Here is a 72,089-nt window from a genome sequence, read left to right on the forward strand (position 1 = left end):
TACTGTACAAGTACAGTGGTTGTATGTACGCTTGATTGTGGACACTCGTTGAGTGTAGAAAGCGTTACAGGTACCACGATAGCAGGTTCAGCAGATTTGTAGGTTTTTGCAAATTGCAGCTATTTGTCTTAGTGCTTCAAGATGTCTGACGGTTTCAATCAGATTGTTACTGAGAAGCTTGAGAAAAATAACTACCCTGCATGGAAGTTCAGAATAACAAATTTCCTAAAAGGAAAAGGTTATTGGGACTATGTAGAAGGAGACAATGAAAAGGAACCAGAGATTCCTGAGGCAAATGCTACAACAGAACAAAGGAAAGCTTTGAGGGACTGGCAACAAGGCCAGAGCAAAGTGATGTATTGGATTTCTATGAGCATCAGAGATGGCATGATGGGCTATCTACAGGATGCTGAAACCCCCGCCATTGCATGGAAAAACTTAGGCAGAGTGTTCGAGGTGAACACCAAGGCCAGGAAGCTTCAACTAAAGTCGGATCTAAATGAGGTTAAGAGGAAAAACCTCTCAATCAATGATTATGCCTTGAAGATCAAGAGTATCATTGAGGCTCTTGGATCTATTAAAGTCTCAGTGGAAGACGATGACATTGTCCGTGCATGCTTGGATGGTATAGGAGATGAGTATGTACATTTCAGGTCTTCCATGAATACAAGAGACGACATCCCCGTGTTCCAAGATTTGATTTCTATGCTTATTCTTGAGGAGAAGAACCTTGACACATCTTCTTCTCATGGCAGAAATAATTCTGAACAGGCCTTCTATTCTAACTCCAACAGAGGTAGAGGTAGAGGTTGTGGTTGAGGCCCAAGGGGTTGCAGGGGCCAATTTCAAGAAGGTCAATCAAATCAAAACAATACAGGTGGCAGGGGAAACCAGTCTCAAGGCAGGGGGAGTCAAAGAGGTCGTGGTGCAGGATCAAGCATGCAACAACATACTACAGATAGCAGAGAATGTTGGACTTGTGGTGAAAGAGGTCACATGTCACGTGACTGTCCAAAGGGAAAAGCAAGTGGAAAGAGAGAACACGGCAACTATGCATCTACTAGCAGAGATGCAGATGACAGCAAAAACGAGTGCATGTTTGTTATGCAGCATGTAATGAATACAATGGCTGCAGAGAATTCCACCCAAGATGATGTTTGGTATGTGGATTCAGGTGCCTCTAATCACATGACGTCTCGTGGAGAGTGGTTTAGAGATATGCGCAAACAGGAGATGACACAGCTCACCCCATTGTTCATGTAGGGGACATACCTCTAAATACGAAGAGTGGGAAATTAAAGTACTTAGCAGATGTACTTCATGTCCCAAACATTACAAAGAATCTTGTTTCTGTTGGACAAATGGTTGAGCAGGGTTCGCAGGTTCGCTTCAATCCGAATGGCTGTTATGTAGAAGATTTCCAGAATGGCTGTAAGCTGATCACAGAGGGCAAATGTGTGGGTAGAATGTTTACGCTAAATGTAGACATGCCTGAAGTAAAAGCTGCATTATTTGCATAGGGCACAGGTGTTGTGGATGATGTTGACATTTGGCACAAACACATTGGCCATGTCAATGAGCAGAGATTGCGCAGCATGCAATCAAAACAGATTGTAAAAGGTTTGCCCAAATTCAAGGTGGATGGTATGCATAAAGTGTGTGCAGCATGCCAGTTTGGAAAACAGTCAAAGGGCTCATTTCCACATGAGTGCAATGTATGTAAAAAGCCACTTGAGGTGGTACACACAGATGTTTCGGGTCCAACCGATATTGCAAATATGCAAATCAAGATATTGAAGTCAGATGGAGGGGGAGAGTACTTCTCCAACGATTTTTCAGATTTTCTGCGAATGCATGGTATACGCAGGCAGTTTACATGCAGATATACTCCACAGCAGAATGGGGTCGCAGAAAGGAAAAACAGACACATTGCAGAGGTTGCACGTGCATTGATGAATTAGAAGAACATGCCTCATCATTTCTGGGCTGAAGCTGTAAATACAACTGTGTACATTATGAACAAGACACCTACAGCTGTGATGCATGATGTAACACCTGAGGAAAAGTTACAGGTACAAAGCCTGATTTGGCACACTTGAAAGTGTTTGGATGCATAGCTTACGTGCATTTACTAGATGAGTTGCGTAGGAAATTGGATCCTATAGCAGAGAAATGTATTCTTGTGGGATATTCCCTTGAACAAAAGGGGTATAGGTGCTACAATCCTACTACACGAGAATTACGAGTGAGCAGAGATGTAGTCTTTGATGAGATGAGCAGCTGGTACAGTAATGCACATGGCACTATTGGGGCTGATGTAGAAGATGATGTGGTTCTACAAAATGTGAGGCCACAGTCATAGGTTTTGAGTGGACCACAAGAGTCCTCTTCTCGTGGCTTTGTTGAGAATCCATGGAATGGTAGACTACGTACGCAGGTTACTCCACCAGCAGGTTCAGGGAATGTATCACGAAAAGGAAAGGAAAAGGTTGATGAACCTCCCTTTATGGCTGATGCATCATCAGGTTTTTCACATGTAGACATGGATTCAGATGGTTCTGAACAAAGTATTGATGAGGAATTTGGAATTTCGACTATCAGGACACCTGGTGTAAGGAAAGTACAAGAAGATGCTAGAGGGCAAAGGAGTGACCCAGGACCGCGCAGATCTAACAGAGTCAGAAATCCAGTTCAAAAATTGACTTATGATGGCTATCTAGCGTATCACCAATCCTACATGGCTAAGGTGATAGAGGATGTGGAGCCCACATGTTTTGAGGATGCAGTTGGAAATGTGCATTGGGATGACGCAAGGAATGAAGAGATGGCTGCATTGGAAGCAAATGACACATGGGAGTTGGTGCCATTGCCTGGTGGCAAGAAAGCTATTGGCTGTAAATGGGTGTATAAAACTAAGCATAAGGCTGATGGTAACATTGAGCGTCACAAGGCAAGGCTGGTCGCAAAGGGTTATGCACAGACGTATGGCATAGACTTTGAGAAGACCTTTGCTCCAGTGGCAAAGATGACGACTATGAGAGCTGTCATAGCAGTGGCTGCATCTAGAGGATGGATTATGCATCAAATGGATGTAAAGAATGCCTTCTTGAATGGTGAGTTGCAAGAGGAAGTGTATATGGATCAGCCACCTGGTTATGTCGATCCAGGTTACCCAGATTATGTATGCAGGCTTCTCAAAGCTTTGTATAGTTTGAAGCAGGGCTCTAGAGCATGGTATGACAGGATTGCCAAGTATCTTGTCAGTATTGGGTTTAGGAGAGCTCATGCTGATCATTCACTCTATGTATGTGAGAGTGATGTGGGCATTGTGGTCATTACCATATATGTAGATGACCTTATTATTGTGGGTGACAATGCTATGGAGATTGATCATGTAAAGGGTCTTCTCAAACAAGAGTTTGAAATGAAACATTTGGGCGAGTTGCGCTACTTTCTTAGCATTGAGGTGATCAGGACTCTAGAGGGTGTATGGCTGTCACAGAGACAATATACTTTGGACATGTTGTCAAAGTATGGTATGGCTGATTGTAAGCCAATTTCTATTCCCTTGGATGTGAATGCAAAGCTGAGTGCAGAGAAGGGTGATGTTGTTGAGGATGTCAAAATGTACAGGAAGATTGTGGGTAGTCTAATCTACTTGACTATCACGAGGCCAGACTTGAGCTACACAGGAGGCTTGGAGAGTCAGTTCATACAGCTTCCGAGGAAGCCACATTTGGATGGAGTACGACGCACACTTCGGTATGTGCAAGGGACTCTTGAATACACATTGTTCTATGCAACAGATGTGCGTTTAGCATTATATGGGTATACAGATGCAGATTGGGCAGGTAGCATTGTTGATAGGAGATCTATGAGAGTCTTCATGTTCTCTTTTGGTAGTGCTGCTGTTACTTGGAGCAGCAAAAAGCAGCCTACGGTTGCTTTATCGAGCACAAAGGCCGAGTACAGAGGTGGAGCAGTTGCGGCGTGCGAGGTATCTTGGCTACGCACATTACGTGAGGACTTGGGAGTGCAAGTGGACCAGCAGATTGTCATCCATTGTGACAACCTCAGCAACATGTAGTTGGCTAGGAACCCAGTGTTCCATGCCAGGACCAAGCACATAGAGGTCCATTACCACTACGTTCGAGAGAGAGTGTTAGCGGGCGACATCGACTTGGTCTACGTCAGCACAGAGGAGTAGATAGCGCATATCTTTACCAAGGCCCTCGGAGTTGAGAAGCTTCGACATTTCCGGACGATGCTTGGACTCTGCGACATGCAGAGCTTGAGGGGGAGTGTTGAGATGTCGAGCTCTACATCTTGAGCTGGAATCCACTACGGGTCTTGACCGCTTACGACATTTACTCACTGGCGCGTTAGGTGACCGACACGAAGGATCTCTGCCAGTGATTCTACAGCTAGACTACACTTATAATGCCAGCCTAGTACGCTTCTAGCAAGTTCACACTTAGTGACCGCATGTACATATGTGCTACTTTTCAGTTTTAGCACTTAGTCATTTTGTACTCTCTTTTTTGTACGAAGAAGAAGAAGCTTTCCATCTCTGTGTGCTTTGTGCTTGTCTTGTGTAGCTCTCTTGCATCCTCTTTCTTTACAATTTTGCATCAAACCGACCCAGCTGCTGTGCTCAAAGCCGTATAAGTTATCACACATACACCATGCATGAACACTTTCTAGTCTTGTCGGCCATGTTTGTTCGTGCACATGGTTGACCTTGGCAAGCGATATGCAAGGACATAACCATTGAAAGCACTTTTCTTAGCCCCAAAAAACTTGTAAAACATAGGCAACAATTGCTTGCCATGCCAAGAGTACGAAGAGATCTGCAAGATTTCATGCATGCAGAATGTAAAACAGAAATGTGAACTTGCTTACCAATTCTTATTGCCCGCTTCGAGTGGTGGAATGGAGTCATCATAATCCCGACTCTGCTGAATTCGAAAAAACAAAATCTGCAAACTTCTTGGTCTTCGTAAGCACGTCGGTGTTGAATCCAACCAAGAGTAGCTTGAAAATAATGAGCAAATCGGCAGTCGATGATTCACTTGAAAGCACGGAGCAAAGTCGAGTTGCCAATAATCTGGTTTGCGTCGTATGCAATACACCAGTTAGATTTGGCACTGGTCGACAAAGGTTTCAGCCGTCAAGAAGCTGAAATATGTGAATCAAACTGCAGACGCGTGCGATGCGGTTTGCATCGTATGCAATCGCCAAATCGGTAGAAAATTGGCCAATTCATGGCTTGTCGTAACTGAAAAAACTGCGTGCCGCAAGGTCGAACTGCTGGATTGACTGTAAATCCAGAAATTTACTGTGATGATGCCCACCCTATCGAAGAGGAGAGCCGTAGAGCAACGGGTTCCGTGAACCGTATAAGTCCCTTGGTGGGAAGACTCGTGGGAAGGGCCGCTGAGAGTGGCCAAGGATCAATTCAATGGCCCAAGGCCCTTTTAAATGTGAATCCTCAAGTGTTTCAAGCGCAGGCAACGAGCAGGCTTCAATGACGATGATGATGATGACTTGGCGGCTTGCACAGGCCGGCTATGGCCACGACCTCGTATATCTTCCCCCTCCTCCAAGGGGAACTCCCTTCAAGCTTAACTCCTCCCGATTTCATCCACCACACAGTGGTTTCCAAAACGGGAAGAACTGCCCGATTTGGCAAGGAGCCCGGCTAAAATTGGAAAAAGGCTTAAAAAGCAACGGTTCTCACCAAAGGGGCATGCTTTTAGGGGCCAAAGATGACCACGCCTAGAGAGAGAGTTGAAGAGAGTCCCAAGCTCTGGTACCAGTGTAAGAAACTAGGAAACTAGGCTCTACTAGATCCTCCTCCCAACCTCCCTTTATAGGTGGGCTCCTAGCACCTTGACCTAGACGGATCCCCTGTCCACACTGCCTAGCCCACCAGCCCTTGGCCGTAGTCCTTGCCTAGCCTAGCTCTTGGGGTACAGGACCCATGTCGTGACAGGTTCTTTGGCTCCAAAGAGACAGGATGGTTCCTACGCCGAAGATGCCGGCTAGAGCGGCTCCAATTGGGGAGGATGTGCAGGTGGTTCCAGAGTGGACAAAGGATGTGATGACAAGTTCACGAGCAGCTATAGATGCTCCATTGAAGTGCGGTAAAGAGCAAGGAGTGCGGTTTACAGACGAGATCGAAGCGGTGAAGCTAGAGGAGATTCCCGAGCTTGAAACCAAAGTGGAGAATGTGTCGAGTGATGGTAGTTCTATGGATGCAGACACGAGTTGGGAGACTGAATCATCCCAATCCAGGTATGATGAGTTTGACCTCTTACATGTGAGTGGAGAGGTAGTGAATATGTGCAAGGAGCAGCATGAAGTGAAAGCCGAAGTGCTTAGTGGAGACCAAGTGGAACAATCTAGGCCTCCAGGTGGTGAGGACCAGATAAAGCTGGTGTGCAGTACCATGCTAATGGCCATGTTGATGAAGATAGCAGTAGAGTATGCTATAGTGGTGCAGCAAGTGCAAAATTTTTCCAAGAGGGATAGAACAGTTGTATGGAAGAGGACAAGGAGGAGGTGATAGAGGACGAGTTTCTCTCTTCCTTGACAGAGCTTGAGTTTGTAGTAATAGAAGAGTAGGTAATTGCAGCGGACAAGCAAGCGGTGCTTATTGACCTTGAAGGGCCAATTGAGGAGGAGGAGCTCGATGATGCTGGAATTGAGTTCATGGTAGGTGAAAAGGGTGCAGCAGAGTCAAAGAAGGAGGTGCTCTCTATGCAGTGGGTGGCCTCTATGACAGGTGATGCGGATTCCAAGGCGATGTCCAAGCTTTCTAAGGAGGTCTGTGAGTGGTGGTTGAAAGGAATGATGATAAAAGAGGCTGTGCAGTATGCTGTTGAGCAGGTACAAGATCTGCTAGACAAGGATCTAGATTTACAAGGATGGGAGGGCGGGTCAGATGTGCTAGGTCTGTTTGGAGTGAGTGATGGTACAAGCAGGTCTTTGGATGGTGAGCACGAGAGTTCTCTATTTGGTGTTCTTGGAGGAGCTTTGTTGCGAGTGGGCAGTTTGCCAAGGAATGCTTGGAGTGGTAGAGGTATGGTACTAGCTTCCCGTTGAGGTGAAGAGAGGCCCGAAGGGGGTCGGGGGATTAGGTGCAAAAGAGGAGGGTCCCACGCCTTTGGTGTTTGACGCAAAGCAGACCCCGAACCCCGATGGCCTCTAAAACGCCGGGGGCCGAATGGCTCGCCTCGAGCCTGCCACGATAAAGCGAACAGCGGGAACCACCTAGCTTTGAGCGGCTAGGACGCATAGCCCACGATGATATGAACACCACAAACCTACACACACACACACACACACACACACACACACACACACACACACACACACACACACACACACACACACACACACAACACACACACACACACAGAGAGAGAGAGAGAGAGAGAGAGAGAGAGAGAGAGAGAGAGAGAGAGAGAGAGAGAGAGAGAGAGAGAGAGAGAGAACACTCGCAATTGATAAAAAACAACCTCGGGGGTGTGAGGGTGAATTATTTCTGCAATATTTACAAGGTGGCATCCCGTGGTGGTAGAGAGGTAGGGGGAAGAGATGGTGCAACCTACTTGGTGCGTTCTCTAGGGCGACTCAATGACTGCAAATGTTCATTGCCAAGAGCGTGCATACGTGTGTGCAACGACCATTGGAGTCGAGAGATGGGTGTGAGTCCCTTCACATGGTGCAATTTCCAAGGCAAACCCAACACACAAGACCCTAAACCCTCTCCCCGTGATGGTGATGGTGTCAATCCCTCCCACTACACTCTACCCAATGCTTGGTTCCACATAAGTTGCACCCCCCCGATAGTGACCTCTTAGTGCCAATTATAGGTGTTGGCTGCTTGGATTATGGTAATCCCAGTGTGGTTAGGGTAATCTTAATCGGGGAGACAAAGGAAGTGGTGGGCCCGGAGTGGTTGACCCTTGCTTTGTTTTGGGGATGGTTATTAAAAGATGGGAATCTCTAGGTGGGCCTTTGTTATCCTCACCTAGAGAGAGGATATTTACAAAAGGGAAATTTTACAATGGCTTGGGTGAAAACTGAAGATAATGGTAAAATAACCTAAAATTACTCAGATGGCATCGAGGTTGCGTGTTGTCGGCGAATGGCGAGCTGCCTGTGCGTTGGTGTCGAGCGTACTTCTTTTCGGAGTCGGCCGGGGCATGCCTTCGGCGCATTTTCTGTTTTTGCCGTTGGCGGCGCGTGCTTTGGATCCTTCTTCTTCCGTTTGTCGATGTCGTAGGCGTTTATGCATGTGTGTATGTATGTATGTGTGGGAGCATGTGTGTGTGTATATCTTTTTTTTTTTGTGGGTGAGTGCGTATATGTATATGTATGTGCGCATGCGTGCGTGGGAACACGGGAAAGGGGGGGGGGGGTTATATAATGTATATATATATTTCTCTTTTTTCTCCTGTTGCGGATGGCGGACTGTTTGCGCATGGCGGAAGGAGAGGGGGGAGGAGTGTGGTGGGGTGTGTGTGTGTGTTTCAACTGCTGCCGAAAGGCGAGTGTGTGTGGGTGTGTGGTATGCTGTGGAATGCGCATGGGAGAGAGAGGAGAGGTGGGGGGAAGGTGTGGTGGGGTGGGTGTGTGTGTGTGTGGGTGAGTGTGTGTGTGTGTGGCCGCTGTCGCAAGGCGAGAGAGAGAGAGATTTACGCTGGCGGCATCCGGATGAGAAAGAGAGAGAGAGAGAGTTGGCATGCGGCCGCAAGGCGTGAGAGGGAGAGGGGTGAGGGGATAAGGGATAGAGAGTGTGTGTGAGGGAGAGTGAGGGAGAGAGGGGGAATGGCAGGGCATGGGTTTGTGTGGGTGAGAGGGAGAGGGGGAGGGTGGTGTGTCTTGCATGAGCTTAAGGACGAAGGACAACTAAGTCAAGGGGGGGGGGGGGGGGGGGGGGGGGGGGGGGGGGGGGGGGAATATATCCGCGGGCCGGGGGGAGAGAATGAGGCCGAAAGAGGGTGGGGAAGAGGGAGGGGGGGGGGGGGGCAGGGTTAGGATAGGGAAGTGGGTAAAGGGTAATGGGAGAGGGGTGAGTGTAAGAGTGAGGGGGGGGGGGGGGGGGTGTGTGGTCTCATGCGGCTCAAACCGAGGGAGCACGAGAGAAGGGTTGGGGGGGTTCCTTCCTAATTTCTGCGTGGCTGGGGAGGGTAAATCGGGGGGGGGGGGGGGGGGGGGGGGGGGGGGGGGAGGGGAGGGTATGTAAAGAAAATGGGGGGGAGAGAGTGCGAGAGTTTTATTTGATGCCCGTGGGGCGGGAAGGGAAAGATGAGTTACGGTGGGGGGGTACTGAGAGTGGGGGAGGGGTGAAATGAGTTTTTTTTTTTTTCTTTGATTTTCCGAAAGCCGGCTATCATTAGCCCTCTCTCTTTTGGCTAGAGGCATTCATGCTTCTAGCGCTTCTTCAGTTTCTTTAGCTCTAGGGTTAGAGGGTTCTCCCTCTTCTGGAATGGCTAGCACGAATTCTCGGTCAAACCTAAGAAAATACCTCTTCAGTCTCCATCCACTGACTCTAGTCTTGTGAATTCTCCCATCTGCCTCCATCAGCTTATAGCTGCCGTTGTCATAGCATTTCTTGATGATGAATGGTCCTTCTCATCTGGGCTGAAATTTCTTATCCTTCCTGGTATCAAATCTGTTGTCGTATCGCAGCACGCAACATGCCTTTTTCCATTTCGTCCTTTCTCTAAGCCTTGATTGAAGTGGAGGTCGGCGTCTTTCTGCCTGTGCCGCATAGTGATTGATTGCTTCTTCCCTATCCAGTTGTAGTCTCTCTAGATCCAAGATGTGGCTTCTAAGGTTTACGATTGGACGGTGGGTTTGGTTGGCCAAGACTCGTAAGCTGGCTATTTGTACCTCAATGGGTAGAATTGCCTCCTTCCCATAAACTAGATGGAAAGGGGTGAAACCTAGTGATGTTCGGAACATTGTTCTATAGGCCCAAAGAGCTGCCATGAGATCTTTATCCCAATCTCCCGTATGGTTGTTCACTTGTTTGGTGATGATCTTGCAAATCATTCCATTTACTTTCTCTACCAGACCATTGCATTGTGGATAGTATGGTGTGGAATGACGACGTGTGATGCCTAACTTCTTCATCAGTTCTCCTACCACATCACCTCTGAATCCTGGTCCTCTATCTGATATTATCTCAAGAGGAGTGCCAAAATGGCAAACGATATGCTCAAAGATGAACTTTGCCACCTCTTGGGCTGTAATGCGGGTGGTGGCCGTTGCTTCTGCCCATCGCGTCATGTAGTCTACCCCCACAATGATGTATAGTTTACCTGATTGGGCCCTTGGTAAGGGACCAATTGCATCTATTCCCCATTTCTCAAACGGACCATATGAAATGATAGGGGTTTGTGACTCGTAGGTTAGCGTGCGATCACTGGCCACTTGACAGGTCTTACATGTTTTACACCAATGGTGTACATATCTGTTCAAACTAGGCCAAAAGTATCCTGCTTGTAGAATCTTCCTACTGGTGATATCTAGAGCAAAATGACCACCACAGACGCCGTCATGGCAGCTTGAGATTACCTCGGTGATTTCACTGGAGGTTGGCACCCGCCTGAGAATTTGATCTTTGCCCTTACAATACAAGTGGTCGTCTATAAGGCGGTACCTAGTAGCCTTCCTTACCAGCCATTGTTTTTGGCCTTTCGTGTGTCCTGTTGGACATTCCCCTGTATTCTAGAAGCTGATGATATCAGGCATAGTGTCACTGCCTTGAAAGAGGGGTAGCTTTAATTTGATTGCTCCTATGGAAGCATCTTGTATTCTTTCTTTAGCTAGTGCATCTGCCTCTTGATTTTCTGCTCTGGGAATGTGGAAGAGTCTTACCTCTTCAAACTTCTTCAGAAGGTCCTTAACTTGGCGAAGTTGACCAAGTAAAACCTGATTCTTGCACTCCCAGGTTCCATTTATCTGCCTTATCAAAAGTAAAGCGTCGCCGAACACATTCAAGCGCTGAATTTTGTGTGAAATACATTGTTCCAGCCCAAGGATTAGGGCTGCATATTCTGCCTCATTGTTAGAGTGGGAGTGTGATAACTTCCCCATGGAGAATACTCTTTCCTGCTGTTCATTGAAAATGACCATGCCTGCTGCAGACTGATCCATTTTTCTCTTGTATGCTCCGTCAAAGAAAAGAGAGTGAGCTCTCTCTAGCTTAGGGCTCTCTTTATCTGGTGTTCCTTCCTTTGCTTCCGTGTTGACCTTCAGTTTCCTCTCGTAGTGGCGATGAGTGAGAATTCCTGGTAGACTAGCCTTGGTGGATTTTTCTACTTGCATGGTGTAATCAAACTCTTGTATTCTAATTAACCACTTTGAGATCCTAGATGAGACATCCATGTGTCGCATTACATAAGGAAAAACCTCTTCCATTGTCAGGATTACAAATGGTCTAGGCAAGAGATAGGAGCGGAATTTCAAGGTAGCAAACATCAGTGCCAGAACCATGTGTTCTACTTCGGTTTGCTCTGATGGGGTCATGACCCGACTAGAGAAGTTAATAGGGCGCATGAAAGAAGTTTTGGGATCTTTTTGCATTAGTACTGCTCCCAGAGTATCATTTCCCACACTAGGGTTCACATAGAATGGCTTGTCCCATTTAGGGGGTGAAATAGTGGGAAGCTTAGATAGGACTTGCTTTACCTTAGTGAACTGCTGTTCATTCTCTTCACTCCATGAGAAAACATCCCTTTGGGTGAGTTGTTGTAGGGGAAGGACCACTTGAGATAGCAGGTGAATGAACCTGCTTAAATATCTTACCTTCTGAAGGAAAGAAACCAACTGCTTGGCGGTGGTGGTAGATGATAAAGATACTAGAGCTTGAATTTTGCTAGGGTCAGCCTCGATTCCTTTTGCTGAAATTACATGACCAAGGAGAGTGACCTTGCTCTCACCAATGCGACACTTGTCCATGTTGAGTTGGCCACCCAGGGTTTGTAGCCTGGTTAAGCCATCATAGACTTTGCTTAGATGAAGGGCTCGTGAGCTATAGATGCAAAAATCATCTATGAAAACCCGTATTGATGTTCCAAAGTAGGGTTGGAAAACAAAGGTCACATAGCGTTGAAATGTGGCTGGGGCGTTGGTGAAGCCAAATGGCATCACTCTGTAGGCGAAACATCCCCAAGGTGTGATGAAGGTTGTCTTCTTCTGATCCTCCTCCTCAATGCTAATCTGGAAGTATCCTGAGTAGCCGTTGCATACTGTGTAGAGTTCGTGACCTGCCACTTCATTGAGTATTTCATCCTGGAATGGGAGGGGGAAATGGTCCCTCTTCGTGGCTGCATTGAGAGGTTTATAATCCACACAGACTCTCCATTTACCATTTTTTTTTGGTGTGACTACTATTGGGGAGACCCATTCCGAGTCTTCGACAGGGTAGATGAAACCTGCTTGTAGCAAACTCCTTACTTCTTTAAGCAATGCCTCTTGTTGAATCACTCCAAGTATTCTGAGCTTCTGTACTACGGGTTTACTGCCTTCCTTGAGTTTTATGTGGTGCTGCACTACTGTAATTCCTGTGATGTTATCATAGCCATCAATGAACAAAGTAGTGAAGTTGCCTAACATAGAGACATACTCCTTCCTCTCTTCATTGGTTAACTCATTTGGGAGCATTTTTTGTAGCTTACTTGCATCCTCCAATGACTGCTTACCTGATGGTCCCTCTTCGTTTGCTGAGGTTGCTTCAGATTGTGTTAATCTGTTTGGGTCTTTAAGAATGACTCCCATTACTTCGATGCTACTGTCACTCCCGTCGGTGGTGGTTGTGTCTTCTCCTGAGGTAGACGAGGAGTCGCTGGTGGACTCGTCTTCTGAAGCCTCCAAGATCATATTGCGCTGCTTCCCAGTCATCATGTCGTAGAATATGGACTTCCCTTTAGTATCCTTCATCTGGATCATCCCGGTGCTCCAGTCTTGTTTTGCTTCCATGGCCATAAGCCAAGGCCTTCCAAGAATGATGGGGTAGCCCTCTCCTTTGTGTGGCATGACAAAGATGTCTACCTCCACTTCCGTATTGAATGCTTTTACTTTAACCACATTTACAATGCCTATGCATTTTACTCTTACATTGTTTGCCATCTTGGCTCGGCAGGGTGCCGGCCTACTTACCTCTAGAGCTAGATAGTGCATCATCTTTTCACTCATGACACATATTTGCATGCCACCATCTATGTAGGCATTTGAAATCCGTTGCCCTTTGATGTGAGCGTCCATGGTTGGCAAGATGTCATCGCGATCCCTCCCAGAGATAGCCCTAGCTATCCATGGTTTTGACTTCCTAGTACTTACCATCTTCGTCCATTGCCTCCTCATTCTGGGTGCAAGGTGGATTAATTGGGGCCACGTTATCTTTGGGCCCTGCATTAACACATCCTGAACTAAGTCATAGGGTTGTGCCTCCTCACCTAGTGAGAAGTCCACTATGTCTATCTTCCGCCGCGGTTTAGCTGCTTGTTTGCTAGACTCGGCTTTCCCTTTCATCTTCTCTTCCTTTTGAGATGCCTCCTCGTGCCTCGCACGTTTCACTCCCATAGCATCCACTTCTTCTACCTTCGCTTTTCCTTTGTGCTTCTCTCGAGCTGACTCTTCTACCTTCGCCTTCCCTTTAGCCTCTAAGCTAATGACACTCACCGCTTGGTTCACCGCAGGTGGTGGGGGTAGTGGCGGAATGAGAGGTTGGGGTGGTGGTTGCTGTTGTATAGGTGGTCACATGATTTGAATTGCTGGGATTGGTCCTGGCTGTCTTGGTGGTGGTATTACTCTTGGCGAAGAGATCTGATTCTGTCTCCCCCCTGTATTAAAGTTCTGCCTTCTTGGGTGTGGGCAATAGTACATTCCATGGCCATCTTCTCCGCAATTGTAACAGTGGTATTCTGGGTTCTGCCTTCATTGTCCTCTTCCTTGTTCTGGATTTCTGCCTGATGCATGCCCTTGCTGCACCAGATGCACAGATAAACTCTCTAGTTGGGTGGTGATGCGACTCAGCAGGTCTTGCTGCTCCTCTGCTGTCTCCTGTGGTCGGACTCTATGGTTGGCTGTTGCAACCACTAGGGTTGGTCGGGCCGAGCTTGTTTCCTCTGACTCGTTTACTCTTGCTTGCATGTGCAGCTTCTTGTCTTTAAGGCGGGCTACTTCGACTGCCAACTCATATGTTGCAGGAAACCTTCCCTTCATCTTCTCTCTAAGCGGCGACCATAGACCAGCAATGAAACGGTCCTTCTTCAGGAGATTAGGCGCTCCTTCGCCTTCCTCCAGTGTGGCAACCCATCTCTCCCATAGGTCCACAAACTTTGATTCATAGGTGGCGTACTCCAGCAGGCCTGTCTGCTTTAATTCTGTCAATAGCTGCCATAGCTTCTCCGAGGTTGTGCCTCCACCAAACCTCTTTACAAAAGCAGCCCTTAATACATCCCATGCATTCTTGGTAGCTTGGGGCAATGCATTGTACCAGGACTTGGCCTCTACTTTCATCAGTAGAGGAAAAATTCTAAGTCGTGAAGCGTCGTCATCTTTGTTGGAGATGACACAAGCAATGTCAAAATCATCCAAAAAGTCGGTGGTGAGATCTTCTCCCTTCTTTCCATTGAACGTGGGGAAAGAAACACTTGCCATGGTGGTGACTCGGGAAATTACAAACCTTTTTTTTTTTTTACATCAACAGCAACTGCTCATAGGGGTTTCTTTCAGGGGCGAATGGATAGGCTAAAACCGGAAAAAAATAGAGACATTAAAGGAATGATGGTAATCTAGTATGGGGAGAATGATGGGGTTCGGGGAATTGAGGATTTCTCCTAGTACTGCCGCACCAAATAGGTAGACGATCTTCTGTTGGTAGAAGACTTTCCTATCCACATAGATGTTTACATGCATATGCTGCAGGAATCTGAACGGGAATGCCGTCGGCCCATTTTCCATTATGCACAAAGGGTGAAATACCTACTTACACTCTTACCGTGCCAGTGTTGATGAGTCAGCACATCCACAAGAGGTCGTCACCTTTCATGGGTTCTACCCTTTCTTCGTTGCTCAGCACGTACGGGGTGATGGCGACACGTCTGACCACTCCCAGTCTCTTGGCTAACAGCAATTGTAGGTAATTTCCGTAATCGGCGTGTTGCATGAATTCTACTCCATTCAGCTGCAGCTCATCTCCAGTCCACTGGGTCTCTCTCGTGGTAGAGAGATTCTTCAGGATAAGTTGTACAGGGAGGGGAGGAAGGTCCTCCACTCGATTCTCAAAACAGCGAGAGCAGTAGCCGAACCACTCCTCTCTAGGACATGGGAATCTTCTCACCACTTCTTCTTCTGGATTGTCGAAGTGGATTGGTAGCACTCGCATGCGTCGTGCAAATCGGTAGGCGACCTTCCGCCGCTTTCCTTTGGGTGACTTCTTCTTTGACAAAGTGGGTACAACCCGGCTCTCTGAGCTTAAAGCACTTGCTTGGCCAGATGCTTCTCCCTTCGGGGTCATGTGTTTCCAGGCTAGCCTATTTTCTCCTTGCCCTTGGCTCGAGCAGCCCCTTTAGGCCACTTCGGGGTTTTATCTTTGACTACTGTCTCTTTAGGGAAAAGAGGCCTTACCGTCTGCTCTCCTTCCTTGACGTGAATGATCTCCTTGCGATGAATGTCAATGTAGAAGACTTTAGCCCTTCCTCTGCCTTTGTTGCTGGCACTCATTGACCGTGTGCCTTGGTTGACAACAGTGATGGCACCTCACCAATCTCCTGCCTGATGCTTTCGATTTATAGTTAGAACGAGCGATACGAGATGGAGAATTTACCTCTTGAATGTTGATGAAACTGCAGCCTGGCAGCAGCACCTCAATGAAGGTGGCTAGGGCCTCCTTCGTCTCTTCTTCTTCCGTCCTCCAGTTAGAAAATTCCTTTAGCCACTCTTCCACAATTGATAGTGGGCGTCACTTTTAGCATTGTAAGCTGAAGGGTCTTAGAAAATCCCTCCTCAGTGGGGGCACCAAATGACGGACACAAAGCAGACCCCGAACCCCGACGGCCTCTAAAACGCCGGGGGCCGAATGGCGCGCCTCGAGCCTGCTACAGTAAAGCGAATAGGGGGCACCACTTAGCTTTGAGCGGCTAGGACGCAAAGCCCACATGATATGAACACCGCAAGCCTACACACACACACACACACACACACACACACACACACACACACACACCACACACACACACCACACACACAGAGAGAGAGAGAGAGAGAGAGAGAGAGAGGAGAGAGAGAGGATGAGAGAGAGAGAGAGAGAGGAGAGAGAGAGGAGTGAGAGGGAGAGATGAGGAGAGAGAGAGACGAGAGAGAGAGAGAGTGAGAACACTTGTAATTGATAAAAAAAACCTCGGGGATGTGAGGGTGAATTATTTCTGCAATATTTACAAGGTGGCATGCCGTGGTGGTAGAGAGGTAGGGGAAGAGATTGTGCAACCTACTTGGTGCGTTCTCTAAGGCGACTCAATGACTGCAAATGTTCATTGCCAAGAGCGTGCATACGTGTGTGCATCGACCATTGAGTCGAGAGATGGGTGTGAGTCCCTTCACATGGTGCAATTTCCAAGGAAAAACCCAACACACAAGACCCTAAACCCTCTCCCCCCGATGGTGATGGTGTCAATCCCTCCCACTACACTCTACCCAATGCTTGGTTCCACATAAGTTGCCCCCCCCCCCCCCCCCCGCGATAGTGACCTCTCATTGCCAATTTATAGGTGTTGGCTGCTTGGATTATGGTAATCCCAGTGTGGTTAGGGTAATCTTAATCGAGGAGACAAAGGAAGTGGTGGGCCCAGAGTGGTTGACCCTTGCTTTGTTTTGGGGATGGTTATTAAAAGATGGGAATCTCTAGGTGGGCCTTTGTTATCCTCACCTAGAGAGAGGATATTTACAAAAGGGAAATTTTACAATGGCTTGGGTGAAAACTGAAGATAATGGTAAAATAACCTAAAATTACTGAGATGGCCTCGAGGTTGCGTGTTGCCGGCGAATGGCGAGCTGCCGGTGCGTTGGTGTCGAGCGTACTTCTTTTCAGAGTCGGCCGGGGCATGCCTTCAGCGCATTTTCTGTTTTTGTCATTGGCGGCGCGTGCTTTGGATCCTTCTTCTTCCGTTTGTCGATGTCGTAGGCGTTTATGCATGTGTGTATGTATGTATGTGTGGGAGCATGTGTGTATGTATATCTTTTTTTTGTGTGGGTGAGTGCGTATATGTATATGTATGTGCGCATGCGTGCGTGGGAACACGAGAAAGGGGGGGGTTATATAATGTATATATATAATTTATATATATTTTTATCTTTTTTTTTCTTGTGGAGGATGGCGGATTGTTTGCGCATGGCGGGAGGAGAGGGGGGAGGAGTGTGGTGGGGTGTGTGTGTGTGTGTGTGTTTCAACTGCTGCCGAAAAGGCGAGTGTGTGTGGGGTGTGTGGTATGCTGCGTACTGCGCATGGGGAGAGAGAGGAGAGGTGGGGGGAAGGTTGGGGGGGGTGTGGGGGGTGTGTGTGTGTGTGTGTGGGTGAGTGTGTGTGTGTGTGGCTGCTGTTGCAAGGCGAGAGAGAGAGAGAGATTTACGCTGGCGGGCATCCGAATGATGAGAGAGAGAGAGAGAGAGAGAGAGAGGAGAGAGAGAGAGAAGAGAGAGGAGAGAGAGGAGAGAGAGGAGAGAGAGAGAGGAGAGGAGAGCGAGAGAGAGAGAGAGAGAGAGATGAGAGAGAGAGAGAGAGAGTTGGCGTGCTGCCGCAAGGCGTTGAGAGGGTGAGAGGGGGAGGGTGAGGGGTGAGGGGATAAGGGATAGAGAGTGTGTGTGTGTGAGGGAGAGTGAAAGGAGAGGGGGGAATGGCGGGGCATGGGTTTTGTGTGGTGAGAGGGAGAGGGGGAGGGTGGTGTGTCTTGCATGGGCTTAAGGACGAAGGACAACTAAGTCAATGGGGGGGGGGGGGGGGGGGGGGGAAATATATCCACGGGCCGGGGGGGAGAGAATGAGGCCGAAAGAGGGTGGGGGAAGGTGAGGGGGGGGGGGGGGGGGGGGGGGGGGGGGGGAGGGGGTAGGAGGATAGGGTAGAGGGGTAAAGGGTAAACGGGAGAGGGAGGGGGAGTGTAAGAGTGAGGGGGCGGGGCGGGGGGGGGGGGGGGGGGGGGTGTGGTCTCATGCTGCTCACACCGAGGGAGGCACGAGAGAGGTGTTGGGGGTGTTCCTTCCTAATTTCTTCCTGGTCGGGGAGGGTAAATCGGGGGGGGGGGAAGAAGGGGGGAGGATGGTATGTAAAGAAAATGGGGGGAGGAGAGTGATGCGGAGAGTTTTATCTGATGCCCGTGGGGCGGGAAGGGAAAGATGAGTTACGGTGGGGGGGGTACTAAGAGTGGGGGGGGGGTGAGTGAAATTTTCGGTGAAATGAGTTTTTTCTTTTTTTTCTTTGATTTTCTGAAAGCCGGCTATCACTAGCAGTAAGAGAAGAGAAAGGAGGGGAGTGAGCCAGGAGGCCGCCAAGTGGGCAAAGAAAGAGGGAAAAAATAAGAGAGAGAGGAGGCTGGTATAAGGGTAGGTCAAAGGGAATCGGACAAAGGTGGCCGAGGGCAAAATTGAGCCCAAAGAGGCAGGCAAGGTTAGCCCGTAAATGGGATAAGAAATGAAAATAGATTAAAAAATAAAAAGATCCAAGGGGGCGATAGCGACGTTGCTAATGCCACCCCCCCCCCCCCCCCCCCCCCCCCCACCCCCCCCCCCCCCCCCCCCCCCCCCCCCCCCCCCCCCCCCCCCCCCCCCCCCCCTCCAAGTGAAAAAGAGTGAATAAGAGGAGAAAAATAGAACAAGGCGATGCCCCCCTTCCCAAAAGATACCGAAAAATGGGTGCATATGGACCAATTGCAGAACAGTTTCCCGAAATTGAAGACTCCCCCTATAAAGTCAAAGTTATCAAAATTTTAGCTTTTTCCTTGGCCTTTGAAGTGTCGTTGGAAGCCTGCAAAGTGGAGCTTTTGGATAGAGGAGTGTGCTTGTCAAAGCCCTTTGTATCTCTCTTGTGTAAACGGCCATGGAGATGGCAGTGTGAGTCTGTCTAAGTGTTTGGTGAAGTGCAATTGAGCCGAATTGCCTCCCTTGCTATTTTTCCCCTTCCCCCCTTCTCTTTCTCCTGCTTTCATGTTTCCCTCGGTACCGGCCGTGTGGAAGTGTCCCCCCCCCCCCCCCCCCCCCCGGACCAGCGGTGCATTGTGTGAGAGAGTGAGATTGAGTTTCTTTGAGTGTGTGTAAGGGTGGAGACAGACTGTGGCATCAGGTGTGCATCGTGTGGCGGGTTTGTGGAGTGTGTGAGCAATAGAAATTGAGCAGATGGTGGTCTGCTCATGTAAAGTATTTCTTTGAAGGTGTTTTCCGAGAGGATAGGGGTGCTATGAATACCCTGAGCTATAGAGAGGCCCTTTGTTTCTGTCGGGCGTGTTTCCCCATTCCCCCTCTCCAACACGTGAACCTGGGTGTTTTGGTAGGGGTCTCTTGCAGGGTGTGGCGGAGGTCAGGTGTCTCCACTTGATTCTGGGTCCCAAAGCGAGGAGTGTCGAGACTGGAGTGACTCCCGAAGGAGTAGCTAGTGGTGTGTAGCCGCTAGGAACGGCCGTGAGCTGCGCAAACCCTGGTGTAGATGGCAACGCCGTGGCTGGTGTGGAGGCGGGCAAAGAAGGGGAGGGTAAAGAGCCTCATTGAACACGAGACGGTGTCAAGGCATTGCGGCGGCATCCCCACAACAATCGCCGCCACCACCACTAGAGCGGCGGTGCCTAGAAGAAGTGTGAAGATGGTCTCGTCGACATTGAAGCTTCAGAGCGCGCTAAACGCTCCGAAACAGATGGAGATGCTAAAGGAGTAGGAACGCGTGATGGTGCTCCAGAGTGATGATGCTCCACGTACCACTGTCTCTACTGGGGTGACAAAGAAGAAAGAAACTCATCATCATCCATACTTGCATCAAACACACAAATATTTAATCTTAATATTGAATGAATGGACAAGAAAACATGGACAAGTAGAGAGAGAGAGAGAGAGAGAGAGAGAGAGAGAGAGAGAGAGAGAGAGAGGAGAGAGAGAGAGAGGAGAGAGAGAGAGAGAGAGAGAGAGAGAGAGAGGGGACTCATAAAGGGGGATGGATTCCTGTGTAGAGAGATTTTGTTGAATTTCTGTGAATTTCTAAAAGCACTGTGCTCCGGGTGCAATGGAGACTGAAGCTGCATCGCGAAGGTCTGCTCATAGAAGTTGCTTGCCCCACCACTAAATCAAATTGATCGGGTGAAAGAGACGCTGAGAAGCAGTAGTAGTGCTTCTTACTGTCTCTTTCATCCGATCAGCTAGATCTAGTGGTGGGACAAGCATCATCTGTATTGAGCAGACCTTCACAATTGCAGCTTCAACCTCCATCCCACTTGGAGCGTAGTGCTCGTCGTCCCTGCTTGTGAGAACATACCTAGAGCATATGTACCTGGAGTGGATGCAAAGACCATTAAATACAATGATACAATGATGCATATAGACAGAAATGGACAAAAAGCCACATGAATACAATATATATTATAAAACGGAGCTAAATTGTTCAAATACAATATTTATGGCTTTAAGAGGTCTCTCTCTCATCCTTGCAAAGCTCAGTATAACTTCCTATATCTACATAGATCTCTCCGTTTAAACAAATGTCCTCCATCTCATTTTGTAGATCCTCTACATGCACCCCATAGAGAGTAGCAGCTTGATGCTCGTCTGGCACCACCTCAACGGCTTCTAACTGAGCATCTTCTCCGATCTCCTCCATTGATGCCGCTGTGATTGGCACATGGTAGCCTTCATACGTCCATGTACTATGAGGGGCTACCTCTATGATGTACCACCAGTTTGATGCAGACTTTGTAGGATGAAGTATCACCTGCCAGAGCCACATAACTTACATGAGAGCTTCTAAGCACATAACTTCTAAAATTGGATGTTAACTATTTACATACTTACTTGTTCACAATGCTCCGGTAGTAATAAAGTGTTTCTTAGGTCAGTCCATTTCTTAGTTGAATCCACCTCAAAGAAAACTAAACTCTCCTCTACGCACAGTAGCGTTGCGATCCTCCATGATTATCTTGAACCATTGCACGTCGAACAAGCCGACAAAAAATCCTCTATAATCAATCCTCAAAATCTCTTGTAGCATGCCAAAGTAAGTGAGTTCCGCCACCACAGGAACTATATCAGAGGACCGTCGTCAACTAAACTATTCAAATTTTTCCATGATTCCACAATCTTGAGTAAAAAGCTTTTTGTCGATCCGTTCCACCCTAAAATGTCAACGTTTACACCATGCTGTGTATGACTTATACTACAACCAAAAAAGATTATGAGTAGCCATTCAAACATCTAGAAAGTCACTAGTCGTACATTGCAAACTTACCTTGGTCGCGCAACCCCGAGAGTACTCCCACTCCTCCTCAGTCACTTCTTCACCGCACTGTTGTGCTCTTTTCAATTGGTTGTGCAACCATCTTAAGCTCATGAATGTTGGTAGGCTCTCCAGACCCGTCAAATAGTGCATCGGTGTCGTCTTTCCCGTCTCCACTCGATTCGTGCCCTTTGTCGCTCTTGCTTTGCATCCTCATATTCTGAAATCCACTTTTGCATCACTGGATTGTGAAGCATGCAAAATCGATTGATTTTAGCCTCTAGACCTTCCATCATCTTCTTCTCAACACTGAGATTGCACATGACAATCCCAGATATGCGCTCATAATCTATGGTTCTCCATAGTGTGTCTCGAGCTTTATCAAAACGATCTAGCCACTCTCCAATGTACACTAGGGACTCTGATACTAGCCAACTTTCTGCCATGCTACCCTCCGGACGTGCCTTCTGACGCACATATCCCTTGAGCGTTTTCATGAAACGTTCTAAAAACAACATCCATCTGAAATGTACTGCGCCAGCTATTTCCACCTCATCAACTATGTGAACAAGAAGATGCACATGAATGGTTAGCATGGTAGTAGGAAAGTGTTTCTCAAACATGCACACAACCTCCGCAACGTTTAGTTTGGCAAATGATATGGAGTCTACCTTGATCTCCTTTTGTAAGATCCATTGCACCTACTTCGCAAGTTTATAGATTGTGTTACGGACTTCAAGACACAAACATCCCTCAATGGCCAGTTGTGTGACTTCAAACCGGTAAGCTTTCCTTCTTTAGTAAAACATGTTCGGAGCGAGTGCATTACGCCAGTGGAGGTTCGCACAGATCGAATGGTCTCTTTTACTTTTGCGTTCTTGGGCTCTATTGAAAATCCATGGCGCTTTAGGGAGATTTATCGATCCATCGGATGCTGTCTGCGGCCAATATTGCTCCATACGATCCACATTTCTAAGATCAACCCTGGGTCCCAAAGTATCTTTCTTGCCGGTAAGATGGTCCCATAGTAGATTACCCACATTCTTGAACATGTGCATTGGATCGAGCAAGTGATTGATCAGAGTCGGGGCCAACATGGTAACTCGTACCCTAGAGAGAGTCTCCTCATCCCTGGGATAAACCGTCATCACACATCTCCTTCTGCTCTAACCATGCTTGTGCAGATATCCTCAGTGGCTCTCTTCCCAAAAAGCCGTCGCGTAAAACATGATTCTGTGGAAGATACACTTGATGACCTTCGTAGATTTGCTTCTTCAATGAGGGCGCCCGACATGCATTCAGTTTAGGTCCACATGTGACACATGCTCTATATCAGCTTGTTTGAAGCCCTACATGTATACACATGAGAATAGATAAGCTTGAGAAAAACCAAGATTTACAGTATTTGAGTTTAAGTGTAAATCACCTTAGCATTTTGTTAGTCCGGGATAGTCATGCATGGTCCACATTAGAATGCCTCTGATCAAAGCATTCCGTCGACCTGTGTGTCGGCCAATCCACAATTGTTGTGGCTCTTCCAATAGTGGACGAAGATACACATCTATATTCTTCACTTTATACCGCCCCGACACAATCAAGCCTAGCCATGGGTGCCCGGACCTTCTTCGTGGTCAACCACGGGGGAATGTTGTTGTCATAATAATCAATATCTAATTTTCCTAAATGATTTTCTCATGTTAAACTGATCCATTAATATGGGGAAGTGCCAGGGGAGAAAAAGCTAGAATATTGGTTAAGCTAGCAGGCCGGCCACAGTAGGGATCCAAAGGAGGGAAAATAGGGATCCAAAGGCGGGCCCATTTGCAAAAGATCCATGTGCAACAATGAGCTAAAAAGACCCTAAGGTTCAGCCCATTAAAACTTCCAAAATGCTAAGGTTCCAAAATTCAAAGGTTGTGTCCAAAGGTCGACCATGGGGGGAATTGGATGCTTTGTGTGTGTCCCAAAAGTCTTTACAAATACCTACATAGGAGGGGGCGAGCCTTGCTTGTAGGGGACGAGAGAGAAAGTCACACACACACATACACACACACACACACACACACACACACACACACACACACACACACACACACACACACACACACACACACACACACACACACACACACACACACACACACACACAAGCTCCCTTTACACAAAGGGAATGAGGGACACATGTCAACTCCCTAGCCCAGATGCCCACAAGGTGTACCCAATTCCTATTGGATGGCCTTGGAGGTGGACCAATGAGAATTAGGATAGAGTAAATCTAGTTTAATTAATTTAAAACCACTTAATAAAAGAACCAATGAGAATTACGCTCTCTAGAAGACTATTGGACAGTATCGTAAGGGGTCCAATGAGAATTCAGTAGCCCAATGGCTTGCATGATTCCTATTGGCCAGGAGGCAAAGGGGTCCAATGAGAGTTTAGTTGCATTTATTAATTGTATAAAGCTCTCACAAAAGGGGAAAGGGGGACACAAGTCATAAGGCTATCACTTATACTGCTTAATTATCATTGGCTAGCCCCCTAGAGAGGTCCAATGAGAGTGGAGCATGAGCAAATAGCAAGAGGGTTCGACCAAGAGAGAGAGAGGGGGCTGATTTTTGCAAGGCATTATCACATACACACTCACAAAATCTCATGTGTGAAGTAAAGAAGACTCTCTCTCCTTCTCAAGATTTAATGGAAAGCTTATCACCTACTCCAAGCTTGTGAGAAGAGAGGCCTACACCAACAACTCTTGGCTTTGTGATGCAAATCCAACCAAGAGCCAGGATGCATGCATCTCCTCTACATGCTAATTACTAAGCTAAGCTATGCAAATATGAGTGATTATATGAGGAGATGTACATCTTTCTTGTAAGACTACTCCTTCTTCCTCTCAATCTACTCTCATACCCCGCTAGCTCTCACCATCTTCGAAGGTGTATGAGGTCTTGGGTCTGAGACCGGAGATAATTGATGTTGTGTTCGATAAGTGTTTTGCTTAGTGCATGAAGCTTTCATCTTCATTGCACTAGCTAGTCTTTAAGGAACACAAAGAATTGTATTGTACAATGTCTCTCTTGATGGGAGAAACCATAATACAAAGCCTTTTGGTGGGGGGACCGGCTCCATGTAAATCGGGTCCTCAAATGTTGTCAATAGATTAATTTCTCTCTCTTTTGAAAGTATTGTTCATGCTATCTAACTAGGTGTTATGATTTTTGTTGCTCTCTCCACCCAAGCACTCTTGTAATTCTCATCAGGAATCTATTCTAATGAAATGCCCACTATGTTCATGCTAATTTCCGCTACACACAAGTTTTTAGGCCATTCAATGTTACAGTTGTAGTTGACGATGACAACGGGCCATACACTGTAAGATGTTGATCTTTGACCAAGTGAGTTTTCATCATCCATAGCCAGGCCTAGGTGCAAATTTCGAGCTTCCTCGCAAAATCCGACCATGTTTCATCTATATGTTTCCAGGGTGTTCAATCTGCAGGAATTCGTAGCACACCATCCGAAGATTTTTTCTCCTCATGCCATGATGCTAGGGCGGCCATGGACTTACATTTGAAGAAATGTTTGATGTGAGGAAGCAGAGAAAAATATAGCAAAACCTTTTGTGGAATTTTTGTTCCGTGGAGATCTACTCAATATTTCTTGGAATCACATTTCGGACACTTCTCCATGTCTATGTATTCCCCTCTGAAAAGAATGCAGTCATTAAGACAAGCGTGGATCGAATTCTAATCCATCCCCAAGTTTTGCAAGATCTTTCTTGCTTTCTCTCTAGAATCTGGCATCACATTATCAGCTGGCAATATGTGGTCTTTGAGAAATCTACACAACAAAAAAATACAGTACAATTGTGTAAAAATCTATCATATCATTATACATCTAGAGTTTTTTATTAAAGTAAACACATTGTAATAGATCACCTGAAAAGCATTGTGATGCTAGTGTCACTCCATCCAAACTTTGTCTGCATGTTGAGAAGAACCAGGAGCACCTTCAATCTAGACACACGTGCTCCATCCTACAATGGTGTATCGACTTCACTTTTCATATCATCATAGATAAGCCTTTCTGAATCCATGATCGTCTAGATCATTTCATCAATCTCGGGCTCAAACATTGCCTCGTTGGGAATGTGGTCTGCATGATCATCACCCCGAGCTGTCAAAGGCTACATCTTGTGGCCTCACATATGTTGCTTGACCAAAGAGCCTGCGAACACGTCTATTGGGTTGCAAGATTGCTGCCTATTGGCCAGCTTTAGAGTCTGACGAGTTATAATTGGTAACAACTTGATCTATAATAGATGGATCAAACTTGCCAAATTCGCGAACGTGTTGCAAAGAAACACGTCTTGTCCGTCACACAGCATGCTTGCATTGATTACTAGGACATAAGATCCTTGTTGAGAGATAGGTGTTTCGGTTGGATGGCCCCACATTCTCGTCACTACTCATAATGAGGGTAAAAAGCTTATAAACTGGACATCAAATATTGGAATTCTCCATCTTTTACCTCTCTCTCTCTCTCTCTCTCTCTCTCTCTCTTTGTTCACATTGTAAACTACCTCACATTCTCTAGTCATGTCCAATCCTTGCACACCTCGGTTTAGAGGTGCACGGAGATTAGAACCACCGGGTTATAGTCTCGTCTTTATTGGTCATTGCATATATTTGTGGGTACAAGAAATCTACACACCCACGTCTACATGATAGTGCATGTAGTGGACAAAAGCCCTTTGCCTCTTCTCTAGCTGTAGTATTTCACAGCATCTTAACATCTTTTCACAGTAGAACTTTGTTCGAAGGATTACTTAACACATTACATGTTAGCCTCCAATCTAAGTATCATGTCGTTGAAAGCTTTCCAGCTTAAGGTCGCATCCGTAGAGAGGAAGAGAGGGATCATCATTCGTCTAACTCTAATTTTTTAACTGTAATCTTGAAGGTAGACTCTAATATAAAAACCAATCCAAAATCTAACCTAATTGAACATGTGGTGATTCGCTCCATTGAGGAGTAAAAGACTTACCAATGGGGCTAGTAGTTGCATTGATGTGAATGGACCTCACTTCATAACACGATTTTAAATTTCAAATTCGTCGTTTGCTCTTGCATGCACGCCCTCTCTCTCTCTCTCTCTCTCTCTCTCTCTCTCTCTCTCTCTCTCTCTCTCTCTCTCTCTCTCTCTCTCTCTCTCTCTCTCTCTCTCTCTGTAGTCGAACATGTAGGTGGAATTGTTGGTCCGCATGGTCCATCTAACATAAATCTAGATCTAATTTAATCTTAAACTCAAAATAAACCTAAATCTAATCTAATCTAACGTAAATCTAAATCTGACGTAAATAAACCTAAATCTAATCTAATCTAACATAAATCTAAAGTTGACGTAAATAAACCTAAATCTAATCTAACGTAAATCTAACTCAAAATAAACGTAAATCTAACCTAATCTTAAACTCAATATAAACATAAATCTAAATGTAATCTAACCTAATCTAATTTAAATTTTGATGTAATCTCTTTCTCTCTTTGTTTTCTCCCCTTACCTCTCTCTTTCATCTTCTCCCCCCCCCCCCCCCCCCCCCCCCCCCCCCCCCCCCCCCCCCCCCCCCCCCCCCCCCCCCCCCCCCCCCCCCCCCCTCTCTCTCTCTCTCTTTGGTTTTTTATTCTCTCTCTCTCTTTCTCTTTGTTCAACAGGTCTTGAGTTAAGCTCCTCGTCGTCTAGATCTTTAAGGTCTCTTGGGATAGTTTCCTATGACATTAAAACTCTCTTCTTCGCGGGTGTGTGTGTGTCTGTGCCAATAAAAAGAGGTATAACCTTTCTATCACCCAAGTGTGGTAGATTGGTTATGCCATTTCCCTCTTGAATAACAGGTCTTGAGTTCAACTCCTCATCGGCTAGATCTTTAAGGTCTCTTGGGATAGTTTCCTACACCGTTAAAACTCTCTTCTTCTCGGGTGTGTGTGTGTGTGTGGGTGTGTGTGTGCGCCAATAAAAAGAGGAAAATGGTATAACCTTTCTATCACCCAAGTGTGGTAGATTGGCTATGCCATTTCCCTCTTGAATAACAGGTCTTGAGTTCAACTCCTCGTCAGCTAGATCTTTAAGGTCTCTTGGGATAGTTTCCTACAATGTTAAAACTCTCTTCTTCTTCTTCTTCTTCTCTCTTTTCTCTCTCTCTCTCTCTCTTTTCCTATGTCAATGTGTGTGTATGCATTCTTTGTTTATGCATGTGTGTGTGTGTGTTTTATTTATGCATGTGCTCTCTCTCTCTCTCTCTCTCTCTCTCTCTCTCTCTCTCTCTCTCTCAAAAACACAATGTGTGTGTGTGTGTGAGAGAGAGAGAGAGGAAGAGAGAGAGAAAGAGGGGAAGGGAACATGAGGGAGAGGAGAGGGAAGGAGCATTCCTGGCTCTCCTTCCTCTCCTCGTGTATGTGTGTGTGTGTGTGTGTGTGTGTGTGTGTGTGTGTGTGTGTGTGTGTGTGTGTATGTGGAGAAGAAGGAGAGACGGAGGGAGAGCGCGGGTTACCTCTTTGATTGCTTGAGTGCCAAAAACTCAAATCTGAAATCTAAGTTTTCGGGCACTCTTGATTTATTTTTTACCCCTGTCAGTGTCGCTATGTTCATCGCTATGCACATCTCTATGCTACAAATAAACTAGCGACGCCCATACTGATGTCGTGAATTTCCACTTTTAAGCATCACATTGCGAGTGTCGCTAATGTGAAGTACCTCTTGTAGTGTTTTTGGATCAAGTGAGACACTTTCTCTTTCTGTACCACTCCAATCCCGCTTTACAATGGTACTTGGCCAATACCCATCATTTCCCTATGGTCATTAAACTCTTTGTTCACCTTTGGTAGAGGATGTTCTTTGAGGTTGTCACAATTTATTTCACGGTTCCCACAAACTGTGAGAAATTGGACAGCACGTTTACCATCTTTGCTGCATATCCTAGCAAACGCTGAACCATCATCCATTACCTTTGTTTCCATTCAAACTCCCACAATGTAGGGTTGTCCAAGGATGAGATGATATGAAGATGTATCCTATACAAAGAAGTTTTGGTCAATCTTTACATCACCTATTGTCACCTTCACACCTGGACATGCTGCATACAATTCATCAGATGAATTGCTTGCCACTTTTACCATCCAACCATGATCTGTGTCCACATCGGCCATTTGCACTTGTTGTAGAGACTCTTTGACATTATGTTTATTTCTGAACCATGGCCAATCAAGGCAACAAATGGCTCTTCAAGATCACCTACCTTGACCAAATTTTTTGTAGTAGCCCTTGCCCAGTGACTTTGTGAATAGTAGCTCCTAGGAATAGCTTCAACTTCTTCATCATCATTTGAGAAATGCACTTGCTTCACTCTCCCACTAGATTGGTAGCATCCTACCACAGCTCCATCATACTCCTTATTTTGCAATTGCATCCCTTGTGTCTTCAAGGTTTCTCCGTCAACCAGTGGACGAGCAACCTCAACAAGAGTTTGCCTCTTTCTCTTGATGATGTCAATGATCTCCTCATGGAATTCACGCTTTGCAATGACAAGGACTTCTCCCAGAGTGAACTCAATCTTGCTAATCAAAATCCTTTCCTCCAAGACTTTCTTTAAATCTGTAGCAACCTCAATATTAGATTGTAGTTTATAAGTTGGGCCTTTTGTCTTACCTTTTGTTGGATATTTCTTCTTTCATGTTGTAGACTCCTCCATGAGTACTTCAGGTGGAGATGCTCCTTGTGTCGAGGGTGTTTGAGAAGGCATTGAGTTGCTTCTTCCCCCCCTTCTAGAAGCTCTTTTTAATGGTCCTTCATCAGCACTATCACATTGCGCTTCTCTTCTACAATAGCCTCATTTTGTTGGCATTTTGTAATGTAGGCATGCAATGACAATGAGTCCACTGGATCATTCCATCCTAATTCTAGACGTATGCAATCACGTGCTTCATGTAGAATCTCTTTTGTAAGATTTTCCTTTTTAGCTAATTGCATGACATTTGGCCAAATTTTACCATGATGGTCACTCACCTCTTCATCACTAAGATGCTCAATTTTTACTCCAGAAGTAGTTGCCTCAACTGAAGAGATGGCATGATTAGTTACCATATCTTCAACTAAGCTTTTCAATCCCCCCTTCCCAAAGTTAGTTCTCAAGGGTAAATCTGTCTCTCTTAAGTGTATTTTACCATTCTTAAAAAAGACAACATCTTTTGACAAAGCATCACTAAAATCATGACAATCCCTTCATACATGGTCTGTACTATCACACCAAATACATCTATTAACAAACCCTTCTTTGGGCTGTTGCCTTTGCCTAGGAAGTGGCCTTGACGGTTGGCCTTTTTCTTCAATCTTTGCAAGCTTTACCTTCAAGTTACGCATTCCCTTCACAAGATCATCTAGCATGGACTCATCAAACTTAGGAGCGATAAAAGTAGGCTTTACCATTTTGTCAGAAGTTGAGGTGGAAGGACTTGTAGTGTTTACTACCATCTTGTCCCTTCTTCTTTGTCGTTTGGCAAGCAGTGAGAGAGCACCTTCAACCTCATTCCAGTCGGTCTTTAGTCCTTGCTCAACATCTTTATCTTCAAGAAGAAGCTCCAAATTTTCTTGAAACTCTTTACCTGCATCATCAACAGTCTTGCCGGGTTGCGAAGGGTCATCTTATTATAGCCCATATTTCTAAAGTTGATTCACTTTATCCTCTTTACGTATTTGATAAAAACAGTGTTCTTTCTGTACCGAGCTGCCATCCCCTTTGCTTCGTGGCATAGCCGGTTAGAACATATGTCAAAGAAGGAAATGGAGACACTCTCTCGTTTGGGCTACTTACCGTCTTTGTCATTTTTTTATTTTCCTTTTTGTGAGCATTGTCAATATGGAAAGCAAACACGGACACATCGTACACATTCTTTTGAAAAAGAAAGAAAACCCTTAGAGCTTGTGCACAATGATTTATGTGGGCCTATGCCTTCTAAATCCCATGGTGGTGCGTCCTATTATGCTACATTCATTGACTATGCAGCATGGCATGTTTGGGTCTACACCATGAAGTCTAAAGCTGAGACCCTTTCTTGCTTCAAGAAGTTCTTATCTAGTGTTGAAACTTAGGTTGAACATAAGTTGAAATCTTTTCACTCAGACAATGGTGTTGAATATGTTTCCAAACAGTTTACGAATTTTTGTTCAAGTAGGGGAATAAAGCATGAGTTTACAACGTCTTATAACCATGCACAAAATGGAGTTGTGGAGCGAACGAATAGGACCATCCAAGAGCGGACTATGTCTATGCTATCACAAGCTAATTTACCGTAAGCGTTTTGGGTTGAAGCATTATACACAGTCGTTTACTTAATGAATAGATTACCACATGCTTCATTAAAGTTTTGTGTACCTTTGGAGTTATGGTAAGGACATAAATTTTCCTATGAAAAAATCTGCACATTTGGTTGTGAAGCTTATACACATGTACCCAAGGAGTTGCGTGCTAAGCTAGATCCTAAATATAGGAAATGCATCTTCATTGGCTATGGTGTAGATGGTCAATTTGGCTATCGTTTATGGAATCCAAGAAGTTGATCAATGATCCGTAGCAGTGATGTTGTCTTTAATGAGACTAAGATGCATAGATAGCCAGTGAAAGAGGTTGAATTCCGGAAAGTGACCATTTTTTATGTATCACCTCCTGTCCAGACAGCTCTCAAGCCACTAACTACACATGCTAGTATGAGTTTTGATCCGTTGCAGATATCTTGAAGAGTCTCACATCCGCCAAAACGTTTTGTTCCAAGCGTGGATTTTGTTTTGCTGACAGATAGTGGTGAGCCTTCTTGTTACAAAGAGGCTATGTTGTTGGGGTTAGGGTTGTAGAGAAACTCACACAACTTGGAGAAGATGAAAGAAGATTAAGCCACACAGCTTGGAGAAGATGAAGGAAGATCAAGGCACACAGCTGAGAGTATATTACTTACCATGCAATGGAAAGATAGATAGCCTTAGAATGAATGGGTGTATATACAATGCACAAGGAAAAAACCTCATAAAGTTGGCAAAACTACCCCGGTGGTCCTAAGTGTGTTCACACACATCACTACCACATGTATATGGTAGCAAATCCCCCCTGGAGTGATGTGATGAATGAGACTTGGCACATGAGTAAAGGAAAGTGCCATCCTTAAGGACATGATCAGTCCACAAAGGGGAGTAAGACCAAAACTTTGCAAAAAACTTTGAACTTCTCATGAGACAATGCCCTTGTGAAAATATTTGCAAGGTTGTCCTGTGTTGGCACAGAAGCCAAGCTGATCTCTCCTACTGAGAGCCTCTCGCCAACATAGTGGTAATGCACCTCAATGTGCTTTGTGCGAGCATGCAAAACTGGGTTCCTTGCAACTACAAATGCGCTCTGACTATCAGTGTAGATAGTGTTGGTAGTGTCCTGTCCAACACGCCATACACACTCAATCATAGCTCTGAAGACTGCCCTGTACCTAGCCTCACAACTAGAAGTGGCCACAGTAGGTTTCTTCTTCCTCAGCCATGATATACATGAACTCCCAAGCATGAAACAAAAATCACTTGTGGACACTCGTGTGTCAAAACAACGAGCCCAACCTGAGTCCAAAAAAGCATGTAAGTCTGGCAGAAATGATCCCCCCTTGGGATTAAAAAAGGCAAAATGTAAAGTACCACTCAAGTAGCGAAAAATTCTCTTGACAGCCTACCAGTTCTTAGATCCTGGGCTATGCATAAATATGCTGGCATATGAGACTGCAAAATGAATATCTCGCCTCGTGCTGCATACATAAATGAGGCAGCCAACAACAGTTTGATAAAGAGTGACATCAACAGGATCACTAGCATTATGTAGAATTAGCTTCAAACCTGTTTCCATGGTAGTGGCAATAGGCTTGCAATCCTCAAGTCCAAACTTACATATCAATGTTCTATGTAACTTTTCTAACACAAGCAATACCACCAACCCTCTGCTTAAACTCTATGCCCAAGTAATGATGCAACATCCCCAAATCTTTCATCTTGAAAGTAGCATTCAAATCAGCCTTAAATTCAGCAATATGTGCTTCATTGGGACCAATGATTAACAAATCATCCACATAAAGAACAACAATGAGAATTATATCGCCCTCATGCTTTACATACAATGTGCTTTCTGTTGGACTGTTACAAAAGCCTCGTTTGACCAAATGAGTGTCAGCCTTCTCATACCAAGCATGAGGAGATTGCTTCAACCCATACAAAGCCTTCTTACATTTGCACACTTTTTCCTCTTTTCCTTTCTTGACAAAATCGTGAGACTGCATTACATAAACTTCCTCAAACATGTCACCATTCAAGATAGTAGTAACAATGTTTGATTGATGTACATCCCAACCAAAATGAGCTGCCAATGCACATAGAAAACAAACAGTGGTCATATGACAAGTGGGAGAAAAAGTTTCTTCATAATCTATGCCTTTTTGATGCGCATAGCCTTTTTGCAACAAGTATGGCGATCAACCTCACCCTCAGGGTTGCGTTTCAACTTGTAAACCCACTTTGTACCAATGGCCTTTTTGCTAGGAGGCAAATCACATAAAGTCCATGTGTCATTTTTAATAAGTGCATCATATTCTGATTGCATGGCAGCCATCCTTTTTTTTTTGAATTTTATGCTTCATCAAAAGATAGAGGTTCCTCAACATTATGTAGGCTAGACACATCCAAACCATAACAATCTGATGCATAAGATGCATATCAAGAACCTGAAGAAGTACTCCTGGACAAAGGTGCATCCAATTTACTATCATGCAAAGTATGCACCAGCCATTTTGGCATACCTCTAGCTTGCTCATTTTCAGCCCTTTCCTCATCAAGTACATCATGTACATCTGCATCAGTAATAGGCTGATCTGTAACATTTTCAAAAACCCCCATAGCCTGTACATTTGACTCATTGGAATTTACATTCATATTTTCATGAGTAAAAAGAGGCAACAAAGTGTCATAAATGTCCTTTGCACTTACATTATTGTCTCTAGTACATGACAACAAGGGCTGAATAGAATCTTCCACAAACACAACTTCCCGTGAAACCAAAATAATCTTTTGTTTGTGGATGATACAACCGTTAACCTTTGCTTTCATCACTATAACCAACAAGAATACATTTGACAGCCTTATTATTCAATTTTATGCGCTGTGTTTGTGGCACCAAAGCATATGCCAAACCACCAAAAACACGCATGTGTTGAATAGAAGGCTTTCTATCGTGCCATGCTTCATATGGAGTAATAGATTGCAAGGCTTTCGTGGACACCTGTTTAGTACATAAGTGGCACACATGATGGCCTCAAGTCAAAAACAATGTGGCAAAGCTTGACTTTTGACCATACATCGTGCCATTTCCATAAGTGACCTATTTTTCCTCTTTGCAACACCATTTTGTTGAGGTGTATAAGGCACTGTACATTGGTGTTTTATCCCATGGCTAGCCAAAAATTCATTAAATTCATGAGACATATACTCCCCCCTCGATTGGAACGGAGAGTTCCCATAGTACATTTGAGACATTTTCAGTCATAGCCAGAAACTGTGTGAAGCACATAAAAACTTCGGACTTCACTTTAAGTGGAAATACCCATGCATGCCTGGAGTAATCATCAATGAAAGTCACAAAGTAAACGTAATTTCCCAAGGACAGAGTTTGCATGGGCCCACAAACATCACTATGCACAAGTTGCAACCTGCATGTGGCCCTAGCTGAACTATACTTTGTAAACTTAGAATGCTACATTTTACCCAAAATACATCCTTCACAAACATGTTTAACAGGTGCTTCAAGAGGCAGCAAAGAAGCAACCAAATCAAATTTTTGCAAATGCAACAAACTGGAAAAATTCAGATACCCAAAACGTTCATGCCAGAGTTTTGCATCTGAAACAACCCTTGAATTTGCAACTGCATTTGCAAAATTTTGTCCACACTTGTCATACAAAATGATCTTATACAACCCATGACACAAAATACTAGATGCAACAATTTCATCACAAAATCTAAGATCATGAACTCTACATCTGTCATCCACAAATTTGACTACAAGTCCAAGTCTAGCAAGTGCAGATACAAACAAAAGATTCTTCTTGATCCCATACATGTACATAAAGTGCTTCAACAAGTGTGAAAGAACTGCTGCAAAAGCACAATCTTTCCAACTCCCTGAACCGGATAAGAAGCATTGTTGGCACAAGTGGCTGAATTCCCATGAGGGATATGCTCGAGAGAGGTAAACAATTTACGATGTGAGGTAATGTGCTTTGTAGCACCACTATCGAAATACCACACATGTGAATCTGCAGCAACTGACATGCATGCATCATGGACACCAGGATTGTAAGGGCACTTTGCACTAAAAGCCCATTCTGCATCAACATCAACATCACAATCTTGTTTCACAGAAGACTCAACAATGGATGCATTTGTAGTGAAACCAACCTCTTTCTTCTTAGCCTCTTTGACCTTCAACTTAGGACAATGCTTGATCAAGTGATCGTTAGCTTTACATTAATGGCAATGCATCTTCTTTTTTTCCTTATCACCAGATTTCCAAATGAATTGCTGCCAGCAGAAGAATTAGGGACAGGTGATTTTCCACTCGTAGAGGAACCATAATTGCATTGCTATTACCACCCTTTCTTTGAGAAACAATAAAAGCTTGTTCAACTGCACGCTGTCTTGTCTTGTTTTTTAAGAAAGTGACTCTTGCAACAGCAATGTGCATAATGGATAAAACTTGACCACTTCAGGATTTCCTTGGGTCATAAGTCTTTAGGTACTCGCAAAAGTCTGGTAAGAATCTCGTAAGGCATCAAGAATAGTCTGCAAAAGGGAACTGTCTGAAATGACTTCACCTAAAAAAATAAGTTGCTCATTGATATCCTTGACACCATCAAGGAAAGTGTCCATTTAATCTTCCTCGTGCATAATCTTTGATTCCAGCTCTTTATGCTGTCGAGAAATTTGTGGTCTTGCCACAAAAGCACCGGGCTTTTGGCTGTGAGAGTTTGTGAGAGAACTCCAAAAACTATAAGAAGGAGTTAAACCATAGATGCCATGAAGTATAGAATTTGGAAGGAAGTGCAATCAAAGAAGCTTCATTCTTTCTCTCTTTTACTCACACACACAAAGAAAAAACACAAAAGAGGATATCAAAACAACACAAAAATGAAAACATCAAGGCTATGGTCATAACGTATCATAGGTAATATGAAAGGGTTAATAGATGAGTTAATGGCGTTTAATCTTTGTGTAAAAAATTCATCAAAATAAGGTATAGTTTTGGCAACAAAAGTCTTCTTGTGGTCCCCTTTGCCTAGACCTTTATTTGATTCCCTAATGGACACCTCATGTCATATGAAAGCATGACATTGCTCCTTGACAAAGTTTTGTAATCATGATTGCAATAATGCATTAAAATAGGGGTATCTTTGAGAAACATGGAAGCTAGTGTACCACTAGCATTTGATTCGTTCCTAGTAGCTATTTAAAAAGAAATATAAGAAAAATATTAAAAATACATAGAATATATATATATTGAAATTTACCCTAGATATAGGATCTAACTAGGGTGTAAGATGGTAATGACATAGTAGAAATAAAGAATCAATTCTTTTTGCCCCAAGTTAAAGAAGCGGACCTATTGACGCTTTTTCCATAGTACTTTTTGAGGGTAAAGTAAGAATATGTTACCCTTGAGATAAATAATATGATGAGATAGAAAGCTTATTATTATACTTAAGTATGCATATATACGTTATACGAAATATAATGATGTATCTAAAAAGTTACAAGATAACTCTTGTAGCATGCGTTCCCACTATGTACGTGTCACAGCACAACATCCACCCCCTCAAAACGTGCACATCCTCCGGTATGTGGCACATTGTCTCTCTATAAGATTAGCCCTCTTATACATCTTCCTTGATTTCTTCTTCACTAGATGATTCCAAAGCTTCATCTTCACTTTGATCTTCACCTTTGTTTTGTTCTTCCTCCTCATCAATATCTTTTGGATCATTGTCTCCTCTTCTCTTAAACATTTTGATCCTTTTTCCGGCAATGGGAATCTTTACTTCTGTACCATCTAATTCAGATAAGCTGTAAGTACCATTTTCATGCACATGCTTTACAACATACGGTCCAAAACATCTTTTTGAGAACTTACGCATGACTGTGTGCTGGTTATCAAGGCTGCTATCATACACTAAAACCCAGTCACCTTTGTCAATTGCTTTGCTCCTGAGACGATGCCCCTTATCAAAGTAGTTCTTGTTTGTCAACCTTGCATTTTTGAGTCGTTCTTTTGGAGCCTCAATGTCTCCAGGTCTTCTCTCTAGTTGCCTTATGCGCAATGCAAGGAGGTCTTCCCTGCCAAGCCCCTCTTGCCAAGGTAGTACATTCCATGTGGGAATTGTATCTTCAATCGACATCACTGGCTTTTGACCATACATTAGCTCCACAGGCATGTAGCTAGTTACTGAGCTATGTATTGTACGATCAGCCCATAAAGCATACAGTAACAATTTTGGCCACTCACCAATTCTTCCTTCGGAAGCCTTGGCCAAAGCTTTGATGATATGAGGATGCCCTCTTTCACTCTTTCCATTTCATTCAGGGTTATGAGATGTAGTAAGAGAAAGATTGATCCCTAATCTAGAAAAGAACTCCCTTGCTTCTTTGGCATCCAGTTCCCCTCTGTCTGCAGTGATCTTTCCCACACAACCATAGCGGCAAATCACCTCATCAAGAAGGAATTTGCACACAGCTTCCGCGGTTTTATCTCTTAATGCTCTTCCTTCAACCTAATTAGTTAGGTCCTCTCGTGAAAGAACCAAGCATCTCATCTTCCAGAGTCCTAAAGGAATTGTGACTAGATCCACAACCCATTTATAGTGCACCGCCAGTGGATATGTAGGGTGCAATCCATCACGATATCAAACATTTGAATACATTTGACAAGTTACACATGACTCTACAAATCGAGATACATCTTTGTAAATACTCTTCTACCAGTATTTTCTTTCAACTTGGAGAATGTTGCCCACACACCCCTGTGTCTAGCCCATATACTCTCATGAAACTCTTGCATGAGCTTTACTTGAGTCTCTTTTTTACATATAACCCTTTGTGGTGTAGCACCCTTTTGTTTAGGATGCTTTCACAAGTAGCCATCCCTCAAAAAGTAACCATATGCTTTCCTGCGTATCCTCTTGAATTCATGTTCAGACCAATCATCTTGTTTTGTTAGAGTACTCAAGTAGCTTCCAATAAGAAGCCAATCATCTTCATAAAGATATTTCAAGAACAATTCAAGTAGATTAGTCATGCAGACATTGTTACCTTTGACATGAGAGATGGAATAGAATTTTGTGCCCACATCATCTCCCTCATCAATCATCTGTGACTCATCTATATACCTTGCCCTTGATAGAATATCTGCCACTGTATTGTCTTTACCTACAATGTGCTTAAACTCAGGGTTTAAGGACTTAATGTACGCAATCCACCACAACATAGCAATGTGTGGTGTTGAGCAGCTTGTAATCATCCCAAGAAGTGGTAGACAATTTGTTTCTACAACCACATATGCACCAATTAGGTACTCTTTCCCATTTTTCAAAGTTGTAACCATATCCCATAACTCTCTCTTTTTCTGTGGATAGTTTCTTTGTCGAGCACTTAGTACCTTTGCTCCAAATCTCACCACACACCTGTGTCCTTCGTCATCTTGCCCTATTGCCCATCCAATCCCTATAGGACTGGTATCTACTGTCACAATTACTGGCCTTTGACACTCATAGTCTACCTTTCTCAAAGCTGATGCTGGCTGGAGTAACTCCTTTAACTTTTTCATGCATTTTACATGTGCTTCTGTCCATTTAAACTTTTGATTCTTTCTAAGTAGCCGATAAACAGGATCAGCTACATGTGCATAATGTGGAATCCAAATAACATAGAAGACACATGCTCCCAGAGACCTTCTCACCTTAGCGATGCTAGTGCATGTTTCTTTCATTCTTTGGATGGCATCTACCTTTGCTGGACAAGGTTTCCTACTATATGGTCCGCACATGTGCCCCACAATGAGCACTTCATTGACACCAAACATAGACTTTTTTCTTGACAATGTAAGATTCACTTCTTCCAACCTAGACAAAATTTTATCACAATCATTTATGTGATTTACCACAAACCTGGGACATCCCTTGAGATCCAAAGCTTCATCTTTGTCACTTTCTTCACATACTTTAATAGGAAAATCATCAATGAAAGGCATTGTGATTTGAGGAATAAAGTCACGTAAGACCTTATTCATCATATGTGCAACTGAGTTGGTTGCTCCTTGTGGCAAGGTACACATCCTTACAAAACCCAAAGGTGTCCTCATGGTTTTCAAGTCTCTTCTTTCAATTGCAAGCTGAAATTGATCATACCCTGAGTAGAGATCTCCCATTGAGTAGGTTGCCCTCCCTGCAAACGCCTCTGCGAACTCATCCACAATTGTACCTGTACCTACATTCCTAACTGTCACCTTGTTCACTGGTTGCATATCTTGGATGAACCATAGAGAACCATTCTTCTTTGCAACTGTGAACCACCGGTTTGAGTATGGAGCACAAGAACGCTCCAAGATTCCCATTTTGATTTTCTCATTCAGTAGCTCTACTAACTTTGGCAAATGAGCCTTTGGAACTGGAATAGGCCGCAGATTCCAAGGCACATGAGGTACTGTGAAAATTACCATAGGAGCTACGATAGAAGGATCAACACATCCTATCTCATGTGGCTCAAATGCAAAGCCTTACCATGCTTTGAAAGAATTTCTTTGAAGCACTTTGTCTCCTCCGGTGTTAGAAACTCCTTGCGACCAATCTGCAACTTTTGGAAAGACTCATTTATGAAGGTATGCCCAATCTTTTTAGGATTCCTCAAACTTGGTTGTAAAGAAGCCTGCTCAATCTTTTCCCTATTGTTGGGTGGTAAGGGTGAAGTTACTGGTTTCACCTTCTTTGCTACAATCTTGTATTTAGTTTCAACATGGACTTCTGAGCCAAGTGTCTGGTTTTCTTTAAAGGCTTCTATTACTTGATACATTTCCATTTCATTTTCAAGATGCAAACTAGACCCCATTATAGCATCAAGCTAACCCGTAGTATCTCAGAAAGAAACTCGTTCACACAAATCCAAAACATTTTCAGTAGGCTCTAGCAACCCACTCTTTTTCATGCCTATTTGTACATTATGCACATATTACCTCTCACATCTCTTCAAATCTTGAAGTTTTGTAAAACATACTGATCCATTCCTTGTTATTGAGGAGCTCGTTGAGAAAGTTTCACCTATTTTTGGATCAGGCGAGACCCTTTTTCTTTTTGTACCTGTCATCCCGCTTTACAATGGTACTTGGCCAAAACCGGCCAAAACCCATCATTTCTCTATGATCATGAAACTCTTTGCTCACCTTCGGTAGAGGATGTTCTCTGAGCTTGTCACGATTTCTTTCATGATTTACACAAACTGTGAGAAATTGGATGTCTTGTTTACCATCTTTGCTACGTATCCTAGCATATGCTAAAGCATCACCCATTACCTTTGTTTCCATTCAAACTCCCACCATGTAGGGTTGTCAAGGATGAGATGATATGAAGATATATCCTGTACAAAGAAGTTTTGGTCAATCTTTACATCACCTATTATCATCTTCACACATGGACATGCTGCATACAATTCACCGGATCAATTGTTTACCACTTTCACCATCCAACCATGATTTGTGTCCACATCGGCCATTTGCACTTGTTGTAAAAACTCTTTGACATGATGTTCTGAACCATGGTCAATCAAGGCAACAAATGGCTCTTCAAGATCACCTACCTTGACAAAAGTTTCTGTAGTATCCCTTGCCTAGTGACTTCGTGAATAGTAGCTCCTAGGGATAGCTTCAACTTCTTCATCATCATTTGAGAAATACACTTGCTTCACTCTCCCACTAGATTGGTAGCATCCTACCACAGCTCCATCATCCTCCTTATTTTGCAACTGCATCCCTTGTGTCTTCAAGGTTTACCATTCAACCTATGGATGAGAAACTTCAGCAAGAGTTTGCCTCTTCCTCTTGATGATATCAATGATCTCCTCATGGAATTCACGCTTTGCAATGCCAAGAACTTCTCCTAGAGTAAACTCAATCTTGATATTCAAGATCCTTTTCTCCAAGACTTTCTTTAAATCTGTAGCAACCTCAATATCATATTGTAGTTTATAAGTTGAGCCTTTTGTCTTACCTTTTGTTGGCTCTTTCTTCTTTCCCGTTGTAGACTCCTCCATAAGTACTTCAGGTGGAGCTGCTACTTATGTCAAGGGTGTTTGAGAAGGCATTGAATCGCTTCTTCCCCACTTCTAGAATCTCTTTTTGATGGTCCTTTATCAGCATTCTCACGTCTGCGCTTCTCTTCTACAATAGCCTCATTTTGTAATGTAGGCCTGCACTGACAATGAGTCCACTGGATCATTCCATCCTGTTTCTAGACGTATGCAATCACCTGCGTCATGTAGAATCTCTTTAGTAAGATTTATCTTTTTAGCTAATTGCATGACATTTGGCCAAATTTGACCATAATGGTCACTCACCTCTTCATCACTAAGATTCTCAATTTTTACTCCATAAGTAGCTGCCTCAACTGAAGAGGTGGCATGGTTAGTTGCCATATCTTCAACTAAGGTTTGCATTCCCCCCTTCCCAAAGTAAGTTCTCAAGGGTAGACCTGTCTCTCTTAAGTGGATTTTACCATCCTTAAAAAAGACAACATCTTTTGACAAAGCATCACTAAAATCATCACAATCCCTTCATACATGATCTATACTATCACACCAAATACATCTATTAACAAACCCTTCTTTGGGTTGTTGTCTTTGCCTAGGAAGTGGCCCTGATGATTGGCATTTTTCTTCAAGCTTTGCAAACTTCACCTTCAAGTCACGCATTCCCTTCACAAGCTCACCTAGCATGGACTCATCAAATTTAGGAGCAATAAAGTAGGCTTTACCATTTTGTTAGAAGTTGAGGTGGAAGGACTTATAGTGTTTACTACCATCTTGTCCCTTCTTCTTTGTCATTTTCCAAGGAGTGAGACAGCACCTTCAATCTCATTTCAGTCGGTCTTTTGTCCTTGCTCAGTATCTTTATCTTGAAGAAGAAGTTCCAACTTGCCTTGAAACTCTTTACCTGCATCTTGTTAGGAAAAATCTTTCTTCTTTGCATCTAGTGTGGCCCTTTTTGTCTTGGTGAGTTGTGCATAGCGCCGCTCAAATTTCCTAAGTAGCTCTGTTATTGATAGTCCTTGCTTTGGCTTGACTACCCATTCTATGAATGTCCTTTTGGTTACTCTCTTAGAGTACTGCATGAAATATTCCTCCTCCAAAGCTACTTTGAGTTCTTCCCAGTTCTCCCATGCCCATCTTTAATTCCCCTAACATGCTCCCTAATTTCTGGAGCAACAACTAGCTCAAAGATTTGAGTCATCTCACCTTCTAACACGCGATGCAGCTCCATCTCCTTCACATACTCTCGTAAGTACTTGGTTACATATTTTCCATTAAACTGATCCATTCTACAACTTCTTTTATGGCCTTCGTTGATGAAATATCTCTTCTTTCAGTGGCATGTTGTTGTTGCATGAACATTGCAAATTCTTGAAACATTTGCATTGTTGTTGGGTCAAAATGCATACATTGTTGCTCAACATGATCAGTCATGGTTACCCACAAACTCTCACCCTGGCAGATTCGCGTGGGGTTCACCAAAATATGTCGTGAAATTTGCAGTCTTGCCCGGAAAGCACCGAGCTTTTGGCTGTGAGAGTTTGTGAGAGAACTCCAAAAACTATATGAAGGAGTTAAACCATAAATGCCATGAAGTATAGGGTTTGGAAGGAAGTGCAATAAAAAAAGCTTCATTTTTTCTCTCTTGTACTCACACACACAAAGAAAGAACACAAATGAGAATATCAAAACAACACAAAAATGAAAACATCAAAGCTATGGTCATAACGTATCATACGTAATATGAAAGGGTTAATAGATGATTTAATAGCGTTTAATCTTTGCCGACCAAACATGCTACGAATTGTTCTTTGGAATTGTAGTTTTGTGCTTACCATAATATATATATTTTCTCTAGTGATTCGGATTAATTGTGTGTACAAATCCTCTTGGTTCATAGCAAGATAGCTACACTTACGTCAAAGAAAAAGTTATAGTCTATAAGAGGTAGTATGATGGGATCCGGTGAAAGAAGTATTTCATTGAGTCTTTCTGGGCTAAAGAGAAACGCTACACTTTGTTGAAAGTGTATTTTACTCCTAATCATACGTTAATTCTAATAGATCGCATAGAGTGGAAGCAATTGAAATTATCATCATCTGGACTATCCATCTAGGATAGTTTGTGAGAAATGTAGATATGAGAGAACTGAAGAGATGAGAAGTTTCCCTCCAAGCCCTATTCTTGCCCGTAGGCAATAAGGATACTGTGGGGAGAGATGTACGTGTAGCAAGGAGAACCTACAATTTATAGAGAGAATGAATTTCTAAGAGTGAGAGAGATAGGTTTGGTTAAGAAGATGAGATTAGATATATATATATGTTGGATTAGAGATGGAAAAGAAAAGAACAAGAAATCAACAAAATATCAATGTAGAACACATCTTACTTATCAAACCCTTCGGCACCATTTTTGATGGAGAGAGAAGAAGAGGGAAGAATTCAACTTTTATTGATACACCAAATCCAACACCTTCTTTGATTAAAGCTGATCTTCGAAGGATAGCTTACAAGAATGGCTAGTCTTCCTCTAGGAGAAAGTGTAGGCTTCGGCTTATGTTAATGGCTAAGTACAATTAAGCATTACTACTCACTCCCTCATCAATTCCTCTCATCAATGGCTTGAATGCTTCAATAGTTTTCAAGGAAGAAGAGGTCCCCATTTATAAGTGAAGGGAACCCCCAAGGGTTTACACAAGAAGAGAAGAGACAGTGTGAACAGAAACTGGAAAAGTTGGAAATGAGTTGTGCCTGCATGATGTGGGCAGACTGGGGTCCAGTATTTTGATCATATCTCCTCAACCGTGGCTCTAAATAAAAAAGTAAAAATATGGGCATAAAATTCATCTCAATATCTACGACTCCCATATTATATACTTTTTCCAATTCGGATTGGAACCTTGTGTAAAAAATAGGGTACAGTTTTGGTAGCAAAAGTCTTCTTGTGGTCCCCTTAGCCTAGACTTTTACTTGATTTTTAATGGACACCTCATGCCATATGAAAACATGACATTGCTCCTTGACAAAGTTTTGTAGTCAGGCTTACAATAATGCATTAAAATAGGGATATCTTTGAGAATCATGGAAGCTAGTGTCCCACCAACATTTGATTCCTTCCTAGTAGCTATTTAAAAGAAATATAAGAAAAATACATAGAATATAAATATATTGAAATGTACCCTAGATATAGGATCTAGCTAGGGTGTAATATGGTAATGACATAGTAAAAATAAAGAATCAATGCTTTTTGTCCCAAGTTAAAGAGGCGGAGTTATTTACGCTTTTTCCATAGTACTTTTTTACGTTAAAGTAAGAATATGTTACCCTTGAGATAAATAATAAGATGAGACATAAAGCTTATTATGATACTTAAATATGCATGTGTACATTATATCAAATATCATTATGTATCTAAAAAGATACAAGATAACGTTTGTAGCATGCGTTCCCACTATGTACGTGTCACAACACAACAACGTAGCAATGCAATTTTAGCCTCATTGCGGTGTGCATAAAGACCAGCCATAATATTCCAAGCTTTTTTTGCAAATTCACTGAACAAATGTGAGGAGTAATGGTGCACTTCACAGACAATTCAATCAATACATGAGCATGTGCATCCTTTACATCCCAACAAGCTTGTTCTATCATAGGCAAAACAACACTAACATTAGCAATCCTTGCAGCAAGACCTGCAACATCCTCAACATCGCCTTTATCCTTAGAACCAAGACATACATCAATGCCCTGCACAATATTCCATACACCCTTGAACACAAGAACATGTTGCATCATGTAAGCCCACATAGGGTAATTGTCTGCATCGAATCTGTCCTCAATAACAAACATCTTGAACACATCTGTGTTGTTGTCAGCCATGGTAAATGCTACACCTGATGTGAAAAATGCCCAATAGAAGATAAACAAAGAGGAAACAACACGTGCTATATAGCACAAACCATAGAAGACTGTAAGGGACCTGCTATGCAAAAAACAGCACTGACAAAAATTCTGCACAAAATGATGAAATAGCTTGTGCAGTACTAGTAACCTATAGTGTGAACAGAGGCCAAAATGAGCCCGAATGAAAAATCTAAGCAAACTAAGCTCTACGAGCTCCCCCAAAAAAATTTGTCAACCTGCAAACGCTGGCCAAAGCTCACTGAAATCGCAGAAAGTGAGTAGGCGTGTGCTAGAGTTACTGGTGACTAAGCCCGGGAGAACGCAACCTACTCTGATACGAATTGTTGGAATTAGGGTTGTAGAGAAACGCACATAGCTTGGAGAAGATGAAGGAAGATAAAGGCACACAATTGAGAGTATATTAATTAGTGTGCAATGGAAAGATAGATAGTCCTAGAATGAATGGACGTATATACAATGCATGTGGGAAAACCTCCTAAAGAGGGAAAAAATACCCCGGTAGTCCTAAGTGTGTTCTCACGCATCAATACCACATGTATATGGTAACACATGCTAGCCAATGATAAGGTTCAGTGGGAACATGCTATGAAGAGGGAGCTGTCCAATATTGCAAAGAACAAAACATGGGAACTTGTTCCTTTACCAAAAGATAGGAAAGCATTGCCTTGTAAATGAGTTTACAAGAAGAAGATTGACAATTACAGAGCTTGTTTAGTGGCCAAATGTTTCAAGAAAGAATATGGTGTCGATTTCCAGGAAATATTTTCTCCAGTGGTGGTCAAGATGACCATACTAAGAATGTTGCTTGCTTTGGTTGCCACTAAAGATATGGAGCTTGATCAAATGGATGTCATTACAGCTTTCTTACATGGTGATCTCAAGGAAGAGATTTATATGAAGCAACCTAAAGGGTTTGTGCTAAATGGCAAGGAACATTTGGTCTATAAGCTTTTGAAAAGTCTCTATGGCCTGAAGCAATCATCTAGACAATGGTATCAAAAGTTAGATGCATTTATGCGTTCCCTAGGCTATATGCACAATAATGAGGATCCATGTCTTTACATGAAAAGACAACCCAATGAACATCTTATTATGCTTATCCTCTATGTAGATGACATGCTTATTGCTGGTCATTCCAAGAAGGACATTGTTGACTTGAAAACCCAGCAAAAAAATCAAATTGACATGAAAGATTTGGGTGAAGCGAATCACATTTTGGGCATGCGCATTACTCATGACCGTAAGAAGAGGTTATTGTACCTTTCTCAAAAAGAGTATGTGCACAAGGTTCTTAATTGTTTCAACATGCAAAAGGGGAAGGCTTTGAGTACTCCATTGCCTGCTTATTTGAAACTTAGCAAGAATGATTGTCCCAAATCTGTTGAGGAAAAAGTTGCGATGGATAAGGTTCCTTATGCTTTAGCTTGTGGTAGTCTCATATATGTCATGGTGGCTACAAGACCTGAAATTGCACATACAATGGGAGTTGTCAGCAGATTTATGTCTAGCCCTAGTAAAAAGCATTGGGATGCTGTCAAGTCAGTTCTCAGATACTTGAGTGGCACTGAAGATAGATAGTTAAGCTATGGTCGTGGAGAATCCTCCATTGAGGGATTTGTAGACAGTGATTATGCAAGCTGTGTTGACAGTCGTAAGTCAACAACATGTTGGATTCACACATTTGCTGGTTCTGCTATTTCTTGGATGTTTGTTCTTCAAGACTATAAATCCATTTCTACCACAGAGGCAGAGTATGTTGCATTGAGTGAGGCATGCAAAGAAGCTATTTGGCTTCTTTGCATGTTCTGCTATTTCTTGGATGTCTGTTCTTCAAGACTGTAAATTCATTTCTACCACAGAGGCAGAGTATGTTGCATTGAGTGAGGCATGCAAAGAAGCTATTTGGCTTGCTCACCTAGTGAAAGATCTTTGATTGGAGCAGTGTACACCAATTCTTCATTGTGACAGTCAAAGTGCTATTGCCTTGGCTAACAATCCATTGATGTGCGTTATCACTTCAATCGTGAATGCCTCACAAACAAGAGCCTTGATTTAGTGAAGATTCCTACGTCAGAAGACACAGTGGATGCACTCACTAAAAGTCTCTCCGGCCATCAGTTTCAACACTATCGTGAGTTGATGGGCATTGGATAAGCGTGGTTCTCTTCCATTCTTATGGTCTCCCACATTGGCCATCAAGTGGGAGAATGTAATTTTTAATGGTCATGTGGCTGACCGCCCATCACTAACTACTACTAGCCCTAAGTGTACAACTATACTCTTGTGTGAACCACTAACACAAAGTAGAGTGTGTATTTTGCCTAAGTGCATAAGATTTTTAAAGAAAGAAAGGGGTCACACAGTGTGTGTCATCTCTCCCCCTCCAACCTATGTGTGTGGCTATGGTGGTGGTATGTGTGTGTCAATGTGTGTGCGTATTCATCCTCCTCTTCCACTGTGCTCCCGACTCCTCTCCTTTAGTTTTTTGTACTTTATTGGTGGACATTGCCCAACCCAGCATTCATTTGCAATATAGGCTAGGTTGGGGGCCACCTTTGTCCATTTTGTTGTGTGCCCTTTTGCAGTGTGGTGGTTTTGTTATAGAGGTGCTCTTAAGTCTTACAAGAAGGTTATTTTAGAACCTCCAAAATAAGTTGGAGTCCTAGTGCTCAAGAAAAGTGTGTTGCTCTTAAATAGCCATCATGAGATTAAAAATTCAAATAGCTGCCTTAGAGGAGAGAGATCTAATTTCAAGCTCCTCTTCAAGGACTTCATCCCGATACAAGAGCCCATATCCATCAACATCATGATTGTGGTAATCCCTTACATCTTTGAAGTAAAAGATAATCCCAAAAGCCCCTTTGTGACCTGTTAAAAGTCGATTCATACCAGCGGGATTAGATTCCTTGTCCAAAGAGCTTCTTTTAGTTGATAGAAGATCTTGCCCGATGAGAAGTCTAAACGGCTAAGCTTATGTGAGAAGTGGGCTATGATTGACTTGTGGAAAGTGGGCCCATGGAATAGCATGCCTGGATTCACCTACACAAGCCTTCAGTATGCCCGCACTGCCTCCCGACTGGATAGATGCTACTGCTCTCATCAAGCTGACTATATCTCATTGACGTTAGATATGAAGGTAATCTCAACAAAAAGCCTCTCCCATCACATGCCATTACACTTACAACTCAAGAAAGATGGGGGGGGGGGGGGGGGGGGGGGGGGGGGGGGGGGGGGGCAATTCCCGAGAGGGGAGAAAAGCTTCTTGTTACAGGGACACACCTGTTCAAAGACCCTCTCTTCAAAAGCATCACCAATAAAGCGCTGGGAAAGCTCAAGAAAGATGTGGGGATGAACAAACCTAGTCCTTGGAATATATTTATTTGGAGTGTACAAAAATCTATCAAAACTTCGGGTCCTCGGGTTAAAAAATCCAATGAGGCACATATCAAACATCTCACGGAGGAGGTAGGGCAATTAGCCTCTAGGAAGGTTGGCGGATTGGCTGCCGAGTATGAGCACAAGCAATGGATTGAAGCTAAATCTTGTTATGTATAGAGCCTGATTTACCCCTTGTAATTTTTTGTGGTAAAACCGCACATTTGTAAGGCCCCCATTATGAGGAGAATCCATCGTGCATGAAGGAAATCACTCACCGGAAATAAAAATCACTTGTCGAAAACCAAAATTTTCACGTCCAGATTTTTTTTTCGTTCATCCAAATATTCCTTTTCACCGAAATATTATAGCCGGACGACGGCCGAAAAGTGGTCGAAAATCGACCGGTCGGTTGGCCAGTGGCCGGTGGTCGGAAGTCAATAGCCGGTGGCCGATGGACAAATTCAATGGCCGGTGGCCGAATTAAAAAGTGGACTTGTCTTCTCAAGGGCAGCCACACATGGGTGGATTGGAGGGTCCGATTTGGACTTATCTACAGAAGGGCCGCTACACATGGCTGCCTCTCATGAGAGAGGGAAGCCCTTTTGGCCTATAGAAGGAGGCCATTTCTACACACATTTCATAGTGTGAAGTTGATGCAACAAGGTGAGTGTGAGGTGGTGAGAGTGAAGCAACGCGGGAGCTCTATTAAGGGTATAATCCCTTTGTAAACTACTTCTTCTTTTGAAGTACTAAAGCCATTGAGTGGCTGCTTTCCCGTGGACGTAGCCCACATTGGGTGAACCACGTATATCGTGTGTACTCTCTCTGTATCTCTACTCTATTATCTCATGTGTTTGAAATCTATCTCTCTCCATTAAGTAATCTACTCAAATATTTATTTCGCTACGTCATATTTCTTAACAACTAGTATCAGAGCAAGGCTTGCTCGTAGCTAAATTATCTCAATAAAAGGATTCATTGAATTGAGTGGGAGTTACGACGGAGGAAGGGAAGCTCAAGATTGAGAAGTTAAATGGAAAAAACTACCAACATTGGAAGATGTAGATTGAAGACTATCTCTACCAGAAGGACCTCTATTTGCCACTAGGCGGTCTTGCAAAGAAGCCCGCAATGATGGTAGATGAAGCATGGATTGTCCTTGATCAAAAAGCACTAGGAACAATCTGGTTAATCTTGGAGTCAACGGTGGCCTTCAACATTTTGGAGATGAAGACCATAGAGGACTTGATGAAGTCACTTGACAACTTCTACGAGAAACCATCGACATCCAATAAGGTATTTCTTATGAAGCTCTTGTTCAATCTAAAGATGGCAGAGAATGATTCAGTTGCAGAACACCTAAATGACTTTAGCACAAACATAAATCAACTTCGATTGGTGAAAATCAATTTCGATGATGAAGTGCGAGCTCTCCTTATACTATCATCTCTATCGGATAGTTGGGACAGCCTTGTGATGGCTGTAAGTAATTCTATTTCTGGCACAAATACTCTTAAGTTTGATGATGTTGTGGGTGTTCTCCTAAGTGAGGAATACAAAGGAGAAGCACAGGAGAAACATCAAGTGCTGCACTGTCAGTGGAAACAAGAGGAAGGCCTAAGGAGAGGTTCAAAGACCAAAAGGGTCGTGATCGCCAAGACGAAGCAAGTCACGCACAAAGTCAGCTCTTGAATTTTGGAACTGAGGCAAGAAGGGCCATGTCAAGAAGGATTGCTGGTCCAAGAAGAAGGAGGAGACTGAGTCTCAAGACAACAAGCCAACATCGGAGGCCAATGTGGCAGGTAAAGTAGAGCAAGATGCTCTAATTCTCTCATTAGACAATGTGTCTAATTCCTGGATAGTAGCTTACGGGGCTTCATTCCATGCAACAACACACAAACAACATTTCCAAGATTACACCAAAGGTAATTTTGGGTATGTCTACTTGGGAGATGATGAAGCTTGTGAGATTGTCCGCAAAAGTACAGTTTCTGTCAAAACTGCTAATGAAAATGAATGGAAGCTTAAAGATGTTAGGCATGTTCCTTCTCTTTGGAAAAACTTGATCTCTACAGGACAATTGGCCGATGAAGGTCACAACATTGCATTCGGAAACAAACGATGGAGGATATGAAAGGGATCTTTGGTGGTTGCCAATGGAGAAAAGGTCGGTTCATTTTACTTGTGTACTATCAGCATGCAACCTTCAGCTTGTGCAACAACTACAGATGTCGACAGTGCGGTGTGGCACTACCGGCTTGGGCATATGAGTGCCAAAGGAATGCAAATCCTTGAAACAAAGAAGCTTCTCCCAGGTCTGAAAGAAGTGGACTTAGATTTCTGTGAAGATTGTGTTAAGGAGTAAAATCTTAAGGAGTAGGGATATAATTTTTAACGAGCAAAATATGTACAAATATTACTTGGAAAGAAAACAAACAAAAGAAACAAGTGATGAGTACATGGAGCTTGAGGACAGTGAAGACTCAAGGACTGTAAATGGTGACAATGTGCAACAACGTCAAACAAATGAGGAGCTTCAACATATTCCCTGAAGATCTACACGAGCAAGTAGACCTCCAGAAAGGTTTGTTCCTTCCTTCAACCATCTCTTGATCTCAGATTCTGGAGAGCCAAAGAAGAAGCTATGCAACACGAATCCAAAGAAGAATGGATGAAAAGCATGCAAGTGGAGATGGAATCACTACATCACAACCAAACATGGGAGTTGGTTGATTTGCCTAAAGGTAAGCGGGCACTTCAAAACAAATGGGTGTACAAGCTAAATGAAGAAGATGGTGGGAAGAAAAGGTACAAGTTTAGGCTTGTGGTTCTCAAAAGAAAGGTATTGACTTCAATGAAATATTTTCTCGTGTTGTAAAAATGAACTCAATTACGCTTGTCTTAATCCTTGTGGCTGCTCATGATTTAAATCTCGAGCAAATGGATGTAAATACGGCATTCCCTCACGGTGACTTAGAGGAGGAATTCTACATGCTTCAACCAAAGGGGTATGAAGTAAAAAGTAAGGAGAAATTTTTTTGCAGATTAAAGAAAAGCTTGTATGGATTAAAGCAAGCATCAAGACAATGGCACTTGAAGTTCAATCGATGTATGTTAGATCATGGATTCAGAAGATGCAACTCAGATCATTGTGTCTACACGAAGAATTTGGGAGATAGGAAGTTTATCATCTTAATGTTGTATGTTGATGACATGCTGATTGCAAGTGCTAACATGCAGGACATCAAAGACCTAAAAGAGGAGCTGTCTAAATCTTTTTCAATGAAAGATTTAGGTGCTGCAAAGAGGATACTTGGTATGAAAATATCAAGGGACAGGATGAAGAAGGCAATAAATCTATCTCAAGAAGGTACTAGAAAGGTTTGCAATGCAAAATGCAAAACCAATTTCTACACCTTTGGCTGATCACTTTAAATTAATGAAGGATATGTGTCCAAAGACATAAGAGGAGATAGCCTATATGTCTAAAGTTCCATATGCTGTAGTGGTAGGTTCTCTAATGTATGCTATGGTCTGGACAAGGCCAGACATTGCACATGCAATGGGAGATGTGAGTAGGCTCATGGACAACCCAGATAAAGAGCATTGGAAAGCTGTGAAGTGGATACTTAGGTATCTAAAAGGGACAACAACAAATGCTTTGTATTTTGGAGGAACTGATATTTTTCTTCAAGGGTATGCTGATGTAGATATGGCAAGTGACAAAGATACTCGAAGGAGCACTACGGGCTATGTATTCACAGTTGGAGGCAAAACAATTTGTTGGGCTTCAAAGTTGCAGAAAGTGGTCTCACTTTCTACCACGGAACCAGATTATGTAGCAATGACGGAGGCAAGCAAAGAAATTCTGTGGCTTCACAGATTCTTAGAAGATCTTGGATTCAAACAAGACAATTGTGTCTTGTACAGTGATAGCCAAAGCGCTATTCATCTTGCAAAGAACTCAGCCTTTCATTTAAGGACAAAGCACATTGAGGTGAGATATCACTTTATATGCACTCTTTTGGAAGAGGGACAACTAAAGCTAGGAAAGGTGCATACAAGTGAAAATCTTGCAGACATGTTTACAAAGGTGGTCAACAAGGAGAAGTTAAGCTTTTGCTCAACTTCAGTCGTCATTCAAGGATAAGAAGCAAGGATGGAAAGCACTCCACAGGTTTGGTTTGGAGACCAGTCTCCAAGTGGGAGATTGTTAAGTATGGAGCCTGATTTACCCCTTGTAATTTTCTGTGGTAAAAGCGCACATTTGTAAGGCCCCCATTATGAGGAGAAGCCATCTCACATGTAGGAAAATCACTCGCCAGAAATTTCACGGGCCAGAATTTTTTTTTCATTCATCGGAATATTTCTTTTTGCCAAAATATTAGGGCCGGACGACGACCGAAAAGTGGTCGGAAAACGACCGGTGGGTTGGGCGGTGACCGGTAGTCACTGGCCAGCGGTCGGTGGTCGGAAGTCAATAGCCGGTGGCCGATGGCCAAGTTCAATGACCCATGGCCAAATTCAAAATTGGATTGTCTTCTCAAGGGTGGCCACACATGGGTGGATTGGAAGGTCCGATTTGGACTTATCTACACAAGGGCAGCTACACATGGCTGTCTCTCATGAGAGAGGGCAGCCCTTTTGGCCTATAAAAGGAGGCCATTTCTACACACATTTCATAGTGTGAAGCTGATGCAACAAGGTGAGTGTGAGGTGGTGAGAGTGAAGCAGGGCAGGAGCTCTATTAAGGGTATAATCCCTTTGTAAACTACTTCTTCTTTTGAAGTACTAAAGCCATTGAGTGGCTGCTTTCCCATGGACGTAGCCCACATTGGGTGAACCATGTATATCGTTTTTACTCTCTCTTTCTCTCTCTACTCTATAATCTCGTGTGTTTGAAATCTATCTCTCTCCATTAAGTAATCTACTCAAATATTTATTTAGCTACATCATATTTCCTAACAAATCTCACCTAGCCAACAAACAGCTGGAGGAGATCAAGAAGGTGAGATTTCTCTCTAGGGAAACTTTCCTTCAGCCAGAGCCTTCTAAACCAAGAACATTCTTTTAGGGCTCTGAAAGTGAGGAAGAGTCGAGGCCACGTGCAAGTGCTCGATGATGAGAAAGGGAATACAATTCAAAACCAAGATGAGATGGCTGGACTTATGCTCAAGTATCTCAGCCAGATTATTGGCCAGCCAAAGACCCAATCTCAAGAAGTGGAAGAAGCCCTAGCATCTTTACTTGGGAGTGTTGAAAAGAAGGTTCCCCAGGAGGAAGACAACCGCATGGAAAAGACCTTCTCTGAGGAGGAATGCCCAACGACACTAAAAGATCTTGGCAATGAAAAGTCCCCCGGTTGGGATGGACTGACGGCTAAATTCTTTGGGGAATTTTGGGATGATCTCAAGGGTCCAGTCACACGGATGGCCAATCAAGCTGTTTTCGAAGAGTTGTTGGATGCAAGTGTTAAGAGAGGGCTTATCAAGCCCAACCCCAAATAGATCTTCCATTCTCAACTTAAACATTGGCGTCCCATTACGATGATATTAGTAGCATACAATATTATTGCCAAGGTGATAGCTCTCAGACTTGCCACCCTCTTGAGTCAGATCATCTCTCCCCATCAACATGGGTTCATTAAAGGGAGATCTATTTATGACAATATCTTGACAACAATGGTAGGAATAGAGTATGCATCCTTTTCTAAGCAAGTGTGCATCTGAACCTCGACAAAGACTATGATAGAATAGAATGGTCCTATATAGAAGAAGTCATGGGAGCTCTGGGATTTGGGCCTCACCTTTGTTGCCTCATACGCACACTAGGCATTGGCAGCCAATCAGAGCTTCTGTTTAATGACAGAATTGTGGGCTCTTTTGAGGTGAAAAGGTCTATTCAGCAAGGATGTCCCCTTGCCCCCTTTATTTTTTCCATCAGGTCGCATCCTCTCATTATGATGCTCGAAGCCAGTGCTGCGTGGGGAGAGATTCAAGGTCTAGCATTACCGGGCAACGACCAGCTACTAGGCAAAATGTTTGCAGATGATTCGCTCCTATTCTTGAAGGTGTGCCCTCAAGTTGTCAAGAGAGCTCCGGAGATTGTGCAAACATTTTCCATGGCCTCGGGATCCAAGTGCAATATAGAGAAGTCAAGACTAATCTCCCTATCGAAGAACGACTCTTTAGACCCTGCAGTCTAGATAGGAGAGATTATCTCAAAAGGGAGTGTATTTCGACACCTAGGAGCCCCCGTAGGGGTGGACATAACCCACATATGCAAAGATTTCAATGGGTCCTTGAAAAAAAATCTCAAAAATGAGAAGATGTGAGTTTGTTCTCCTCCTCTTCCAAAGCGGGATTAGAGTGATTAATGCTTTTATGATCCCGTATATTTCTTTCCTCAGCCTCGTGCTCAAGATGGCTAAGTGTTAGTAGAAAGAATTCTTAAAACCGGTGAAAAGGTTTCTTTGGAAGAACAACACAAAAACCTCCAGGCCATGGAAGTGGGCTAGATGGGAGAAAATTGCTTTCCCGATAGACCAAGGAGGGCTCGGCATTCTTAACCCTGTATCCCATGCTAAGGACCTTTGTGCCAAATTTATGGTCTCATTGGCTAAACAAGACCAAGCTTGAGCTATCATGACCAAGGAAATGCTTGATGCAGTAAAACTGGGATTGGAAGGGGGAAAGTGGAAGGCGGTTGTGATGCACGACAAACTTCTCGCCCCGAAGTGGTCTTATCTTAGATCTGGTGGACTCTCTAGGGGACTGATGAGGAAGTGCAAAAGTGGAGCTGAGGTTTTGGAATGGGGGGAAGCAACAAGATACTTTTAGAACTCCATTTTGCAATGGTCCCCTTGGCTCTCTAAAATATTGGGCCCCCGCAAAGCCCCTATTGGATAGAAATGGCCAAGAATGTGAATAATAAGGGGCTCGTTCGACTTGAGAAATTTTGGGATGGCAACAGGAAGTGCTCAAAAACGTTGACTCTTTAGCCACCCAATTTCAATTGAATGTCTTTGAGATCTTACTAGTCTATAGGGTGATGAAACAGCTTGATAAGGTAGTGATGCCAATTTGTGGATCCAAATTTTAATGGGATGCTTGGAGATGGCCCGAGAGTAGCCTCTTTTGGAAACCACATCCTAAAGTCATTTACCATGCAGCAATGCACAAGGTTAATTGGTGTAACCCCCTCAACAATTTTTGGAAGAGGCATTGGACAGAAAAACGGTGAGAGGGAGTCATGGAGAACATCAGGAAGGCAAGGTGGCCTTAGTATATGAAGATATTTCTCCAGAAAGTGATGTGAGGTGCTCTGCCGATGGGTGTGAAGAGACAAGAAAGAGGAATCGGGTCTGATCATTGCTTGGGGTGCAGAATAGCTAGTGAAGATGTAGCCCACCTTTTCATGGGATGCGAGCCAATCAGTGGCATGGCTAGAAAAATATGCAAGTGGATTCAAAGGACATGGAAAATTAAGTTCTTCAAGAATGATTTGTTCTTTGGTATAACAGGTTGGGAAGTCATGCTCTTCTTGTCTGCACTCAAATAATCAAGTACTCCTTCTTTCACCATATTTGGCAAGCAACAAACCGCTGCGTGTTTGAGGGGGATCTGGCTGTTTTGGCAAGCTTTTGTGAAATCCTACAAGAGAGCAGAGTGACGGTCCAGATGAGCGAAGGCAAACAAGCCTCAGAGGACTGTTCTAGAATAATACATGACATCACCTAGGAGTAGTTGTGGTCTTTCTGTCAAGCAAAAAACTTGTAATCTTTTGACCCTCAAGGCTTGGTCTAAGCTTGAGGTTGGTGTATATTTCTGATGTTCTTAATACTATCCACTCACAATTGTGACTTTTGCAACAAAAAAAAAGATCTTGCCCGGTCTTTTAGTCCATATCCCTCATGGAAAGGCTAGCTTTATCCATAGTCATGGAAACAACCTTAACCCATACTTCATGATCATTATTCACACCATCTTTTGCATCAGCAATCATGCATGGTGGGAATTTGCAACACATGCACAATCCATTCCTTTTCATCATGAAAGCTTGCAAGCAAGCTGCACTAAAAGAATAGAATCAAATTCTGCAAAATGAGACAACTAGAATTTGGATATTCCGATTACTGAGTCAAAAATACAAAGAACATTGCACTCGGTGCTAGTTTACAAGAAGGCCAACCGACAAAAGATAGATTTTCAAAATGAAAGTAGCAGTTGCAATTTATAAATGCCCGTAATAGGTTTTGACTGCACATTCAACTATATAATTACCAACTAGTAACTACTAAAGCTACTGATAAAGGATCACTTTGAGAAGCTTCTTCTCTTATATAGATTATGATTCCAAACAAGCAGGAGAGTTGACTATCTTTGAAGCCCACTCCAAGGTTATCCCAAATGAATCCCATCTCATTGATGCTAACCTTTTTGGACAAAGAATAACATAGGGGTTAATCAAAGGCATTCTTCTCCTACATGGGATGTGTCATGCCAAGGGCATACCCAGGGGAGGTCACGGACCTGGGCCAGTAAGTGGCCGACTGCCAGTGTGGAACAGAGGATTCAGTAGCCAGGGGCTATATAAGGGAGGTTGGGCGGTAAATCCAAGCCAAGTAGTTCCCTCGGCATTACACTGGTATCAGAGCTCAGGGGAGGAGGAGGCATGGAGGACGGGAAGAAGCATGGTCTTCCCTTTCCCTCTCGTTCTCACTCTCTCTCTATCTCTTTTGCAAGGCATCTTTCTCAATCTCTCTCGCAGCCATGGCAACATTTGTGCATGGAATTGCATGTGATTGATGGCTCTTCTCCAACGAGGCAGGCATGGAAGCCGAAGAAGCAAGCACCGTGTGTTGCTGTCCCAAGTCGGGGAGGAAAAATCGAATCCCTCAGGATCATGGGCAGCAACCCTAAGTGGAGAGGAAGGTGTGTTTTTGGCCGGCACCAAATGGTGCGCATGTGGGCTCAGTAGGAGCGTGCAAGGGAGTTGAGTAAAAGCCGTCACAGGGACGGGTGCATTCAAGCAACGAGGACTCTCTCTCTCTCTTTCTCCCTCTCGGCGGCTCTGCCCGCAACGCCATCGCTCACAGCAGAAACAGTAAGTAAATTTTTTCATTAAAAAAATTTTAAAAAGCTTTTTGATTCTGCTTTAGAGCACCCGTAGGGGCTTCCCTAGGGGCTCACCCCACCAAGGGTCGGCTATCGTGCCACCCTGGATGCATGCGAGGCTTGAAGGGGCGGAAGGGCCACTCAAGGATTCCTTGCTCGGCTTGTCGGGATGCATGCGAGCCTCGAAAAGGCGGAAGGCCACTCAAGGACGCCCTACCCGGTTTCGCAGGATGCATGTGAGCTTTGCCTCGAAGGGAGGCAAAGGCGTCTTTTCCAAGGTATGCATGTCATGTCATGCATGCTCATGCTCAAGCCTCGGCAAAGGGGCCATGGCCATAGAGAGGAAACAAAGTGCTTCCACATCTCATCAGAAAGAGATTTCCAAGGGTGCTTTTATTCCAAAATCAACGACGATTGCACTTCGACCAAGGATTATGCTCGTGGCAAAAAGCTTTCAAGAGTCAAAGAAATGCCAACAAGGATTGATGAAGACAGTCAAGATATTTGGCATGCTCAACTAAGAGAAGGAGGCTTGCAGTGTTGTGTTGCCTTCACAGATTTTCAACATGATTCCAGGTATTTCTGTCTACATTTTGGCACTACTTTTTGAACTAGTTAACTTGCAAAATCGACTCAAGCATGGCTTGAGTACTTGCCGCACTGATTTGCCACACGAATCATCAGCAGTTCAATTTTTTGTGCCAATGGAATCTTAAGGAGATTGGCACGCCATGTGGCTCGACTTGATGAAGAGTGCATAGGGATCGGCATGGCCAACTTCTTGTCACTGCTTCCAGAAGCCGGCAAAGATGCTAGCCACACAACACTAGCCAATTTCCATTGACAAGGTCAATTTTTGTTTACCATGATATCTGTAAGTCGGCAGCAGTATCTGTTGGCTAACAAATTCGTACAGATCTGAGGCAAGGCTTCCATTTCTGCATTTTTCATTGAGCCTTCCCATTTTGGCATATGCTATGAGCATACACACTTGGGAAGGATTTGGCAATATGCTTGCAAGTTCTCTCATTACGTACAAGACAGACGTATATGATACAAAAGGGTGTATGTGCATACCCAATACCTCCCTTGCAACAATCTCTCGCAAAGCAGATATGGCTATGAGTTGGTTTGAAATGAGTTTTTTTCTTCCAAATCTCAGGACCACTGGTTACCGCAACGACCAGGTTAGCCAATTTTAAGTTCTTCTTATTTCTCCATGTTTCCATCTTTGCTTGGAAATTACCGTTTTTGTGCAAACCAAAGTGCTTTGACCATTTAATACGAAGCAAGGCTTCTCACTTCTGCCAAGATACTGTCCATTGACTTGGAATCAAGGGGCATTTGCACACAAGTTTGTAGAAACTGGTAAAATAGGGAATATCACCTCACAAAATCCCTACCTGTATAGATTATGCAAGGCATATCTGGATTTGGCTCTCATGTTAGGCGTCGTTATTTTCACCAAGGGCTTACCACTCTGCATGCAAGGCATGCTAACCAGGTGGAATGATCTCCACCACTTTTTGGTTTATGCTTTCACTATAACACTAGACACTTTTTGTCAAGGACAAGATAAGTTGTGGGTTGTTTAACATGATTTTTGGGTTGTGGTCCAAACACAACAACACTAAAAAGACCCTAAAACTCAGACTTCATTCAAAGGCATAGTGCTATCATTAAGTCAGACTGGTGTGGTCACAACCACATACATGGTAGGTGGGTTAGTCTATGACTTGTTTTTGTTTTTTTTGTTACCTTTCTCGATGAGAGAGTCATAGCAAAAAATTGCTGCATGCTTATAGGATAACCTGCAAGTCAGGCGTAAGATGTGTAAGAGCACACAGATTGGGCACACACTCTAGAAATTTAAGGAAAGTTCCTCAACCCAGCATGCTCTTCTTCTCTCTCCTTCTCTCTCTCTCTCTTTCGAAGAATAAAGAAAACTTTCTAAGAAGCTCTTTGATACATGTTTTGCTTGTGAGTCAGTTTGAGCCAAGGTGCTCTAACTCTCAACTAGAACTTGGCCAAGATGCCATTCACATTAGTCATCATCGGTTTTTGATTGAACACTAATTTCCATAAGGGCTATGATCCACACACAGGTTGGCTAAGAGCCATTGTCAGATCTTGGGTAAGACCCAACTATTGGCATTCCTTGGGTGATTGTTCTTAAGATTGAACAGATCTGCCTAGTAGAGTACACATCGAATACATTGACGCTAATGGACAAGCAAGAGTCTTGTCATTACGGATGTTTAGGGTATCCTTTTTGCACTACATGTTTTTAATGCGACGCTCAAGTTGAGTTTTTGATAATCTTAAACTCACATCTGCTGATCTATACCACGGAGTCTAGAGACATCAAACAATTGATACAACATGGTTGTCCATAAGAGCTAGGAATTTCACTTATGTGGATCTTCTGCTCTCTCTATAGCACTAAAAGTGTCTATGGAAGCCTAGGTTTGGGGTAAGACCCAACAGGTGATTACTAAATCACTCCATCCGCATTCAGGATTACATTTTGATCTATCACAGTTGCACTTTCAAGGAAAGACGTCCGCAATCTACCATGGGGTAGTGGACAAATCCAATCATTTTTGTACACGGTCGACTATGTTAGTAACCTTTAACTGCTACTTGTGCAGTTTCTCTCACAAGTCAGGACAAGAGGTTTGACTACAAAGATTCTAACCAATGGGTTTGGATTGCAAAGGTAACACCCAGGGTTTCCATTGCAATGTTGCTTATTTTTCATTTTTCAATCCGTGCTCCTATGCATTTGAACACAGGTAAGTGAACTTTAAGTTCAATCTTCAGGTACGCATCTAATTTGATTTTGTTTCTTTTTTGTTTGTTTTTTTCACGTCGGATGCGGACACTATGTTATCATCCAATTTTGCTCTTAAGAAAAATGACACGGTCATGTAAGAGCCAAGCCATTTGGGTTGTAATGTCCAAAATCAGTTTCTGCATTATGCAGTTATAGACCCACTTGTAGGGTTTATTTGGCACATGTTTTCACATGGGATACAACATGGTCTAGGGACTCACGGAGTTCGATTTAGCCAGTGTGGAGCAAGGTTAATGAGGGTCCCTCTCACTCCTGACGTAGAGTGTTTGCAGTTACCTCCACATACAAGTACATCTTGTACTTGTAGGATGTTTTTTTTTTAGACATCCTTAGTTGAGACATATTCCACATGTGGCGAATAGGAGTCTCTTGGACTGACACTGGCGCCCACTAATTCAAGTATGTGTCACAAAAAATTCCCTAGGTGCTGGTCAAATCTGTTTTCTAGATCATTTTCAACATGACGTATCAGGAGCACTTTTAGTGGCCAAAAATTGTCGGATACTCAAGAAGACTTGTTAAGGTACAAGTACTACTAAACAAAATTAAGGAATGGTTGTTCATATAGCAAGGCTATGAGTTGTTAATGAAAAAGTTTCATTGCTTGTACCTAGAAGTGATAGCTATTTCACCTTCTATTTGGTCCTGACGTTTCATCAAGTCTTGAAAATGATTGCAACGGACAGTATTTAGATTCTTTTCATAATTCTTTACATTCCTCTTTAATGTGTGCTAGGCGCATACATTTGCCATAAGTATTAGCAAGGATGATCATGGATATACAGGTTCAGATTTGTTTTTTGTTAAATGCATGCACACTAGGTGTTATGGGCCCTAGTGTTTTAGCAAAGGCTGATTTGGAGCGGCATGCATTTTCATCACATTAGTTGCTTATGAAGCATTTTGCACTATATATGCAATATCTCTATGCGATTCCTTTCGGGGTCTACCAATCACCCATAGAGGTCATGGCTTCGGTCTGGGTGCTTGTGGATCTTTCAAGGTGACCACGGTGGTTATTTAGACCATTGTTGATTCGACAACACTATTGTACGATATTGTGACCTCCATTACGATGAGGGAAACACATCTCATTATTGTCAGTTATCCAAGGGGATAGGCCGATTACACAATGTAATCTTGTGCTAAAGGATATGCAAAGTGCGTACCTTAGCATCAAACAATCCAATTAATAAGTATTTATTACTCTACTTGGAGTTTGCTTACCATGAGTTAAAGCATGTTTGCCACTAGGTTTAGTCTCTTCGTGTATAAGTCAGGTTCTCAACCTGGAATACTAGCTATAGTGGGATTATTTACTGATGGAATTTGAGAACAAGTCAAGGACTTAAACTTGACCGATGTTGGGGGACATGTGTTCTAAACTTGAGCCAGGTCAGCGCCGGGCTGCTAGCTGTGGAGAAATTGAGAACGAAAATTTTCCGCACCGCACAATACATCAGCTATTAATCACTTGGTAATGCTATCGGCTCACAAAACTTGCTTGGAAACTGGTAACACTGACGAGATTGATGCACAATTATGAAGAAGTGTTGTTAACGACACCGTTAATTGATACTAATGATGATTTAAGATCTTAAACTCCCCTTATAGAATACTCCGGGCCGTTAACAGCTCCGTGATTCATAAAAAAAAGAAACAATTAAATTAAGTTGCCTAGCGACGAAAAAAATCCTAATGTGCCGGTTCCATTTGATTGATTTGTCTTCTAACACTATCTTGCCTTTTCTTTAGCACTAGACTTTCCAATTTCCCTTCACGGTCGCCTTGCTCCGAGCTCTCAAAACTTTGTCCTGTTTGCTATGCCGAAGCTTGGCCTTCTTTCTCGAAGACTACTTACGAGCCTTGTTTGCCCTCTTCTTGCTTGAGCCGGAGATCGAGAGAGAGCTCGTCCTGCTTTCTTCTTACCTCCTTGCTTTCTTGATTGGATTGGAGATCGAGAGAAAAAGAGAGCTCGCCCTTGCTTACCCCCTTACTCCCTTGCTTATCTTGATTGAAGATTGAGAGAGAGCTCGCCTTCTCGCCCTTGAGTACAGGAGAGAGAACTAGCCCTTGCTTGGTTGCCGATGACGAGCCGAAAGCACCTTCTTGTGCAAGCTCAAGAGAGAGGGCTCGCCCTTCTTGGCCCTTACCTCCTTGCCTAGCTTGATTGGAGATCGAGAGAGAGAGCCTTTCTTGCCTCTTTGCTTCCTTGCTCGTTTTCTTCCCAACCCTTGCATGCAAAAAAGACCTCCTCTATTTATAACTCCTTACCTCCCTTAGCAACGACGGCGCCATCGTTGCTAGGGACTGTAAAAAACGCCCTCTGGTGACGTGGTGGACCGGTTTTTGGACCAGCGCCAAATCGCGTGGGAGCAGTTCCGGAAAGGGCGCCAGCCTTTGGCGAGTGGATCTCGCTTCATCCTCACTCTCATCCGAGCATCATTGCACACTGTGCGAGCTAGTCTTATCCTCCACGCTGTTGGCTGCTTCGTTGGTCGACGCCATTCCCTCCTTGCTTGGCTTCACACCCTTTTTAATTAGGGTCCCTTAAATTGAATGGGCGGCCCATTGTAATGGCCCTTGGATTCTACCGACACATCCATACCTGGAAATAACATCCTCAAGCAAGAACTTGCATACGGAACTGGTAGCTTTGGTACACAAAGCTCTGCCTTCCACGTGATTAGTAAGATCCTCTCTCGCAAGAACAATATACCGCATTTTCCAGACACCTACTGGCATGGTAATCAGGTCCACCACCCACTTGTAGTGCATAGCCAGCGGCGGATAGGTGGGATGCAATCCATCTCGATGCCGTACATTAGAATATTGTTGGCATATTAGGCATGTCTCTACAAACTGAGCCCCATATTTATACATACCTTTCCACCAGTAACGATCCTTAATCTTGACAAAAGTTGCCCAGACCCCTCTGTGTCGAGCCCATAAACTTTCATGAAACTCTTTAATAACCTGCTGTTGAGTTGCTTTATCACAAACAACCCGCTGCGGTACTCCTTTAGAGCATTTTGGCTACTTCCATAAATGCCATCCTTCAAAAAATAGCCATAAGCTTTCTTCCTGATCTTTTTGTACTCTTGATTCGTCCACTCTTCATGCTTAGTAAGAGTGCTAAGGTAGCGACCAATCAAAAGCCATTCTCCTTCGTAGAACTCTTCAGAAGATACCTCAAAAGTATGAGCAATATTTCCACAATTTGCATGCCGATAGGAAGACGAATAGAACTTCAAGCCAACATCATCTAGCTCTTGATAACATATTTGCAACAGGATTATCTCTACCTGCAATATGACAAAATTCAGGATTAAGAGAGTTAATATAGGCTATCCATCGTAGCATAGCAATATTCGGAGTAGAGCAATTTGCAATCATCCCTCTCAGTGGCAAGCAATCTGTCTCTACCACGACTGAAGCTCCAATAAAGTATTCTTTATCAGACCTTAGAGCAGTAGCAACGCCCCAAAGTTCTCTCTTAACCTGTGTGTAGCCTCTTTGGCGAGCATTGAGCACTTTTGCTCCAAATTGAACCGCATACCTGTTACCTTCTTCATCATCTTGACCTATAGCTATAGCCCATCCAATACCTGTCGGGCTAGTGTCAACCGTTAAAACTATTGGCCTTCCGCATTTGTAGTCGACTTTCCTCTAGGTCGAAGCCTCAAGAAGCATCTTCTTTAATTTCTTGATAGCCTGTGTATGAAATTCTTCTCAAACAAATCTTTTACCTTTTCTCAACACAGTTCATAAGCACTTCTGCAACATGAGCAAAATGTGGCAACCAAAACTGGAATAGGACGTAAGCTCCATGGCATGTGAGGAACAATGAATATAACCATAGGTGCAACAACACTTGGATCCACACACCCAATCTCACTTGGCTCAAAGGAAAGAGCTTTACCATGTTTTTCGAGCATACCTTGAAAACACTTGATTTCCTCTTCATTGAGAAAACCATCTTCTCCCACCTTCAGTTGCTGCACTGTCTCCTTAGTAAACTTGTGCCCAATGTTCTTAGGATTTCTGAGCATAGGCTGTCAAGAAGCTTCTTTAATTACTCCATCACTTCCCTCTGGTAGAGGTGTAGCCACAGGTCTCACTTTCTTTGAAACTGTCTTGTACTTCGTCTCTACCTGTGCTTCAACTTCTTTATCCAAGTCATCCTCAATATGCATAAGTGCCTCGTATATGTCCAGCTCTTTGTACATGTCCATTGAGTGCACTTTACCAACTTCAGTTCCACTTTCTAACCTGTTCTGCTTGATATCCTCAAGCTCTGACATAATATCAACATAAGAGATATCTTCGAAGATTCTTGAAATCACATCATCCAGTTCTAGCACATCACATCCCTGCAAGTCACTTGAATGCTTGAAACATATTGTTTCTCCCACTTACTTAAATCATTAAATTTCCTATAAGATACCGAACCCTCATATGTCAACCCTAGAAATCTTGAAGAGAAGGTTTCTCTCTGCGAGAACTTCTCCTCACTTGCACCACCATAGTCCCGCTTTATAGTGGCACCCCAAGAAATTCTAAGCAAATATTTGTTCTTTAAACTCCTTACGTATCTTTGGCATTGGATGATCACGTAAATTGTATTTATTTCTAGCATGATCAACACATACAGTTAGAAATTGAACCGCTTTCTTACCATCTCGGCTTCGAACCCTGGCATAGGCCGAGCCATCATCCAGCACCTTAGTTTCCATCCGCATAGCCGTAATGTAGGGTTGTCCCATAATCAATGGGTAGGAGGAACGCTCCTGTATAAAAACGTTCTGCTCATCACAGACATCCCCAATAGTTACCTTAACATTTGCGCATGCACCATAAAGATCTCCAGGAAGCATGTTGGCAGCTCGAATCCGCCACCCGTGATCTACATCAATAGGCCACTTCCCCTTCTGGTGCAAATTCTTTGCCATGAGATTGATTTCCGAACCATGGTCTATGAGGGCTAAGACCAGCTCCTCAATGTCGCCAAGATTTACCACTGTTTTTGTCGTTGCTCTGGCCCAATGAGTCCTCGAAAAGTGACTCTTGGGTATAACTTCTTCATCTTCACCATCATTAAAATGCATATTTCTTACCTCAGGTACAATCGGGCTTGAAACCACTATAGGCTTTGGCTCTTCTTCTTCAAGATCTGCTAAATACTCTTCATAATCTTCCAAAATTTCTTCAATGTGACGAACCACTTGGCTTTTAACTGGATCTCTGACTCTTGATCACTCGGTACTTGCCGCTTTCTTTTTATAATGTCGATGATCTCTTCGTGGAACTCGCGCTTAGCAATTCCAAGAATATCCCCCACGGTGAGCTCCACTTTACCGTTTAGGATACGTTCTTCAAAAACTTTCTTCAAATTTGTAGCCAGTTCAATATCAGACTTGGTTTTATACGAGGGCCCTTTAGGCTTACCTTGCTTCTTGTCCTTCGGAGCCTCTTCCATAACCACCTCCGGAGCAGGTTTAGGAGCTGGCACTTCTTCTTTCTTATTGCTGGATCTCATCGGCCTTTTTGCCGCCCCAGCCACCTCTTCATCTCTTTTCCGCTTCTCTTCCACCAGAGCTTCATTGGCTTGAGCTTTAGCAATATAAGCATATACCGAAAGAGAATCCACTGGATCAGTCCACCCAGTGGTTTCGAATTGAATTCCCCACCTGTCGTAACTTCCCGTATGTTAGCTTACCTGCTTCTGTTGTCTTTAGAGCATATGGCCACAACTCTCCCTTTGCACCTGTACCATCATCATCTTCCTTACCACAAACTTGCAACCCATATGTAGCTGCTTCCACAAGGGAAACATTATGTTGTATTTCCTCCACTATCTTCTTCATTCCACCTCTGCCAAAGTTCAAGCGGAGCAGTTCCCCTATCGCCCTGAGATGAATCTTCTTGTCAAAACCACATTCTTCTTATAAGCTTCATCAAACTCATTACACTCTCTCACAAACATGTATACTTCACTATCGCACCACATGCATCGATCCCAATTTTTACGTGGTGGCTGCTGCTGCTGCTTAGGTTCAGAAGTAGACGCCTTTGCAGCTAACCCTTCAAATTTAACAGTTTTAAAATTCAAATTTAGTTCTTGAATACCTTTAACGAGATCGTCAAGAACATGCCCCTCCACTTTGCGTAATGTAGAGGGCGCCTTCTGTTTAATCTCTTCTTCATCATCATCTAGTACCTCGATTACGATTTGCTTATCAACTCGCTTCTGTAGTTTTACGATCATGTTCACCGCTTCAGATACTATTTTCCAATTTGATGTTAATCCCAATTCTCCCGCAGGATCCTCCAATGATTGCACCACAATCTTTTGTAGTCGCGGATCAGCAGCTTGAATAAACAATTCCACCTTTTGATCCATCAAGGAACGTTGTTCTGCTGACGATAAATGATCAAACTTCTCTTCAAACTCTCTCAATAGTTCTCATGCGGATAAATTTTTACCCTTCTTCTGTACCTACTTCGTAAAACTCTGTCTGGTCACCCGTTGAGAATCCTGCAAAAAATATTCCTCTTGCAGCGCCTTCTTAAAATCCTGCCAGTTCGGCCCTTGAGCCGCTTGAATTTCTTTAATCCGGGCCCTAAGTTCCGGCACTGCAATCAGATGAAATCCTTCGACTAGATCTTGGTCTTCAATACCATTATCTTCCATAGACTGCTCATACAAATTGCAAAATTTTGAAATATCTTGGCCCTCAAATCGTTGCAGCTTTTCTGTAACATTTTGACGAGCTTTACGAATCCACGCTTGCAAATTATGTTGCTGCTGGGCAGCCTGTTGCTATTGCATGTATGCTTCAAACTGCTGCATGGCTGCTTCTTGTGGTGTAGACATATGCTTCAACGATTTTCCCACCCCGTCTCGGTTTCACATTGGGTTCACCACGTGTCGGGGGATATGTGTTCGAAACTTGAGCCAGGTTAGCGCCGGCCTGCTCGCTGTGGAGAAATTAAGAGCGAAAATTTTCCGCACCGCACAATACAGCAGCTATTAATCACTTGGTAATGCTATCGGCTCACAAAACTTGCTTGGAAACTGGTAACACTGACGAGATTGATGCACAATTATGAAGAAGTGTCGTTAACGACACCGTTAATTGATACTAATGACGATTTAAGATCTTAAACTCCCCTTATAGAATACTCTGGGCCGTTAACAGCTCCGCGATTCATAAAAAAAAGAAACAATTAAATTAAGTTGCCTACCGATGAAAAAAATCCTAATGTTCCGGTTCCTGCCTTTTCTTTAGCACTAGACTTTCCAATTTCCCTTCACGGTCGCCTTGCTCCGAGCTCTCAAAACTTTGTCCTGTTTGCTATGCCGAAGCTTGGTCTTCTTTCTCGAAGACTACTTATGAGCCTTGTTTTCCCTCTTCTTGCTTGAGCCGGAGATCGAGAGAGAGCTCGTCCTGCTTTCTCCTTACCTCCTTGCCTTCTTGATTGGATTGGAGATCGAGAGAAAAAGAGAGCTCGCCCTTGCTTACCCCCTTACTCCCTTGCTTATCTTGATTGAAGATTGAGAGAGAGCTCGCCTTCTCGCCCTTCAGTACGGGAGAGAGAACTAGCCCGTGCTTGGTTGCCGATGACGAGCCGAAAGCACCTTCTTGTGCAAGCTCAAGAGAGAGGTCTCGCCCTTCTTGGCCCTTACCTCCTTGCCTAGCTTGATTGGAGATAGAGAGAGAGAGCCTTTCTTGCCTCTTTGCTTCCTTGCTCGTTTTCTTCCCAACCCTCGCATGCAAAAAAGACCTCCTCTATTTATAACTCCTTACCTCCCTTAGCAACGAAGGTGCCATCGTTGCTAGGGACTGTAAAAAACGCCCTCTGGTGACGTGGCGGACCGGTTTTTGGACCAGCGCCAAATCGCGTGGGAGCAGTTCCGGAAAGGGCGCCAGCCTTTGGCGAGTGGATCTCGCTTCATCCTCACTCCCATCCGAGCATCATTGCACACTGTGCGAGCTTGTCTTCTCCTCCACGCTGTTGGCTGCTTCGCTGGTCGACGCCATTCCCTCCTTGCTTGGCTTCACACCCTTTTTAATTAGGGTCCCTTAAATTGAATGGGCGGCCCATTGTAATGGCCCTTGGGCGGCCTTTCTTTGGTTGCCTTTGGGCGGCCATAGGTTGAGGCCTTTAGGCTCTGGATTCCCTTTGAGTTGGGCGGTTCTTTTTTATTTAAAGTCATGGGCGGCCCTTAGAACGGTACCCCATTTGGTATACATGTTGGCCAAGGCAATGCCAAACACGACATCTCCGGGCAGTTCAAAGGGCACCTTATTTAACATGCATATCGACTAAATCAAGACAAGCTTTCGTAAAGGCACCACATTTGGCCAAAGGCATTGCCTAACATACACACCGACTAAAGAATCCCCAAGCACAACATCTTTCTTCAGCGGCCCCTGTCGAGCAACCTCATCATGAAATCTACTGCCCGTATCAAGAGACAACCTTAAAAAGATTCAACGTAAGCATTTATTGTGCTGTCTAAAGAGCATCACATCTAGCTTACATCTCAACCAAAGCACTGCTATCTTGAGCACTTACTCTATTGCATTTGAGACCCTGGTTGCAACTCAAGAACTCCCAGATGGCACTCCGACGACGCCGACTAGACTGGCACAGAACCGGCCCCGGAAGAATCCTTAACGGCCCATAACCTGGCAACCCTAACTCCGATCTTTGATCTGAAAAGACCGATGTGCTTCACAAATTTAGCACTTCATACCCGTGCATTCATTCCATTTTTGTTACCTCAGCTGTAGATGCCCAATCCGGTACGGATCTGCAATCGACTCAAACTTCAATATGCCATAACTTCTTCACCGTAGCTCCAATCAACGAGCCGTAAAGACAGGTCGGTAGAGCACTTCAAGCATTGCAGTTTTAGGTCATAATATCCCATCCATGACCACTTCAAGCATAACCCTTTTTGGCATCATTAAGGCATCAGTTGGCCCTTTAAACCGCATTTGAAATGCATTCATTATTGAACTTGTACTGTTACCAGGCCTTAACCACTGTTCATTAATCATGTAAGCTTCAAACAACTTGATGTGCATTCTCCTAGCATCTTTCTTTGCATGGGAGCGAAGCTGCACGACATCGATGACTTATATCATCAAGTTACTTTCATGGATAGTGACTGGAGGTACTCTTTCAGGTACATCTTTGTTGTGATAGCTCGTTTAGCATGCTCATGTGCGTTCTAAATGGAGTCTACCCACTATGATTAGATAGGAACTGGTAACACAAGATGGTTACAAAGGGACAACAATGTGGAAAATCAACATGTTACTCTTGGTTTCATTGAACCTCCTACTGAACCGTGTTCCACTCAAGCAAATAGCTAGATCCATGAAGGATACCACTATGGGAAACATTAGTGTATTATCACTCTTGTTTTCAAGGACGAAAACGCTTCTCCAAGGGTGAGTATTGTCATGCCAAGGGCATACCCAGGGGAGGTCACAGACCTGGGCCAGTAAGGGGCGGGCTACCAGTGTGGAACAGGGGATTCAGTAGCCAGGGGCTATATAAGGGAGGTTGGGTGGTGAATCCAAGCCAGGAAATTCCCTGGTCATTATAGGAAGCAACAATGCCTTTTCAGTTTATCGATGATATGAATGCACTATTGAGCATTGAAAATCAATCAATCCATTTCTTTGGGAAAGCCCTTGAAATCTTCTATATTGCCTCAAGGTTGAAAGTTTATCACCCCTTTGGAATCATTGGGAGTAGTGTTGGTTAAACTATAATGAGTTGCTTATCTATTTCAAACCACTACCTTGGGAAGTCTAGATCCTAGAGAGCAGAATGCTTAGCTTCCCTCAATAGCACCTATGGGCTCTCCAAAGTAGGGACACCCCTTCTACTTAAGCAATCGTTTAGAGGGGGAACTTCAAAGCCCATCATCCCCAGATCCAACATACAAAAATAGATCCTCTTCATCATGTTTGTATGAACACTAGATGGATCACTTCTTACGATAGAAGGCATTGGAACTTTAAATTCAAACAAGTCGAGGTGCTAAGGATGAGATCTCTCTTTTTGAATTTACATTTCAAGAGAGCCAATTATGCAAATCTTACTATGTGGAGGACTCGTTTGTTGGTTAAGGAAAGCCTTCACCTAGCTAAAAATTCATAGTAGCTAGCTTAGAGGAGAGAGATATAATTCCACGATCCTCTTCAACTCCTTCGTCTTGATACAAGAGTCAAGAATAATCAACATCATACTTGGGGTACTCCTTCACTTCCAAAACCCCTAATGCTATTGGCTACTTAACTTCCCATCTCATAGAGGAGCCATTTTCATCCTCCTTTGTAATGATAATCCTAGAAATCCCTTTGCAACATTTGAAGGTTGATCATACTAGAGGGATTAGATTACTCACGCCAACAGATTCTTTACATCAATAAAAAATCTTTCCTTGTCTTTTAGTCCGCATCCCTCATGGAAAGGCGAATTTATTCCCATTATTGGAAACAACCTTAACCCATACTTCTTGATCTCTCTTCACAACAAGTAGTCATATGTGTGGCAATTTGTGACACATGCACAATCCCTTTCTTAAAGCTTAGAAGCCTCACAAAGCAATCATTATCCATGGCACATGAAACCCTACCTTGATAAACATTGAAGAAATTGGGTTTCTGTGGTTAATGACCTTAAAGCTGGGGTTTTGGCCAGGTCTCGATCCCTCTTGTCACGTTCACATCTGCTATCATGTCTACCATCACCACTTGTTCCTCTTCTTTCAACTTAGACTCATGCTCAAGCTCCTTTTCCGAATCTTTGATTCTCCCTATGTCCATTTGGTTACAATATGTAAACTATTTGGATTGGTGTGTATGATTTTTCTAAAGTTCCGGTGTACGTTGTTGGACTCTTATAGCGCAATGCTCAAAATAAGATTTTCTAAACCTAAGATATGGAAATCTTACAGGTAAATCGTATGTGGGCAAAATATTTGGTAAATTTTAGAGTTCAATTTCAAGTCATTTAGGGTTTTATTTATGTGCAAGATTGTAAAGTGCAAAGTTTTAGGGGGAAAGAAGAACCGAAAACACAGTCACTGAGGTGAATCAACGCGTGTGTTTAGGTACATTAAGCCTAGAGAAGAAGAAGAAGAAGAAGAAGAAGAAGAAGAAGAAGAAGGGATTTTTAACGTCGTAGGAAACTATCCCAAGAAACCTTAAAGATCTGGCCGACAAGGAGAGTTGAACTCACGACCTATTATTCAAGAGGGAAATGGCATAACCAATCTACCAAACTTGAGAGAGAGAGAGAGAGAGAGAGAGAGAGAGAGAGAGAGAGTTTTTAGTTATGTGTAGAGATAGCACTATGCCGTAAGGATGCTTTGGCAATGAGGAACACAACTCTCTGGAATTACCATCCCTTTAATGACAGCAAAGGCTCTTGTGCTTATCAAGTTTCTAGAAATGTTCATGGGTTTTTGAATGCATGTATGCCAATGACAAGCTCAATGGATGCACACGCACCGTTCGCCTTATAAATCATTCACTACTAAACGGATGCACACCGATTTGCAGCTTTGAGCACATGCAAGGAAGTCGTTGAAGGAATGCTTAACTCAATTACTACTCAGATTGCGCTGCAGCTTTTGCAAATTTTGCAGCACGCTCAACCTTCTTCCCGCCTTGCGAACGATGTGAATGTCTCTCAACGTGAGGAGGGGGGGGGTCTCCATTGCGATACAGTCGTTGAGTATCCGATGCCTTGAGGACAAGGGCATGGGGGGGCTTGCTGCTGATGTGGAGGGCTCTTTTTGACTGAACATAGGGCTGAACGATGCCATGTGTGCACCACGATCTCCTCTGTTTATGTTATTTGTTATTAGTGCTTAACCTCTAACTTGAACCCGCAAA

The sequence above is a fragment of the Adiantum capillus-veneris genome, chromosome 18 (assembly GCF_014529385.1).
Source record: "Adiantum capillus-veneris isolate H3 chromosome 18, ASM1452938v2, whole genome shotgun sequence".
Lineage (NCBI taxonomy): Eukaryota > Viridiplantae > Streptophyta > Polypodiopsida > Polypodiales > Pteridaceae > Adiantum > Adiantum capillus-veneris.